General features: G+C 38.5%; 1 protein-coding gene across 1 annotated transcript; it reads left to right on the top strand.

Annotated features, from left to right (window-relative positions):
- Positions 1-31,314: 31,314 nt before the first annotated feature.
- On the top strand, positions 31,315-51,982 carry LOC126975520 (clavesin-1-like). Its single transcript, XM_050823458.1, has 6 exons — positions 31,315-31,597; positions 38,931-39,072; positions 40,236-40,330; positions 46,875-47,016; positions 48,153-48,346; positions 51,109-51,982. The coding sequence occupies exons 2-6, from the start codon at positions 38,931-38,933 to the stop codon at positions 51,406-51,408; spliced, it is 873 nt and encodes a 290-aa protein (XP_050679415.1). The 5' UTR covers positions 31,315-31,597; the 3' UTR covers positions 51,409-51,982.
- The last annotated feature ends 8,966 nt before the right edge of the window (positions 51,983-60,948 follow it).

Raw genomic sequence — 60,948 nt, forward strand, 5'->3', positions numbered from 1 at the left:
ACTTCAGCCAGCCGTCCATGCCGCCGTTGCATATGAGGAATGACACCCTGGCCCATACGGCAAAAGAGAAGGCCGATCTCTTGTGCGCTCTTTTCGCCTCCAACTCGACTCTTGACGACAACGGAAAAACATCCCGCGGTGTCAGAGCTCTATGCCTATGAAGTACAGTTCAGACAGAAAACTGTTAGGCGAGCTCTGTTTTCGTTGGATGTCAGGAAGTCGAGCGGGCCGGATGGCATTTCTCCAATCGCAATGCATAGAACGTGTGCCCCTGAGTTTACGACGGTGCTAACGCGTTTATTCCGGCACTATTATTCAAAAGGCGTAGTCCCTGACTCATGGAAGTCAGCCCTTGTCCATCCGATCCTAAAAAAAAGGAGACAGTTCGGATCCGGCAAACTACAGGCCTATTGCTGTTACCTCCCTGCTCTCCAAATTCATGGAGAGCATAATTAGCCGTCAGCTCTTGGTATACCTAGAGGGTCACCAGTTGATCAACGACCGACAATACGGGTTTCGCCATGGTCGGTCGGCAGGTGATCTTCTGGTATACCTAACACATAGATGGGCTGCGGCTATTGAAAGCAAGGGGGAAGGCCTGGCAGTGAGATTGGATATAGCGAAGGCCTTTTATCGTGTATGGCACAAGGAGTTCCTCTCAAAACTTCCATCATTTGGGCTTCCCGAGAGCTTGTGCAAGTGAACCTCCAGCTTCCTCACTGGGCGCAGCATTCAGGTCGTTGTCGACGGATATTGCTCGAACCCGAAGCCCGTGAATGCTGGAGTGCCCCAAGGCTGTGTGCTATCTCCCACGCTGTTCCTTCTGCATATGAATGATATGTTGGACACCTCCAACATTCATTGCTATGCAGACGACAGCACTGTGCACAGTGTCTCGTAGTGTTTCTTACGATAAAGACGCACAGTTCGTATTTACTCGCCACCCGCATTTTTTATTAGTTGTAATACGTGTGTAAAAATTTGCATTCCCCCACTCATTGCCGTAACAAGTATGTAGTGATGGGAAAGTTCAACATCGATATCGATATACAATTTTTATTTACTGGCATCCAATATGGATAGATTTTTGACTAGATCAAATTCCGTGTCATCCTTGCCAAATACTAAAAGACCAGGTGATATGGAGCTAGACTGGTCCATACCTAAAAGAGTTGCGCATGGAACACAAGTGAAAAAGCAAACACCAGTGAAAACATTCAATAGATTTAGCGGCCTTCCTGACCAAGGTTCATCAGCATCCATCAAACTTCGGGAGGCGTCCACAACTGTGAAGAAATCTAGTAAGATCCCTCCAATTCACATTTATATTAAATCTGATTGGACTCACGAGTACATTAAAACTGTGGTTTCCCGTTATACCAAGGGTTTCCATCTTAAATATCAAGGCCATCAAAGAGTCACTGTTTACTGTTACTCAGTAGAGGGCCACAAATCACTTCAAGATGGCTTGCGCTCTGAGAACATCAATTTCTACACTTTTTCGAGGAAAGAAGAACGAACATTTAAATTTATTATAATCGGGCTCCCTAACTATGTTCAAGAAAATCTAACTGGTTTGTTAGATGAACTTGGTTTTCCTAATGCAACCGCTAAAAAACTCAGACATGCAGACGATAAATCCGACGCTAGTCCCTTATACTTGGTGCAATTACCTCCAGGAGCTAATGTCATTGCTTTTAGTAAAATTAAATATCTAAGTAATTGTGTTGTGCAAATACGCAAATTTCAGCCAAAGACCCATGCTGGAACTCAATGTTTTCGCTGCCAAGCTTTTGGGCACTCTTCCAAAAACTGCAACTTGCCACCTCGCTGCGTAAAGTGCTTAGAAAATCACATCTCTAGTGAATGCCCAAAGAAAGACAGAAACACGCCTGCGCAGTGTTGCAACTGCAATGAAAATCACCCTGCAAACTATCGGCAATGTAGAGAACGACAAAAATACCTCAAGCTTGTTGAGTCAAGGAAGGAAGAACTTAAATTAATCCAAACGTCTAAGCGTCTTCCTAAAAATGCTGGAATTGATGGTCGTTCTTGGGCTAATGTGGCAGGTGCCAATGTGAAGAAAATCCCTATGTTCGAGAATCCAGCCGAAAACAATGTGACAACTGCAGCACCTTCATGCCATCCGGATAGTGCTACTGCAGAGATGTTAAAGATTTTAGCAACAATCAAAGCAATTAAGGCACAGTTTATGGCATGTCATTCAATGATTGACAAAGTTATGCTGATTCTTTCTCATCTGGGTCAGTATGTCTAAATGTAGTGAATTACGTTTTCTTTATTGGAATGCCGATGGCATTAGTCCTAAACTATATGAGCTTGTCATGGATGTCATTGAGCTGTCACGCAGAACATACTACTGATCCATATTTTAATTCTGTTTCAGATTATTTTCGCTGCAAATCAGCGCTTGCTGTCCCATCCCAGCCTCAGAAAGTGGTGCTGCATCGGTACAAGTGTTGGTGTGTCGGTGTGGCTACCCATCACAATGTTTTAGGATAGTATATTTCCTAAGTATTTTTGTCCTGTTAATATAGTTGCTAAGGTATTTATTGTTTTCAGATTTGTCTTCTGCACATAGCAACGCGCAGTTCGTGTCATTCGAGGACCAATAGCTGAGCTTGTGTGTGAAGTGACTGTTAAATGGACCAATAGTGAATTAATGAGTGATAATAATCTAAACTTATGTTTGTACAATGTTTGTAACCAAGCCAGTGATCTTGTGAAATGTGACCTATGCTCTCCTACACGTTATTTTAGAGGTGCAAGAGGCTTAAAAATTCACATCGGTAAAAAGCACAGTTCCGCGTTAGTTTCGGATATACATCATAGCACCTTGCCCTCGACAAATAAAGCATATCATGTTACAACAAATTTTTCGGAATTATTAGGAAAATTAAAGAATTCGGTTCCAGTAGTAAAGCGAATTCCAAAAGGGGCTCGCATTACTGTTGCAACTGCACTCTCCAAAGTCATTCGATCTACAGTCAACCAAAATTCAAAAGATAGTTGGGAGCATTTGTTCATGTTCGCATATTCAACTTTACATGCAAAAAAAGATGACCACAGTTCACTCACACAGAAAATAAAATCAAATTGTTCTGACCCAAATATCTTTGTCAATATTTTAAATAGTAACCAAAATTCCAAATTCAACATTTTTCGAAAAGTAGAACAGAAAGTTAATGACGGTGACGTGAAAGGTGCTGCATCTATACTTTTTTCAAATGATATCCTGGCACCCGACTCAAATGAAACACTTTTGGCTTTACAAAGTAAACACCCATCACCAGATGCTAATTGTGTTATTCCGGAACCATCTTTTTCCGATAATCATCTACGGGCTAATGATGGTGATGTACTAAAAGCAATAATGTCCTTTAAGACTGGTTCTGCCGGCGGCCCCGATGGACTGACACCCCAGCATCTGAAAGATCTGGTATGTCCTTCCACAGGGGATGCGGGTAGAGCGTTGCTTGAGGACATTGTTCTCTTATTAAATCTCATGCTTTCTGGAAAAGTTAATACCGAAATTACCGAAATTTTATATGGTGCGAATATATGTGCTCTTAAGAAAAAAGATGGTGGTATTCGTCCTATAGCCGTGGGCTGCACATTTCGACGCCTTGTTTCTAAAATTTGTTGTAAACATATTTCTCCTTTCCTATCAACTAAATTCATTCCAACTCAGTTGGGTTTCGGCTGCAAAAGTGGTTGCGAAGCTGCAGTCCACGCTGCGCGAACTTTTTTGGAGAGGAACTCTGGTGATGTCTTTTTAAAATTAGATGTGAAAAATGCTTTTAACTCTGTTGATAGGGGAGCTCTGCTGAGAGAAGTTAAAAATTCAATTCCTTCAATATATCATTATATTTGGCAATGTTATAGTAAACCATCCAAATTATTATTCAAAAATCATAATATTTGGTCTTCTGTTGGCTGTCAGCAAGGCGACCCTCTTGGTCCAGCAATATTTAGCCTTGCCATTCATTCCGCCATAACAAAACTAAAATCAAAATTTAATGTTTGGTACTTGGATGATGGTACTTTGGGTGGTGAAGTGGACTCTGTTTTAGATGATTTGAAAGTTGTAATAGAAAGTTTTAGCTCAATCGGCCTTGAGTTAAATTTTTCAAAATGCGAGCTTTTTATCGGCGAAAATTTCCAAATTTCAGACCGGGTTGATATTACCAATAAATTTAATGTTCTGGCCCCCAATATTAAAGTTTTGGATAAGAATTCACTTGACCTTCTTGGAGCTCCATTATTTCCTGTTTCAATTCCAACGATCTTAAACGATCACATTAAAAAATTTAATAATGTTTCGGACAGATTATTAAAAATTAATTCTCATATGGCCTTAACTATTATTCGGTCTTGTTTATTTGTTCCAAAATTTACGTACCTCTTAAGGTCTAGCCCGTTATGGAAATTTCCAAATTTGCTTGATGTGATTGATATTTCACTTAAAAATATTTTAGAAACCGTTTTGAATTGCGCGTTTACAGATCGTGCATGGTCTCAAGCCTCTTTACCGATACGGTTTGGTGGTTTGGGTACTCGCAAAGTTTCGGGCGTTGCCTTACCAGCATTTCTATCTTCAGTTTATAGTGCGCAGCCTTTGGTTACTAGAATTGTAAATCATGTACCAGGTAACTCAGAGATTGTGTATTTGAACGAAGCTAACAATGCTTGGCTAAATATTGCAAACATTCAAAATTTTCCAGACGATTTAAAGTGCCAAAAAGCATGGGACGCACTTCTTTGTAAGTCAGCCTTTGATGATCTATTGATCTCATCTACTGACATAACAGAGCGTGCTCGTCTTTTGGCCGTGACACAAAATGAGTCGGGCTTTTGGTTACAAGCCTTGCCTTCTGCGCCGATTGGAACGCTACTTGACAATATGACATTGTCAATATGCGTATCACTCCGGCTAGGTATAAAACTGAATGAACCACATCAATGTAGATGTGGCGTTCAGGTAGATGCTCTTGGACGCCACGGGTTATCCTGCCTAAAATCGGCAGGCCGTATCAGTCGTCACGCCAGCATTAATGAAGTCATCCGCAGGGCATTTGCCGCTCTTAATATACCAGCTGTTTTAGAGCCAAATGGTATTACCCGCCGCGATGGCAAGCGTCCTGATGGAATGACGCTGGTGGCTTGGGCACGGGGAAGGGCGCTGGTGTGGGACGCTACTTGCGTCGACACTCTGGCTCCTTCTCATGTCCATGTTACGTCAGTTGGTGCTGGGGCTGCTGCTTCGACTGCCGAAGACAGCAAGCGTCGCAAATATGTTGGTCTCAGTGAGTCATACATCTTTGTGCCGTTTGGTGTCGAGACACTTGGCCCGTGGGGCCCAGAGGCGCGGAGAATGTTCAAAATACTATCTTCGCGCCTCAATAAGGCTACTGGAAACCCAAGTGCTGGCAGCTATTTCGGTCAACGGATCAGCCTTGCTATCCAACGGGGTAATGCTGTCAGTATTCTTGGTACGCTTCCACGTAATGATAGTTTTAATTTTATGTAGTCGTAGTATTGTAAATATAGTTATAAGATTTGTTTTGATTAAATACCTACTTATATGAGCTTATTGATATCATTTGTAAACTGTCAGTTGACATTATAGCATTGTGTGAAACCAAACTTAGCCCTAAGCATAAACTGCACATTCCCGGTTATGTAACTTATCGACAAGATAAAAGATCGAATGGGTCAGGCCAAGGTGTAGCTTTACTTATCAAATCAGAAATCCCCCATACTCCGTTACATATAACGGCAATCCAGACCCTTGAATGTATCGGTGTTAATATAACATTGTCGGGTAAAGACACGTCTATAATTTCGGCATACCAATCTCCAAACCAAGAACTTCTTGTCAGCGACCTAGACTTAGTAATGAATTCGTATGATAGGATTCTACTCATGGGAGACCTTAATTCTAAACATGACTACTGGAACTGCGAAAAAGCTAATCAAAGAGGAAATCGCCTATTTGATCATATGGTTAGTAATGATTATGACGTACTCGGTCCGCTTGTCCCCACACTTGTACATTATCGTAGTGATTACTCACCCTCCATTCCTGATATAGTTTTAGTTAAAAATGTTTACAATATATCACGGCCGGAGACTTCATCACGTCTTTCATCTAACCACCTTCCTGTTGCCTTCTCTGTCGGTGAATCTTTTACTCGAAAACCGTTTATTCGATATAGGTACGAAGATGCAAATTGGAAGCAGTTTAGATCTTACTTAAACGCGAATATCGCACTTTCACCAAAATGTAACAATATCAGTTCCGAAATCGATTTTTCCATAGAGCAACTTACTGCTATCATTGTTAAGGCAAGAGATATGAGTATTCCTTATGGCCCTGATATAATCACCCCACATAAACTACCAAAATATATTAAAACTAAAATCAAGAATAAAAATAAACTAAGGTCCTTAGCTACTAAAGAAACTGACAGAATTATCAAAAGAATATTATGCTCAGAAATTAATAAACTACAAAAAAGCATTAAAGTATCTTTGAGAAATTTTAATGATAAAATTTGGAATAACAAACTCAAAAAAATTGATAATCCAAGTTCTGACCTTTGGCGCGTAGTGAAATCTTTAAGTGCGAAACCTAGGACTATTCCACCTTTAAGATGCCATGACAATAGGTTTACCTCCAATGTTTTAGAACAATGTGAAGTACTTGCCGATGCCTTTTATGATAATATGAAACTTACTAATAGCTGGGTAGGCGATCCTACTACTGAGAAAATTGTTGAAGAAACTAATACTTCTCTTTATATACCAAACTATAGTTCTCCGTTGCGGCCCATTACCCCAACAGAAATAGCTAAAGCCGTTAAAAAATTAAAAAATCGTAAAGCTCCAGGTATTTATGGCCTAAATAATCAATTACTGAAAAACCTACCGCAGAAATTATTGGTTCTTTTAACAAAAATTCTAAATGACTGTCTTCGTATCAGTTATTTTCCTTCAATGTGGAAAATTGCTAAAGTCATTACAATCAAAAAACCCGGAAAGGACGATACTATCCCATCTCATTATCGCCCTATCAGCTTACTTCCTTCCTTAGCTAAACTATTTGAATCGTTAATTGCAAAGAGGCTATTAGATGTAATAGAAAACAAAATTATTTCTGAGCAGTTCGGCTTTCGCAAGGGTCATTCCACTGCGCAGCAATTAGCAAGAGTCGCCGAACACGTGACTCATCATCTTAATTTAGGCCAGTCTACTGGCATGATACTATTAGACGTTGAAAAAGCCTTTGACACTGTTTGGCATGCTGGACTGATTCATAAACTAATTTCACACGATGTTCCATTGCCTCTGGTTAGATTACTTAAGTCATATTTAGAAGATCGTTCTTTTACAGTCCACATAGGTGATGTTATATCGAGCCCACGACCTGTACCAGCCGGTGTACCACAGGGTTCAATCTTAGGGCCCTATTTATTCGTGATGTACCTAAATGACATCAAAAAACAACCTCATACCCACCTCGCTGGATTTGCAGACGATACTGCCAGTTTTACGTCTTCTGATGACATTGATATTATAATATCACGCCTTCAGTGGTCACTGGAACTACTTATCACTTATTTCACCAAGTGGAAGTTAAAAATAAATACCCTTAAAACGGAAGCTATTATGTTTACTCGAAAACGCTCATTTCCAATTCGCAAACTAAGAATAGACGGCCAACTTATCCCATGGAGTACTACGGTAAAAATACCTGGGCCTAATACTAGATAATAAGCTAAACTGGACACAAAATACAAATGCTCTTCATGTAAAAGGTATTAAAGCAATTAACGCTCTCAGTCCTGTGCTTAACCGCAAATCAAATTTAAGTTGCAACACTAAAATGCGTATATATTCTAGTCTTGTCAGGCCATGCATTACATATGCTGCTCCCGTGTGGTGTAGCACTTGCAATACTAATTACGATAAAATTCAATCAATACAGAATAAAGCCATTAAAATTTCATATAATACCGTGTTTCGAACTAACCTAAAAAAATTACAATTTAATAAAAAAATTCCATTAATCCAAGACTTCATATTTAGGATATCTAAGAAATTCTATCTTTTTAAAAATCCGACTCATAAGAATCCCTTAATTTCCTCAATTGGTAGAACCCGCTTAAATAACTTACGATACGCTGGCAGGTATAATCGATATCGCCTCCCACATCACTATTTCCTCGAGTATGGATAACGTCACATAATACCGGTTTCAACTAGCTTGGTGTCGTAGGCTCGCAGCCTGTAGGTATTGTAATCCGTTACCTTACGCATTAATGCAATGCTATAATTTTGATAATGACTGTATTACTACGTTATTGTTTTCTCCATGATTAGTATTGAACAATTTAATTGTGATTAATGTGCTAGTATTATGTCACAATAATACTTATATTGCAAAATAATATTGTTATACCTTCTTAAAAATAATTTAAGTAGGTACATAATCTAAAACTTGTATGACCATAAAGTCAGCGAGATGTTTTTGTATTTTAATACCTACCTATTTCATTATCTTGTTTATTAAGTTTATATTGTTTTATATCTAAATATTTTAAAAAGGCGTAATTAGTCTATGTAAAATAATTGTCTTTAAGTGATTATGTACAGTATCCATTGTATTAGATTTTAAGCTTATGGTAAATAAAGACCTTTATAAACTAAAAAAAAAAAGACGACAGCACTGGTGATGCCGTATACATGGGCCATGCAGGTCTCTCTCGGGAAATCGTCGACCAGTGTCGGGAGAAACTTGTGTCTTCTATCGAGTCCTCTCTTGAGAAGGTCGCGAAATGGGGTAAATTGAACCTTGTCCAATTTAACCCCCAGAAGACTCAAGTTTGCGCGTTTACCAAAAAAAAACTCCCGCGTATCACCGCTCTTCGACAACACTTCCCTTAAAGCCTCGCCTAGTATCGGAATACTGGGTCTCGAAATCTCGAGCGATTGCCAATTTCGTGGTCATCTGGAGGGCAAAGCCAAATTGGCTGCAAAGAAACTGGGCGTCATTAATAGAGCACGGCAATACCTCAAGCCGGCCAACATACAAGCGCTCTACAAAGCGCAGGTCCGGCCACACATGGAGTATTGCTGTTATCTCTGGTCTGGCGCACCCAGTATCAGCTCGATCCATTTGACCGAGTGCAACGCAGAGCAGCTCAAATTTTCGGGGACCCAGTGCTCAGTGAACGGCTGGATCACTTGGCGTTGCGTAGAGACGTAGCTTCATTGTGTGTCTTCTACCGCATTTATCACGGGGAGTGTTCCGAAGAGCTGTTTAACCTGATTCCTGCCGCCGAATTCCACCTTCGCACGACACGCCACAAGTTAGGTTATCATCCTCACCATCTGGATGTGTGGCGGTCCTCCACAGTGCGGTATTCAAGGAGCTTTCTTCCACGTACTACAAAGCTGTGTAATTAACTTCCTTGTGCGGTGTTTCCGGGACGATACGACATGGGTACCTCCAAAAAAAGCGCGTACACCTTCCTTAAGGGCCGGCAACGCTCCTGTGATTCCTCTGGTGTTGGAAGAGATTGTCGGCGGCGGTGATCACTTAACAACAGGTGACCCGTACGCTCGTTTGTCCTCCTATTCCATAAAAAAAAATTGAAGGAGAAAGGTGCCTTCCATAACCTCATCAGCTTTGTATGGAAGAAGGAGGCACGCGGAGCCACGCGGAGCCACGCGGTTTGGAAATTTTTTGATAGCCCGAGCATAAGTGACAAGTGTCAGTCGTCACCCTTCAATACTCCGCACCATTGATCAACCAAAATATAGATCCGACAAATCCATCGCCTGCGGAAGGAGATCATCGACTGAAGATCGAGGCAAAATACCAGAGGTACCCAAATGTTAACATTAACGCCCTGTTTATTCCACCTACTTATACTAACCCACCTGCCATACCCCCTACTAACAAACCCTGCCATTCCCCCTACTAACAACCCCCCCCCCCCCCCTAAGTTATTAGGATTATTATTTATAGTGCTTATATTTTCGTTGTTAGTAGCTCTAAAATATAAGTGGCCACGGCGATGGCCACAAAACGTCCATCTTCAGACCCGGGAAGAGTGCGTGCAGCAATTGGCCGAAAAATCGACACGGAGGAGGGGTCCTTCACCGGAAGTGATTTCGGTGCGGGCTCGGGAAGTAAGCCAGGTAGCAGTACCCTGGCGAAAGCGCTTTAATGGGGGGCGGCTATGGATTTCCACACTCCGCCTTCTGGAACCCGATCAGTAAGCGCCGGGGAACCCGAAAGTCTGACAGCGACCCTTCTGACGGACGCAAATTGAAATTACCAGTGGGCTAAAGAAGAGCTGGAAAAATCTGGCAAACTGTTGTTTAATAGAGCCCATGAGAATGGGCTCTATTAAACAACAGTGATTGTGGGCCTCAACTTTCTTTACGAGGCCATTCTTCAAGTAAACAGTGCGCGGCGCGAAATCCAGCTAGAGATCGCAAATATCAAGAGTAGACACGCAGAGGACATCTCAAGAAGGGAGTCAAGCCACGCGGAGCAGATTTTGCTGTTAACACAACGGGTGGAGAAAGCAGATGTGGGCGGGCAGACGGCGAAGTCGCGGAAGGAGTTGGAGGCACTCCGCCGTGTTGTTGAATTTGATGTAATTCAACAAATAAACACGAGGCTGCCCGCTCATCCACCCGATGTGGAGCTGGGCTCCCTGCTAGGAGAACTTAAGTCCATGCGACGGGAGGCTATGGACATGCTTACTGAGGTGCGAAGTCTAGGAGCTACAATAACTAAGCTCCTGGAGGAGCCTGCACAGGCCAAAGGACCACCTTCGTATGCGGCTATGGCCGCTAAGGCGCCGGCTAAGTCCGGCCACTCTATCGTGGTGACTAGCAAGTCACCCGATGATTCGAGCGACAATGTTGTCGCCAAAATTAGAGTGGCCATCGACGCCAATAAAACCGGCGCTAAGGTGGACAGTGTTCGAAAAGTGCGTTACAGGAAGGTGGTGCTCACTTGCGGCACAAGAACCGAGGTCGAGGCTGTGAAGACACGACTCGGGGCTAATGCGGGCCTTCAAGTCCAAGAGGCGAGGGGGAAAAATCCGATGCTGATCATGCGATACGTCCTCGCTTGCCTCAAGGATGAGGAGGTCATTGCAGCCCTAAGACATGATCGTCCCGATCATTGTTGCTTCCGTAGTACTTAGCCAGCCGATCGACATGTACGATTTTCAAGCGCGCCGACAGGAGGAGCAAGCGCGCCGACAGGAGGAGCAGCTGCGGGCCTTGCAGGAAGAGCAAGCACGTCGACAGGAGGAGCAGCTGCGAGGTCTGCATGAAGGCCTCTCCAAGGAAATTTTATCATTGGTGCAGAAAAACTCCGCCCGGATTGACGCTGTAGAAAAGGAGATCGCCCGGATTGACACTGTAGAAAAGGAGATCGCCCGGATTGACACTGTGGAAAGGAAGATGGGGGAGATGGAAATCACATCGTCCAGAAGTTTGAAAGTACCCCCCTCCAATACGGAATGTGCTTCATCACGGAGCGCTAGTGTGAGGGCAGAGTGTGCTTCTTGGTCACTCCAACCACATGCTTTTCTGACCGTCTCTAATTGTTGCTTGAAGGCGGCCCAGGAAGACTTGCCGTCGTAGGAGGGTACTTTCAAACTTCTGGTCGATGTGATTCAGCAGGTGACTCCTGGGTTGGCTGAAGGACCCCCACACACGACCTTCCTATTGAGCTGATGAATAGTTGCTTCCATCTCCCCCATCTTCCTTTCCACAGTGTCAATCCGGGCGATCTCCTTTTCTACAGCGTCAATCCGAAATCCTTCTTCTGAACTTGCACTTCGCCGGTATGCCGCTGTCCCTCTTGTGGGCGGCGTTACCTTCAACGCGCCACACCCCACCGAACACTGTCTCTTCTTTTTTCTTCTTCTTGGAACACTTTCACTTTTCACTACTTGTTCTTTTCTTCTTCTTCTTCTTTACACTTTCGAGTCAGAACTAGAACTATCTCCTCACAACCTCCTATCACTGTTCCTTTCCTAATGATTTGCTTGTCCTCATGAGGATTAAACACGGGAACCATCGCAATTTGGGAGTTTCCCACAACAGTCCTGGCTGGGATCCATTTCGTGTCCGATGTCTCTCTTTCTATTAAAGCGCATTTACAAGGTCTTCCTCTGTCATCTCTTGGCAGGACTACCGGGACTAGGATCTGCGATCTCGGATTTAAAGTAGTGTCTCGTAAGCACAACACTTTCCCAAAAGTTCCGCCTTTTATTGGGATTTCTTCACCTTCATGCTTCAATACACCATGTTTCATGTTAATCGTACACTGATGATTTCGAAGAAAATCCAACCCAATGATGCAGTCGTCTGTGATATATGCGATTACCACTTTTTGCCAGTACAACGTATTACCGATTTTCATGGCCACGATATTCTCTCCCTGGACTGGTATGCGCTGGCCGGTAGCTGTTGTGAGTGTTAAGTTTGCATTTTCTCGCATATATCGTCTTCCGATGCTCTCTAGTCTTCTTTGGCTAACGACTGTACGTGAGGCTCCCGTATCCAAAGTGAAACGGCAAGATTTTCCATTTATCATTCCCTCTATAACTAAAGTGTTTCCGTCACATGTCTGCTTAACGAAGACGTCTCCAGAATGACTGCAATAGACTGTCAATCATACGCTTCCTGTCGATAATATTCACATCTCTAGGAATCGATTCAGAAGGAAACGACTTTAAGGGCGTTTAAGTTAAAAAATGAGCCGGGGTTAATGCCAACGGCTCAGAAGGGTCTGAACTAAGGACAGACAGAGGCCTGGTATTCAGATCTGCGTTAAGAGGGTATTCATTTCTTCTACAGTTAGTAGCTGAAGACCAACTACCTTTTGCAAATGCATTTTTACACTCCGAATATTACCTTCCCATATACCACCAAAGTGTGGAGATGCAGGTGGATTAAGTTTCCACTCAATCGCATTGCCTGAAAGCTCTGATGTTAGCTTATTATTATATTCTTGTGATGACGTTAATTTATTATTTCGTCCAAGTATGACTTGGCGCCAATAAAATTAGTACCGCAATCACTATAAACGTATTTAATGGGGCCACGTCGTGCTATAAAACATTTAAAAGAATTTAAAATAATTCTGTACTTAAGTCGCTCGACAATTCTATATGCACCGCTTTAGTGACGAGGCGGCACACAAAAAGGCCTTCGTAGGCCTTCTGACTACGAACACCACGCTTACGATAAGGAATAATGCGTAAGGGACCTGCATAGTCGACTCCGGTGTGAAAGAATGCCTTAGCTTCCTGTACTCTGGCTGCAGGCGAATCAGCCATTGCAGGAAATTCATTTTTAGGTTTAAATTTAAAACAAATATTACATAATTGTACTCGTTTAGGAACAATATTTCGAGCAGACAATATCCAATATTTTTGACGTAATAATGACATTAATAATTGAGGTCCAGTATGCAAATATTTTTGGTGATAATGATCTATTATTAAATTTACAATATGATCACGTGGGGGAAGTAATATAGGATGTTGACTATCGTAGGGAAAACAGCCTTACTCAATCGTCCGCCGACGCGGAAAATACCATTATCCACAAACGCTTTCAATTTTTGAAGGGTTTGGACAATGTTTTATTACACTGTATTTTACTGAATTCATCATTAAAGTAATAACTTTGCAATTCCTTTATAATTGTTAATTCTGCGTAATCTAAATGGGTAACTTGAAAGGTTTTGGGTAATTTCTTCAAAAACCGTAATATATAAACTACAATTCTAATTAATTTATTCCAAGACGAAACTCTTAATGCAAGAGAAAGTATAAGAGGCAGCTCAACCTTATCTACTGAAACTAAAACAGTAGGCTTTCTTTCAGGGATATCAAATTCAGTAGTCTGATTATATTCGTTAATAGGCCACTGGGACATGGGCAGATCGGCAAAGCGCGGACTATGGTACCACAGTGGATGAGCAACCAGTTGTGCTGGAGTGAGGCCACGCGACAAACAGTCGGCAGGATTTTCTTTACCTGATATAAAATAGAAGTTACTAGGCAACAACAGGAATTGAATTTTAGCAACCCTATTCGCCACAAACGTATACCAACGAGATGCTGGTGCATTGATCCATGCTAAAGCTACCATGCTATCCGTGAATGCATAAATATTATTAATTTTTATACGCTGCGAATATGTCTTGACAACTGAACGCATTAATTTAGCTAAAATTAAATTACCGCAAAGTTCTAATCTAGCCAATGAAACGGTACGTATAGGAGCCACTCTAGATTTAGCACAAATTAAATTAGTTAAGAATTTATTTTCATTTGGAAAATAAATATGAAGATAAATGACTCCACCATAGGCTTTCTCGGAAGCGTCCACGAAGCCTAAGGCACTAACAACGCACTGTGGGTCGTATCCTACAAAACGCGGAATTTTAACGGTTTCCAAAATATGTAATTCCGACTCAATTTGGAGCCACAAAGAAACTATTTTTTGTGGTGGCTTTTCATCCCGATCAATGTGTTCACTCCACAATGATTGAATAATTAATTTTCCCAGTAGAGTGACTGGGGCCACCAATCCCATTAAGTCCCATATTCGGGCAATAGTGTATAAAATATTACGTTTCGTGCATTCACATTCACGAATATTTACTGTGAACGCAAAAACATCTTTAGACGGTAGCCACCGTAGGCCTAATATTTTTAGCGAATCGTCAAGGCTGAAATCGACATCAGACGAGACCCGAGCGGAGGATGGTATGCTTTTCATAACTTCAACCGAATTACTAGAAAATTTAACTAAATCGAACCCGCCAGCATGGAACAACTCAATTAATTGTTGAGATAACTCGATGCCTTCGCGAGGGGTTCCGCAAGAGGTGGCAAGGTCATCCATAAATATAATATTACTTCATAAATATAATAGTACTTCTAGACACATAGAGCCTGAATGTCTACCGCGACGGTACGGAGGTCAATTACGGGAGTCCGTGTCGCTCGGAGAGTGGTTGACAGTCATCAAGTATTACGGGGATTGATGACTTTGATAAGGACATGAGCAGCATCGGATACGCCGTGTGATGATTGTGAGGAGCTCTCAACAAATATTATAATGACAGACTCTCACTCTAGTCACAAACATTAAATTTATTTTGTTGTTATACCTGTGATGTGTTGTTTATTGTTAATTTGCGACTGATTTTTTCTATATAATGTCTATTATTGTAACGATTTACGCAACTGTCTCAGATTAAATAAACGCATTAGATCAAACATTATTTATTTATCCTAAAAGCCTTTGTGTCATTGACCTTAACAAGTATTTTTATACATTTAGCGGAGACCTTGTTACATTTGATTTGCTTGTTATTGCTGGTCACATACAAGGTCCGACTACATGCTGCCGAATGGACGCATTCCACAAGAGACGCACACGTTCTTGTTACACCGGTACATGCACTAGGGTAGCAGAACCTTGTGTTTGGAATTCCCAAATGTCAACTTCCATACATGGGTATGAACTGCTACATTGGTATGCCCTGCGCTTCTCCGGGGCGTAAAAAGTCGGTCGGGAGTCCCAGGCCCAAGGATGTCGTAAGAGGCGACTAGAAGTGGGAGAGTCATGCTGCCGTCTTATGACGTCACCACAATCGGGCCAGACTCTTCCTGTTTCCTTACCACACTCGCACAGAATACCGGCGTGAAGTAGCGGCCTAGTGCTGCTATGTTTCGCATTCCTTCCCGAGAGCTTATACAAGTGGACGTCCAGCTTCCTCACAGGGCGCAGCGTACAAGTCGTTACTGACGGTTATTGCTCGAACCCGAAGCCCGTGAACGCCGAAGTGCCCCAATGCTGTGTGCTATCTCCTATACTGTTTCTACTGCATATCAATGATCTGTGGGACACCTCCAACATACATTGATATGCAACCAACAGCACTGGTGATTCCGTATAAGCGGGCCACGTAGATCTCTCTGGGGAAATCGTCGACCAGTGCCGGGAGAAACTTGTGCTTCTATCGAGTCCGCTCTTGAGAAGGTCGTGGAATGGGGTAAATTGAATCATGTCAAATGTAACCCCCAGAAGACTCAAGTTTGGGCGTTTGTCGTATCACCGCTCTTCGATAACACTTACCTTAAAGCCTCGCCTAGTATCGGAACACTGGGTCTCGAAATATCGTATGATTGCAAATTCCGGGGCCAAATTGGCTTCGTAGATACTGGGTGTCATAAATAGAGCATGGCAATACTTCAAGCCGGCCCCCATTCTAGCGCTGCACTGCACAAAGCGCAGATCCGGCCACATATGGATTATGCTGTCATCTCTGGTCTGGCGCACCCCAGTATCTGCTCGATCCATTTGACCGCGTGCAACGCAGAGCAACTCAAATTGTCGGGGACCCAGTGCTCTGTGAATGGCTGGATCACTTGGCATTGAATAGAGACGTCGCTTCATTGTGTCTTTGGACTGACTGTTGAAACTTTCCAGAAAAAATTTAAAAACCTCATCCTTATGTGTTAATAATTATTAAGTATCTGCTCACAATTGTGTGTGTTCTATCTTTAGCGTATAGAATGGTGTAAATTAAATGCCCAGATACGTAATAAATTAATGTAATTCAAAAAGGATGTGAATTGTACAATGATCGTAGGTCAAGTGACGTGAGTACAGATTGAGAGTGACAGATTAAATGACAGATGTATGAAGAAGTTTCAAGCGCCTGATGCGGGTGCTTTGGTGTAATATTTGTGCAGGCGTTAAGTCTGAACATCCTCCCGGCCGTTGAAAGATCACTTTCAACCTTGAAGTTCCTCGGCTGTTGGCAGCTTGCACAGCCTTACTAGAGATCGGCGAGCACAGCCTTTATTAGTGGTGATGTCTGCCACTCTCGCTGTTCCATCAGCTCCCGTGATGAGGCGTAGTACTCTCCCGAGCTTCCAAGAGAGTGGAGGAGCATTATCATCTGCCAAGAGTACCATATCTCCTATGTCCAGCTTTGATGTACTGCTTTTCCATTTTGTTCTCTGCTGCATCTCAGACAGATATTCACGCTGCCACCTTTGCCACCCAGATGTTGCGACGGTGGAGCAGTTAACGGTCTCCTGATCAGGAAGTCTCCTGGGGAAAGGGAAAGGAGGTCATTAGGAGAAGATGATAGGGGGCACAAGGGACGGCTGTTCAAAATCGCCTCCACTTGTGTAAACAAAGTATTAAGTTCCTCGAAAGTGAGGTGGCTATTGCAAACGACGCGTTTTAAGTGGAATTTTGCCGATTTAACGCCGGCTTCCCATATACCACCAAAATGAGGAGAGTAAGCCGGAATAAACTTAAACTGGATAGAATTTTGACTTGTAAAATCAAATAGAGGGTTTTGATTTTGCTTGAGAAATGATCCTAACTCCCTTGCGGCTGCTACGAAGTTGTTCCGTTATCACAAAATATTTCCGCTGGTCTGCCTCTGCGCGCTACAAAACGCCGAAGTGTCATTATGAATGCATCCTTAGTTAAATCACTCACAGCTTCGAGATGGATGCATTTATAACGCAGACAAACGAACAAACACATGTAGCATTTTATTAAACGAAGAAGAAGAAGAAGGTCCCGCGAAGTCCAGACCCACCTACAAAAACGGATGACCTGGGGTTATACGTTGGAGTGGTAGATTACCCATTTTAGGTTGCAACGTTTCACCGCATACACGTCTACACCGAACACAGTTATTAACTGTCCGCCATGCGAGATGTCGTCCGTTTACTGGCCACACTGTTTCCCTCACAATAGATAGTAACAGTAAAGGACCCGCGTGCAAAGAGAACACGTCAACAATATGTTGAAGAGTTCTCTTTTAAAGTGCAGTGTTGAAGTAAAATGGGGTGCCTTTTCTCATATGAATAATAATTAGCCGCATCCAACCGACCTCCAACTCGCATTATTTTATTATTTAAGAACGGAGACAAACTTAAAATTTTGCTTTTATTACTTAGAAGGTTTATTTTTAGTTAGCAGGTCGTATTCAGTTGTGAAGGATTGAGTTTTAGCGATGATACATAATTAATGCCATGAATCATGTAATTCCTCAACTGTTAATAAACCTGCGCGTTTCGCATTGCTATTTCTAGTGTTAAATATGAATCTTTGCACGTAAGCAAATAAACGTTGTAGTTTATTGAGAGAAGAATATCTTTCAAAATCTAAAAAAGGTTCACTAATTGTTGCAGAGTGCACTTTCACTTTGGGTAAAGTATTAGATTCCTTGGCATTCAATACTGGCCATTTGATTTTATTTTCAAGTAAAATGTGGGTCCCGACCACCAAAGTGACAACGACAAGATGTTTTTTTGCATTTACCCCTCTTGAAATGAAATCCGCAGGATTTAAATCGGTTGGAACGTATCTCCATGATAGCGGTGAAGTATGTTCCAATATATCGCTTATACAATAGCTACAAATGTTTTCAGTCTAGTGATATCACCTTTAATCCAGCCCAGAACCACACTCGAGTCACACCAGTACATAATCCTTGCGGGCTTGTATCTCAAGGAATCGACTACAGACTTAGTAAGCTTAGTAGCGAGCAAAGCGGCACATAACTCTAATCGTGGGATGCTGGTCGGCTTTAATGGCGCTACTTTAGACTTAGCACATAGTAATTGGACGGTAACGTCACCATTTGTGCTAATTGACTTAATATAAACACATGCTCCAAATGCGGACTGAGAAGCATCACTAAACGAATGTAATTCTATATATTTAGGAGAATCACATAACACCAACCTCGGAATTTGTAAATTAGATAAGAATTTTAAGTTGTCCGTAAATTTAGTCCATTCCTTTTTTATTTCGAAGGGTTCTGGTTGATCTCAGTCCAGTTTTTCTTTCCATAGCTTTTGCAACATCATTTTAGGTACTACTATTACTGGGCTGAGAACACGTAAAGGATCAAATATTTTGAAGGAATTTGACATTATAAAACGTTTCGTTATAGGGACATCTGGTTCCTGTGTCACCCTTATAGGAAAATGTAAAGTGTCGCTAGAGGGTTTCCATCCAAGACCAAGAGTACTCGAAGACTCGCTGATAGTTAGACTGTCTTGCTTATTTATGTCAAGGTTATCAAATACATACGGATGATTGCTCTTATATTTTCGAAGATTAAAACAACCTAATTTTAATGCATTGGATACTGACTTTTGTATGTAAATTAATTGCTGAGGATCATCAGCTCCTGTTATTAAATCATCCACATAAAAATCATTTTGGATGATGTTTTTGATAAGTTCATCATCTTGTTCCTATCCTAGCTGCCACAAACACCGTGTACTGAGGTAACTTGCGCTTGCTGTGCCATAGGTATTTAAGACCAACGTTTGGATGGGGCGTGACTCGTCCTCTCTCCACAATATTAGCTGCAAGTTCCTATCACTTTCATTTACAAGCACCTGCCTATACATTTTTTCCACGTCCCCATTGAGTAGGTACTTGTATTGCCTTGCCCGAATTAAGATAGAAAAGAAGGTGTCTTGGACATTGGGGCCTACCATCAAAATGTCTTTCAATGAGTAACCTGATGTAGAAGAGGCTGAGCCGTCGAATACTAGGCGGAGCTTGGTAGACTCGCTCTTTTGACGTATGACCGCATGATGACACAAGTAGTAAGCTGGGCGAGGAACAGGTGAACTATAATTATAGTTAGATACAGAGAGATGCCCTTATTCTGCATATTCTCTTATGAATTCTGTGTATTCAGATTTAAGGTTTGGATTACGCTTGAACCGTTTTTCTAAATTAATGAATCGTTTTTTCGCAAGATTGTAGCTATCACCTAAACAATCTACTGATTCTTTCAAAGGTAATTTGACACAAAACCTACCTCCTTCATCTCTTATGGTATTAGCGAGAAAGTGCTTTTCACACTCGCTTTCATCTTCACTTATGATTAACTTTTTCGGAACTTCTTCTAACTCCCAAAATTTAGAATCTAACTGTTCTATATTTTCATTTTGCGATGAAGAGACAATGGCGTGATTACAGTGTAACCTTTTGCTAGATACTTCTCAATTTATAGGGTGGTGCGAGGTGGCTTGAGGAGGATGATGGGCGATGGAGCAGACTATTGTGACGCTCGGTGCAGCCGCGTTCACGGCATGGACCCATGCGACACTCGCTTTCGGGGTGACCTTGTCTCAAACAATTAACACACAATTTATACTTCGTCACGTCCATCATTCGCTCGACAACCCCCTTCGCTTTAAACGTTGGACAATCATATATCCTATGACACTCATTGCAAATAATACACATTAATAAATTTAGTATTTCGTTTCTTGCTATAATTATTGCTGGTGCTCGCAAACGATTTTACGACACTGTTTTGATTTTGACCTTGCCTTTGAATATAATTATTATTAGCTATAGAACGCACAGGGGCACTGGTCACCTTTGACACGCTAGTAACGTCAGACCGATTATTACGATTCAATGACTCGAGCACATCAGCACGGTTCATCATAAATTTATAAAATTGTTCGAGGGTAGGTACGTCGCCTTCCAAATTGTTGCGATATTCCTCCCGTTTTAACAACATATTGAGACTAACTTGTCAGTGGGTTGTCCTAGGCTTGTTAAGGCGCGCAAATTTTTGGTCACGTGGTCAACCAAAAATCGTAGTGATCGCTCTGATTCCCGTGGAAGCTGTTTAATATTAAATAATGATGTTAAATAATGATTAATCAATATTCTTTTGGTGTCGTATCTATTGCAAATCATCTTCCACGCTTCAGCATAATTGTTGGTTGACACTTCCAAATTTGAAATTATCCTGGCGGCGTCGCCTTGCAAATAAGATACGAGGTAATGGAATTTATGGATGTCTGATATGCGATCATTCTTATGTATCAGATTTTCAAAAGTATCCCGAAACTCCAACCAACGGAAATATGCGCCATCGAATTTGGCTATTTGAATTTGAGGGAGTTTCAACCCTAATTCGTGGGAGTGATTAGGATCATCTATGCAACATGACGCGTTGTGACTCGAATTGCGCCTTTTTTCGCATTCTAATTTTTTGGAGAAATTTTCGACTAAAGTTTTGGCCTTTGCTATATTCATAATTATATCTTGCTCAATTTTATCGCGTTCCTCAATTTCAGCCGAAATATTTTCATAATTTAAAACCTCTATTTCACTCTGCAAATCATCAACCTTCATAGACAAAGCTTCAAATTTGGTGAGTTTTAAATCTAACTGCGTTAATTGAACGTTGTTTAGTTCCATTAAACAGGCAATGCTATTTAAATAATTTTTAAGTTTTGTAATTTGTCCCTTGGCGGACGTTCTTCTAGTGATTAAATCACGTAAACTTTGTTTATTCATTTCTTCTGTCATTAAATATAACACTTACGAACAAACAACAACAAAACAATATAATTTAAACTTTTCTTTTTTGGTAGTCAGTTAACTAAATATAGATTCTCTTTATTTAAATAGCAATGCATTTCCTGCGTAATTCAATTGAAATGGCTCACGTTCCTCGTTCTGGTGGTACTTGCCGCTCAGGGAACCCGGCTGCGCACGCTCAACAGTTCGCTCCCGGCAGGTGCAGGAGACGCGGCCGGCCAATGTAATCCAACGGGATAAGTATGTTCTTGCAAACGGCGCACGGCGATGATAAATATTAACCTGGAATATTCGGCAAATACGCTAAATATTGTATGTATAAACAATACGAAATGAGTAAACCTAAAATACGAAACCAGCGTGACTTCGTAAAATAATTTAACTTTATATCAATTGAGTGATCTTTTATTGCTTAATATACTTCCAATGACCTATTTTACGGAATAGTGAACATACAATTGAATGATTTATGTATTAATTTAGATAATATTGCGATAAATAGCTAAAAGTTAATTCCTTTGTTCACTTTTTTATACATGTGGGTAGGTAAAAAAGATGATGCAATTTTGCGCTAAATAACAAATTTACGTGCATAAAACGCTGTAAAACTTGTCTAAAAACACTTAATTTACACAAATGACGAACGATTTTGAATATTATTTTGTTAGTAATTAGGTGTTTTAGGAATTAGTTAAGGAAGGACACTTATCTTAGCGGTCGAACTCGTAACTGCTCGAATCTTCTTTGTTTTTCTGCTTTCCAATACAGACCGTGATTTTAGAAATATCCACTGCAAGGCTCATCCACAGGAATAATTTGATGTGATGTTGAAGATCGTTAGGTCGCCGCGCTAACCGGTGTCTTGTCGTATTTACGTATTAATTGTTATTATATCGCGGATTCTTCTTTGTTCCCCTCATGGGCCACCATGTTCTATCTTTAGCGTATAGAATGGTGTAAATTAAAAGCCCAGATACTTAATAAATTAATGTAATTCAAAAAGGATGTGAATTGTACACGTGAGTACAGATTGAGAGTGACCGTTTAAATGACAGATGTATGAAGAAGTTTCAAGCGCCTGATGCGGGTGCTTTGGCGTAATATTTGTGCAGGCGTTAAGTCTGAACAGTGTGCATAAGTCCTACATTATAAGATTATCTTATTAATAATACATAATGGGATCGAAGTTTTAGTTTGTTTCTGCAAATATTTCTAAAATTGCTATTATTTTAATATTTATGTATGTATGTATATTTATGTAATATTCTGAACAAGTAGAACCTAATTTCAAATTATCATCTTTAAAAATAATATTATGGAACCTTTAATAAAACTAAATTTATTTTTTAACAATAGTAGTTACTCAATGGGTCACCTGGGGGCTGCTGAAAATCAGCGCTGTGTTGGTATTATTCCAATGCAGCATAACGCTGAGTCAGCTCCTTTTGATAACAATAGCTGCTACACTGTACTTTTAAATTAAGATAATCACTATAATATTATGCATACATTTGTTTTTTTTTTATCATTTGTATATTTTTTATGCTATAAGTTTTTAATTATTTTTTTTTACCTCTAAGTCTTTTTAGTTGAATTATTCTGTGTGGTTTGTGTTTGTTATTAATAAAGTTTTCATTCATTCATTCATTCATTCATTCATTCTTTTACTGAAATTATCACGGGAAATGTTCCGAAGAGCTGTTTCACCTGATTCCTGCCACCGAATTCGTTGGTTTGTTATTCTGTTCCATAAAAAGACACGTTCGCAAGTTTCCATTACTCTTACACTACATATTAGTACACCCAGAAAATTGAATCTAAAAACGATTCTTAGTCTAGGTCTAGTTTAGGACAAACTACTCATCTTCTGGTTGATATCGGATCTACATAATATTTTTATTTAAGCATCAAAAATAATATGTGCTTTATATACTCCTGACAACGTTTGAGAAAACTTTCGTAACTATTAATAATTAGTAACTAGTAATATTCATCTAAACTATTTATTAATAATGAATATTTAATTAATTAAATAACAGTAATAAGTAAAATATCAAATTTATAAATATAAACTTACGCGTATCTTCACGCTGGTAAATGTTGATTTAGATTTAAAAAAAAGCTCCCCTCTTATGCGTAAGGGGGAAGAAAAATTGTTACCTCTTTTTTATGGGGATATATTGAGCGTAAGAGTCAACTAATGGTTACTGATCATAGTCTGTAGTGAGCAGAGCATGCTTTCCTGTGACCATGACATAAGAGTTGCCGTCCTTTTAGCTTCAGTTTTTTCAAGTAAACTTTAAATTAACTTATGTGAGCACTTTATTTTGTTGTTATTGAATGAAACTGGGCCGTCACGCTTGGATGTGTATCTCGTTAGGGTAACGTGGGCTCGAGGAGACTCGAGAGGAAACCATTCCCACCCATTTCATACCATGACATGCCGCCGATTTAATTTATTAAAGTGAAAACTTTAGGCGCACCAGCATGCTAACGTTAATATTGTCAAATATATAATTATGTAAGTAGTAGTAGTAACCTACCACGTAGACAATACTAGCATATACCACTGACCAGATACAACTTTCATTTAACTGTGCAATTCAAAATATATACTGTGTGATAATACTGTCTGGGTTTTTCAGTCTATGGGTTTTTACATAATCTCATAATATATTTGAGACAATAACAAACATGTCAAAGTACCGGTTAAGCTAAAATAAATAGCACCAATTAACAATTTTCAGATGACGTCATAACATTAACTGTTTACCATAACCGTCTAATCTGCTCCGGTTAAAGCTATTGTTAATTTTAAATATAGGATATTTATTTGGTCGTTATTTACCATAACGACCAAATAAATATATCCTATATTGACTTGATATTTCACTTTTTAACTTTAACTATGCCAAGGAATACGATGGTGCAACACATTCCACAGTCTATGTTAAAGTCAGCGTTACTGTTAACGTTAAATTTGATCATAAACATAACAGCTTATAATATGATAAAACCCAGCCTTAGTTTTAGTTCTTAACATAGATGATATTATATTTCAATCACAATTTTAATTATAACTATGACGTAAGCTCAATTGTTCTGAGCATCAACTCAAATGTCTGTGTTTTATATCTGATATTTAGCTAGTTCGAATAACAAAATGTATTAAATATGATAAATAATAATAATATAGACAAGAGACAGACGATGTCGACAGAGGTCACAATATTATAATGTTTCAATAGGTTTTTACTCATTTCCTGAATTATGTTTATTTAAATAAATTTGATGACATATTTCCGTACGACCTTGTTTATTACAAGTTAAATGTGATCTTTGTAAAGTTTACATTGGGAATTTTACAAAGCATTCTTACAATTTTCAATTTCAATTGTTTTTCTACTTATATAAATAGGTTTATAGCCTTGAACTTTTATTATTTAAATGAAAATTTCATTGAGAATTGTTAACTTTGTGCTACGTTGTTCTCCACAACTAATATTATTTTGTTTTTTTTCTACAAGACAAGCTAACTATTATCATATATGAGAAAGAGGAACGGTTCAAGAATAGTAATAAGAATATCTTTGGATGTCTCCATCTTAAGAAGAGCACATCACATTCTGAATACTGTAAGGTGTGTGCTCTCCCTTCACACGTTGGATCGTACAATAATTAAATATAAATTTATATCTCTTGTATTCTTTATTGCAATCATTATTCAAATATTTTTTTTATTAGGTTTTACTGTTTATTGAATATTAAGGAGAAGACCGACCGTTCCGACCGGTTGTTAATTATTCGCGTCATCTTAGTTTTAAATTTTAAATAAATCTTTTTCACCAGTATAACAATAATTTCTTATATGAAAATAAGATCTTCAGTATCAGTAACTTTTTACTTTGCAGTACAACAATGCAGCACCGGACGCTGGGCTACAAGTGCCACTGAGATAGTGGCACTTCTTTGATTGCATATTAGGCATATTTAGCGCAGGACCGATCGTCATGGCGATCCTTGGGGAAGTAATTTGTCCAGTAGTCGACGTCTTCCGGATGATAATGATGATAGTAACACTGATCATTTTAGAGTTTTCTAATGTGATGTATTAAATGAACAATTTTTTTTGCGCATACATTGCAAACGCTGCCTGAACATTGCTATTCGACGAAAAAGTGCGCGACTATAAGTATATGTCTATCTCTTATTGATAACCCAAAATAACAATTTTTTAAAGTATAAAATTAACTAAACTATAAAATTACTTAAACTATTTACGAAAAATATTGCCTTATTTACGAAGCGAATTAAAGCCATACAGCATTAATCATTATAAAATAAAGTACATATTGTGCATTTAATATAGACCAACACGGCCTTTTACATCATTTAATTTAAATGAATATTTTCGAAGATATTAAAGGTTTAAAATATTTTATCAGTAGGTAGTGAAAATAATTGCTCAAAATCCGATTCACAAGCCGAGTCCAAGCATAGTCAAAGTATAGCAACGTTTCAAATCCGTGTATCACTAACCAGGGTCAAAAACTAATTATGAGCGAGTACGGAGTAAGTTGTTAAATGAAACGGGATATTTGGCGTGCGCGCACCCCAACATACGCATTACTCACACAAAACACGGGCTATGGACGCACACAGAGATAGTTGTGTTTCGGGCGCAACGCGACAGCGATAGTTTCTTCAAATACCTATTTTCAAATTATATAATGAACGACCGAGGGCAGTGGCTTTTATGCCATGGTGGCTTAGTTTCCTGACCAGTGTTTTGTGTTGAACACAGGTTACAAAATAATCGATCGTATTCTGGCAATACCGTATACTAATAAATAAATACCACAAAATTAAGAATTATAGGGACAAATCAAAAGCGCTTACGGTAGACCTATTTGAATAAATTATTTATTTGACTTTGAAAAATTTTTTTTTTTTTTGAAATATATTGTACCTACGTGTGCATCGTGCTTTTGGTAGAAATTTGGTAGTTTGTTGTTGTAGGTACCTAGGTACTTAACTATCATCCAACCAAAAAAATAAATTAATTCCGTATTAATTCACTCATGACTAATTCGACCCATTTTTGCAGTTTTTTCTCTACTCTTTAAATTCCCATGGAGGTAGAATACGTTATACATATTATAAAACAAAGTCGCTTCCCGCTGTCTATCCTTATGTATGCTTAGGCCTTTACGGAATTGATTTTGATGTATACATGCATAATAAAGTAGTGAAATACTAATAATTTTAGAGGTTTCTAATCTACCCTACCTACCCTACCCTATCTTATAAAGAACACACATGATAGAGTATTGTTTGCGGATGATACATCACTATTATATAAAGTTAATCGACTTGCAACTACTACTTAAGATGTAAATAATGCTAATTCTAAGGTAGAACTATGGTTCAAAGTAAAAAATCCTCTTTTGAATGGTAAGAAAACGAAATGCTTAAAATTCATATTACCAAACGTAAAAAAGATTAACACACATATTAAATTAACTGGAGAAATGTTGGATCTTGTAAATAAGACAGTGTTCTTGGGTACAACTCTAGATGAGAAGCTTCAGTGGGGTGACCATATATCTGCCTTAGCAAACAGATTAAGCTCTGCAGCATATGCGGTTAAGAAGATAAGAGAACTGACTGACATAGATACGGCTAGAGTAGTTATATTATATTTTACTTATTCCACAGCATTATGAACTATGGTATCCTTTTATTGGGTAATGCTGCTTAGATCAATACGATATTTGTGCTGCAGAAGAGAGCCATTTATAACATGGGATCTAGAATTTCGTTAAAGAATAAGTTCAAAGAAATAGGTATTATGACAGTGGCCTCACAATACATTTACGAGAATTTGATGTTTGTACAAGAGAATAAAAATAAGTTCACAAAACTAAGTTACTTACATAGGATTAATACTAGAAATAAAGGTAGACATGCCATGCCTGCCACAAGACTACATAAAGTCAGTTATTCTTTTAGGTGTCAGTGTGTTCGCTTCTTTAATAAACTCCCCGAACAGATAGCATATATGTCTATAAACAAATTCAAAGCCTTCACAAAAAGTAAATTAAGCAGCAAAGGCTATTACAATATCCAAGATTATTTAAATGATAAAGCAGCCTGGAATTGAATTGCTCTACTTAATTAGTGTGATTTGTTTTATATGATTTTAATTGTTTGATGTTCTTTATATTACTTAATTGATTTGTTTGATTTTAATTGTATCTGTTTGATATTATTTATTTATTGTTATGAAATTAAGTGTATGACTGAACTTAAGTCATTGTAGGTTATGTTATGAATTCAATAAACGTTTTAATTAATGTCGTCAGTAAACACATTTTTTGCGCTTATATTGCAAACGCTGGCTTAACCCTACGATATAGATCAAAATAATGTATTACAATATTGTAAACCTTCACAAGGTCTACAACACAGTCTGTTATGATATATGTCTGTCTCACAGGGATAATCTACAATTAGCCTAGCGAAACTCTCTAAGAAAGAAGTGATTCACTCGATTATATTGACAGATAATCGATTTTAATCTCGTTAAAAACGGAGATAGCCGTCCATTACGTTTTACGGCCGTTTTCGATAACATATCTCTAATTACGAATACATTGCTATCACCGTTTAATGACAAGGTCTTCTTTCCATAGTTATGTAAAATATAGTTATATAATTAGCTATAGTTCAATGCTATCTGTTGATAGGTTATTGAAATGTAAACTCTAAGCGTAAAAGGATAGATTTGTCTACCTCTAGTTAGTAAAACTAAGGATAGATAGGTTACTGAAAACGGCTGTAAATCAACCATTCGCTTTCAAACTAATCCGTATTATACTTCGTCACCAATCGCCATACTGTAATTAGTACTATTTCAAACTTATGTCAAATCACTGCACGTTTCATATTAAACTAAATTAAAATTTATACTTAGGCAGTCCCGCCTCTTCTTACGTATTATTTATAATTTACATCCTCTTTGCCAATAACAACCATTTTTAATCCTTTACTTTTTACGAGAAATAATCTCCAAGCTACTTTAAGCGGTACAGCATTAACCCTTATCCAATTAAGTACCTACATTAAATACATAAGCATTTAATACATCAATATGGCGCTTTACACCATGTAAATGTTATGTAAAGTTCCATTTAGGTACACGCGTTGTACCTAATCCTCAAAAAAATATTTTATTTTAATGTCTCTTAGTTGCAAATAAAATACAGGATATCACTGTATGAAAATAATGTACTTAAATAATACTTTGTCAGCCCATACTCGTTACAAAATTAAATTAAAATAATATCTAGTATCAAACTGCTCTCAAAATCCATAAAGCACCGTATTTAACTGAGTGAAGCGGTTCCGGGAACGTAAAAGAATAAAGGCGCCTTCATATACATATGTGGCTAAGGGAGTTATGTATTCTGCGATCTAACAACATACCCAAGGGAAAACAAAAAAGGCTTAGTTGCCTCCTGTTTAAGTATGTACTATCATCAAAAAATTTAATAGTTTTTGTTTTATCCACTTGAAAGTTATTTTCACTTTTTTTTTAAATCATTTATTTCTGATACAACATTACAAAGCGATGTATACATATTATTCTGCCAAACTGCGCAGCAGTTTGTCGGCAGTAATTCTCGTGTTTCGCAGATTATCAAATCAATATTATGTTTTTGTGTGTGACAATTTAAAAGTCTCTACCAGTATTTCTTAAGTCTATTTATTATGGACATTGTGCTAAGTAGAACTTTCGCAATAAATTTTTCACCTGATTTTTTGTTTTACAATTCGACAATTGTGACGCTATATGGGTAGTTAATTCATTTATTAATGTAGGTATTACCCATTGCATGCTACGCATACCGTAATAATTACATATTTTAGGTACCACTAGCTTGTTTTTGTTAGATAGCCGAGTTGAGTAGATATGCACTCTCTGTACTACAAATTTATTGATATCTCGATATTGTTCGATTAACGTTAATAATTTTACCTTTTTATCAATTGGAATAATATTACATATTTTAAACAAGCGTTCATAGTTCCCGTTAAGTTTATTTTTTATATTTCTGTTCACTAAGAGCTTTAATGTTCTTATTTGCAAAGTTTTGATTTTATTTTTATTCGTAGTAAAAGTTAGTCCATAGCTACTCAATCCGTAACTAATTGTTGCCTCGACCAAAGAGTGATACAGGGTGTACAAAATATTTTTACTCACCGATGACTTTAAGTGATAAATTTTACCAAATACTGTAAATACTAGCTTGTTTTTATTAGATAGCCGAGTTGAGTAGGTATGCACTCTCTGTACTACGAATTTATTTATATCTCGATGTTGTTCGATTAACGTTAATAATTTTACCTTTTTATCAATTGGAATAATATTACATATTTTAAACAAGGGTTCATAGTTTACTCACCGATGACTTTAAGTGATAAATTTTACCAAATACTGCGCGGAGTTTCGAACATACTGAGTTAACATGTGCATTCCATGAGAAATTTTTATCAACAATGAGCCCTAGATATTTATACGACCTTACCTGTTCCAACTGACTACATTGACATATTTGTGAGGAACTATGCAAGCAAGAGTAACTATGTCCTATTATTTTAATTTTAATATCTTTATATTGACTATATGGTGAGAATATAGGCATACATTTTGTCTTTTCCATATTAATAATAATTCCATTGTCATGTGCCCATTTATTAATATTATTAAAATCTTGTTGCATTATGGTTTGAATAAGATTTGGGTCTCTACTACTATACAATAAACATGTGTCATCAGGATATATATATGCTTTACAATTTTTTATAACTTTGCTCATACTGTTCACATGAATAATATATCCTATCGGACCAAATATGGAGCCAGTTGGAACACCATTTAATACTGTACCTGGATCACTCTCTGCTCCAAGGACATTTACTTTAAGTAGCCTGTTTTTGAAATAGTTTTGGAACCAGATTTTAATAGGCCCTCCTATACCGCATTCCGACTATGATTTTTTCTGTCATTTTTACTGTACTGTAATTAATTACCGACAATTATTTTTTCTGTAATTTTATTTATTGTGTTTAGGATTGCAATGGGTCTGTAATTTGTATAGTCTGTATGTAGTCCTTGTTTGTGAATTGGTCTAATTAATGACAGTTTTAACTCTTCTGGGTACATTCCTTTCTTAATGCTTAGATTGATAAAATGCGCTATAACCTGAGATATGTATTTTTTTTTTAATATTTAATATCCCGAACCCTTATACCATCCGAGCCTGGCGCCTTATTGCAATCTAATTGATCAATAATTTTCTCTACTCCAAACGCAGTCACTTTTTGGTATCTAAAACTAATGTTGGATTCCTTAATATATGTTTGCCTGTCTAAAAACTTGTGCTGACATTTATGTTTTATTTTATCAATTTCATTTGTGAAAGTATCACAGAATTTATTACATATAGTTTTGGGTGTTTCAGTTGTTTACTTGATTTCTCAATGAAATATGAAAATTGTAAATATGAAATGAAGGTTTTAAAATGAGTCACACATACTACGTACAAAGAAAATACCAATACGTACACGTTTTCAGTTAAAACACACAGCCTTATTGACGACACAACAGTCGCATAATCACAGTAGGTGTGAGTGGGACAGAATGATAAGCGTAGCCATTTAAGATTTTCTTCTCTATTGACTCGGGCTACATAAATATTAGTTCGTAGATTGAAAGGCCACTAATATTTGTGATAGTGGTCTGTACTCTATACCTATTCAGTTGGTGTACTCATTGTCTCCGACAGATGATAATGACTAACACAATACTTAAATGCTGACGATCGGAGTTCGCCATTCAAATCTCGACCGGCGCAGCGGCCGTACGACCGTGTCTCGATTAAAAGTTATGACCGATTTCAAACCTCCATTTAATTATTAATTTTTATTATATAATCTCTTTGGTTATGAAAACCTTATTTACTGTTTAGTCTGTGATGATTCTAGACTCTATGAGCTTGTGATAGTGAAACAAATAATTGGAGGGATTTTAAATGTTAACCTATTATTAGAGGTAAGTGAACTAAAAACCGGCATCAAATCGATAAAGTTTATTTATACTTAAACTGTCTACAATCAGAATAATCAATAAATAATACTAGTTAGTGTGTAATGTTTAAAACGTTTCTAAAGGTTTTTTAATCTAATTGTAAACTTAGGTACTTCAAAATAATATGTAGGTGCATTCATATATTAATAAGAAGTATTAATGCAGTATTGCAACGTATCAAAATTAAACTTCGTATAAATTGTTTATCGTGAATTTTTGATGCCTAATTTTGACGATTTACGATCGTATGATGATATTATAGTATTATATTAGCCAATGATATTATGGTATTATAGCGGTTGACCCAATGATATTAATCTTTTAATACTATAATATCATTGGGTTGACCTCGAATTATGAAACCATTTAACTGCCATGCAATAATAATGACAATGATGGGAATGAAATTGGCAAATAGTATAGTTTACTACAGATTACAATGTATTACCGTATATAGAGGGGTAGGTATATAATTATTCTTTACTTTTCCTACCACAAAAATAAACTTTAAAGATCTACAAAACATTACTAATATTGCTGCTAGGTAGAATTTTTTAATTAAAAAGGTGAAGTGGCCTTTATAAGTACTTAATTGAATTCTTTGATTTAAGTTATGTTTTACAGCTACTAACATAGAGTCCAATTATCAACGACGGATTGTATTGTTTTAAGTAGCACGAAATAATCGTCTCAAAATTTTTAAAGTTCACAAACCAATGTTGTTGCGGAGTTGAAGTGCTGGATAAATAAGTATCATCAAGTGTTATTAGAAGCCGCTAGAAGCTAAGTCATAAATTTAACTAATCAATAATGTACAAAGATTTATTATACAACGATATTCTTATCAACTTAGGACGCTATGTCACGTCAAAACAACGATACTATTTGTTATTATTATGTTTTGTTTAATGTGTCAACAGGCAAGCGTGTAGTTCACTTGATGGTAGGTGATCACCTCTGTAGTACATCATTTATAATGCGTTCGCAATTGGTTTTGATAAAACTAGCAGACCTAAAGCATTCTGCACTACTTGCCCCGTTGAGCTCCTGAATATTTGTGAGTTGTTATTCGTTGCACTGTAGGAATTTAAGTAGGAACAGATTTATTTACCGCCCACAGCACATTTGATTTGGTCAGTCCATGGCATGAGTGATCTAATCTGGACAACTAGACGTTTTATGTACTGGCTGCCCCTCTTCGCCACGTGTGCAACAAACGTGACACTGATGGTACGGCACGTTCCTTGATACCAACAGCGTAGAGTCTCAAGAAGTTTGAGCAAAATTCGAAACAATACTCGAAAAAGCCTTCTCCAGCTTTTTAATCTCAATCTCTCGCAGTATCCACGTTTCAGCATCCAAAAATCTGATGAGGATAAGCGTTCGTATGTGTCTGGTGTGTTCAGCTTTTGTAATGTTATATTTTGATCATTTGGATCCTCTGTAGTCCTTGTAATAGAAACCGTTCTACCAACAGAAATGTCAGCTTTCAAAGCAGTCAACGATTTCCTAAGATTAAAGTGGTCCAAAAACATAAATAGGATTGTAATGTTTGTAACACTAGCGAGAGGCTGCGATGTACGATTTAAGTGAACGGATGATTGGAACCTAAGTAAGGTCACATCAAATACAACCTTAACTGCGGCCGCGAACCGCTATAGGTACACAGTTCGATATTTACGTATGGGGTCTCTGACCCTACAAACTCTCAGCGTTACAATATCTATAATATTGTAAAGATGAAGAGTTTTTCGTTAGTTTATTTATTTGTATGTCAGTACAGGCTGTATCTAGCTTGGCTACTACTCTCAACTGGTCTAAAATATTGATTGAAATAAATAGGCGCTCTTGGGAGGCAATTTTTAAGAGGTTCGATCGAATTTAGCGACTAGTGGTCGAAATTTGATCTCACGCGCAGCAGTTTTTACTTTAATTTTTGCAAGGAAATCACAGCAGTTCTGTTTTCGTTAACACCGCAAATCCATTATAAACCTTGAAACCACAAAGAAAGCTTGCTATAGTCTAGCATATAACCTAGGCGTTGACTAATGCTGCGTAATATAATAGGGGTTAAAGTATGAAACTGCCGTTTTATTGTAATTGATACTTCGAATCGATAAAGAACCATCATAGTTTGAGATATTTGAGTGAAACTTTTTTCACTTGGCAATTGGCACCTATGTAGTTCTTCTTTAAAAAAATGTGCAATAATCGATTATTGTCTTTCAGTTGTTTTTTTTATTCAGCTTAGACAAGAAAGAAGGATACTGGATTTGAAGAACGAACTACGTAGAAGACCGCCTACACAGGTGAAGAACAATGAATTGAGAGAGATGGTGGAAGCCGATCTGGGCCAAACTATCCAGGAATTAGCGGCATAGTTTAACGTTACCTTAGCAACAATATTGGCTCATTGTCGTCAAATCAATGAAATACAAAAAAAATAAAAATGGGTGTTTCATGATTTGACTGATCTGCAGAAAGAAACGCGTGTTCAAACTTGTGTTGCCTTGTTGATTCGATACAAAAATTAAGGAATATTGGATCGAATTGTGACATGCGATGAAAAGTGGATTCTTTACGATAACCGTAAGCGAAAAATGCAATGGCTGGCCCCAGGTCAAACGCAGCAACAGTGTCCTAAAGAAAAGCTTGCCAATAAAACGGTAATGGTAACTTTTTGGTGGTCTCAGCATGGTGTTATTCATTATAGCTTTATCCGGTCTGGTCAAGCAATACCGGCAGATGTCTACTGTGCTGAACTCCGAACAATGATAACAAAACTAGTAGTGAAACAGCCCCGACTCATGAATCGATCTTCACCATTATTGCTCCGTGATAGCGTGGGACCTCATACAATTAGAAACCATTCCTCACTCTCCGTATTCGACAGATCTTGCTCCAACAGACTACCTACCATTTGTTTTCGTGATTTGGACAATTTCTACGTGATAAAAATTTTTCTTTTCAGGAGACAGTACAAAATGTTTTCACACAGTTTGTCGAATCTAGATGGTAATTATTTTGATTAAATAAATATATTAAGTTAAAAAAAAATCTCAATTTTTCAGTACAAATCGGCAATTTCATATTTTAACCTACGTTTTATATTACGTAGCAATTTTGTTATGCTATGAATTCAAGATGTGGTGGGAGTTTCTTATCAGTTCTTCTCCCCTTCACGAACTGATCATCAAACATCAGTTCGTGAACATCACTTGGTAAACCAAGTGTTGTTGCAATATGTTATGTTATTGTCACTCACTATGAGAAATAAATATATATCTATTTATACCACCTTTTATTCTACAAATAAGAAGTGAAGTGTGACCGCGTGGATCAATTGGTTTTCCATAAATCTTCGAGTTTTCTAGATTCAGTTGAATTCTCATATACAAGGCTTCAAGGCTATAAGCAATTCTAAAATATTATTGCAGTTGGTAGTTATGTGAAATAAACGATATGTACTAATGAGAGTTTAATAGCGCCTGCGCATGTCGTACTCGTTTAACGTAATTGCTGTTTACTTTCTCAACAAGTCGTAGTAACTATCGCAAACTAAAAGCTGACCTGGTTTTCTCTGAGTTATATTTATAAAAAAATAGCACACTATAAAAAAATTACCAATAAGCTAAAATTAGCACTAAGTACATGTAACTGAAAGACTGGCAGCATTTCCGCGCTGGATAGATGGCTTGCTTCGTTGGCCGAAATAGCTGCCAGCTTCGGACTTCCAGTAGCTCTATTGAGACGAGTACATATTACACATGATAGTACTTTCTATATATTCTATATATTATTTCTAGATAGATCTACTGCCCTCGCCACAGTCTAAGGATGAAGATCGACTGAGTTTACTTAGACTTTACTGACGTAAGACTCAGCTGAGTTCAATCTTAGTGCAACCTTTGATTTGGTATTTATTTTTAATATTTTATTTGACAGCTGAGATTACGCTGAGCTTAAGTTAAGACAATGGAAAGGTCAAGTTAACTTATTTTGTATGAGAAACGGAACACGTTTTAAGATATGTGACAACAAAATTTTACAAAGTCGTACATAATAATGACAGGTAACAAACACCTCACTAACACCTCACTACACTGATGCGACGGAAATTTTAAAACTTTTAACAACAGCAGCTGTTCTGATGACGCATGGAATTGTTGATTTCCTTTTTGTTCGGCTCATAGTCTTAGTTTTTCCTAAGTCTTCGTTATGGTGGACTTAAGCGTAACTTTAGCTCGCACTCAAAGTGATGTTTATAAATACAGACTTCGACTTAACTCTCTAGATTAGTCTGAGCAAACTCTAAGTACGCTTTATAGATCTCAGCCTCAGCATATTACGTCTCGACCGCAACCGACATAAAGATCTCAGACTCTCGGAGGCGAACATACTTGTGTTTGTAGCATTTGCTGTGTACTCGACAGTCCATCCAGCAGCCAAGTTACAAATTCGTAAGTTTTTTTGACTTTAGTACTTGGAGACCCCCAGATCGTAGGACATCTTCCCTACTAGAGTTGGTTCACCCAGGCTTAAGAGAGACGCGTGTAGGGATGTCATCAACAAAGTTAAATAAAAAAATTTATCGAAATTTTGAATCCACTTTTTTATTCTTATATATTATCTTCGCTTACATCAAATCCATAGGACGTAGACTTCTGTGACTTTTGAGTACCTTTTTATAGACGTTTTACATAATTATTTTGCTTTTACCTCAAGTTTTGCAAATAAAAGGATATTTATAGAACCATGAATGTACGTGACGCTTATGATTTTACATATTGATAAAGTTGATAAATCTGAGATAACACTCGTCACTTTAAGACATACCAATTGAAGGCTAATTAACTTCACTAACCACGGCAAATCTACTGCTTGACTACTGCAAACGGGAAGTGAGTAAAATTTTACTTGCAAGATTTGATAACAGACAGACAACGGGACAGGTGAAACTTAATAAAAATGCTTGTCATAATAATAAAAATTAAAAAAACGTGATAAAAAAAATAAAGAAATTAAAAAAAATCTAGACGTAGCCCAGGCTCGAATCTGGGGCCTTCTGCACAAAAAGCATACGTGATAACCGCTGTTCCACGGCAACTGTAATGACCGTGGCGAAATATCTATATAGATCTAGTAAGTACGTGTTAGGTTATTTTCGTTACGGAATTTCTGGATTCGGTCTCCACGCTCAAGGCCCGCGATAGAAGCTATGCAATAGCTTAAAAACCAACGTAGAACTCGCAAAGCTAGTCGCCAAAGATATAAATTACAAAGATCAGTCAAGAAATAAATATTTCATAAACACATTACAGAAAAACAAAATAAAATTATTTATGTTATGTTTTATTTTGACTTTAATTTCTTTAATCAATCAACAAGGCCCGCCCCATACTTGCTTCTATGTATTTTTAAATCGAAATCTTACAGAAGTCGAATCTATTTGAGTGTTCCTCACCTCAACCAATAAAAGGATATTCATCAGATCATTTCATCTGAAATTATAGTTTATTGTATATTACATGTTTATTGTATATTATATACTACAGAACGCTTTTAGATACATTAACAATCCACAACTTAATACAAGTAATTACAAATAAGTATCAAAATGTAAAAGTTGGTCTACAAAGAAAACTAGAAGCAGCGACGCGTTGGATTAATTTTATACTATATTATAAACTATTATAGTTTTTTATTAATATTAAAGAGTAAGTTGAACTAAAAAATAATGTGTAGTCTTGACATAAATTGTTCATACAGCACTCGCTATTTAAGTATTTTTAACATGTTAAAAGTTTAAAATAAAATACAGTTTCTCCATGTTTGTTACGCTGAGTAGAGATCTCTGTGTATCTTGTACCGCATAAATCATGGGAGTAATTCAGAGGAATTGTTAACTCTCAAAGGCCGGCAATGTAAGACAATCATACGGAACCATCGCTGTACAAGGGGCAACACACTTGACAACAATAACATTTGGCTGGTGATCGTGCTGTCTTTCAATGTTCAAAACATGACGCTGCAATAACCACAACAGTCGCCTCCACATATTAAAAGTAAAGGGATTCTTACTTTCTTTGGCATTCGTTTAACTTTCACCGCTTAACAAATGATAGCCGGTGAAAAAAGCTTTACCGTTCTTTGTGAAAGGTAAATATTAAAATCTGGGCCCAAATATGGTGGCTAGACGTAGTTTGATAATTTTTAATGAATACAGTTTGGTAATAGATTTCGTTTTGGCGTTGATCGAAAATAAACTGTAACGAGTACGGGTGTTGGGTAAGCTTCTATTTAATCCTCTGTTAACAAAAGTTGAGAATCTGTAAAATATTTACTTATTAAGAAATACACAACATTCATTCATTTAACATTCATTAATATTAAAGCAGTACTGTGAGCTCAAATGTTTGGAATATCTCTATATTATAATAATAATACATGAGGTAACATAACAGGGATGGTGGTTCCAGTGTATGGTCCATATTATAAAGTCTGCCGAATCCAAAATGTCTTCTTTTGTTGGTATCGGTTTGGTGTAACTACAAAAGATATTGATGTACACTAATTGAAGTTTCGTACGCTTTTTACGATGGATAGCGCATTATTGAACATATTGTAAACCAGAAACGAGTTCGTGTATAGTGGCACCGTTACATTATAAGCCCAATGTAATATTGTATAAGATTCGAAATGTTTATGGAAGTAACAGCTAACATATAAAACAGGTCTCGCCTAGTTTAGATACTAGTGACGATGAAACCATTATGTAAAACTCGTTTAAATGACTAATACGTTCTATGGCTATAGTTATTGTGTCAAATAAATAAATAATATACACACTTTATAACAATAATAATATAATATTTTTATAAATAAAAAAGCGGCCAAGTGCGAGTCGGACTCGCCCATGACGGAAGCAGCAAGTAACATAATATACGAGTAGTTATACAGAAAGGTTAATGATTTTAAATTATTTAAATGGAAAAGGCAAAAAATCGTTGCTCAAAGCTCTAGCCTATATACCAACATACTCGTAATAGCAGACTTATTACCAACGAACTGTGCGTGACGATAAATCGGTCTCAGTAGAGCTTGGCACGGCTGTTTTCCAGAACTGGCTCCGGAGTATACTTGTAATACGGGACTTAAAAATGCACAAGATTGTATCGAAGAGCAAATTTAATATAATTATTATTTATGTTTGTTTATTCGTATGTTAAGTATGCCGTACCCTTTATACTTTCTATAGCTACTTTTAAAAGTTGCTTGTCAATTTATTTATTAACAGATGCCGTTCATCGACATAGCCTTTGCAGCAGAAATCAGCCGGTACGAGGACGCAGAGTTTGAGGATGTGGCTCGAAGGAACTGTGGGGAGGATCCGGAGACCAGACACAAGGACATCCAACACCTGCGGGAGATGATCAAAGGTAAGAACAAATTGTGAATGTGTATTAATTCCTTATTTGTCGGACACAAAACTATGAGCTGTTGTTATGACAGACAGACTTCTGTGAGACATCAACAGCATGTCGCTTCTGTTGGACAGTGAGCAGATGGGTCGCCGGCCTTTAAAGTGAAAGGATGCTCAAATAAAATATCATTTAGTGATTCGATTAGGCCAAAAAAAAGAAAGTTATGAATGTTAAAGTAGATCGATTTTACCATTTACCACCACATCGGCAAAGTAGAGCTTTAATAAGAAGAAGTGACAAGCTATTAATTGCCACTCTTTTAAATACTCATTTAAGGTATTTTACAAAATATTAGAAAGCCTTACTAGAGTTGGTTAAATAAATGAATCTAACAAAGATCAAAAGAGCTATGAGCAGACATAGCGGGTACATCACAAACTGTAAATATCTTACTTAAATATAAGTACAAACGTAAACCCATTCGGGTTTTACCGTGTACTGCAATCGTCGAGCATTATTAACAATTACGAAAAAAGTAAAAATTACTTCACACACACACACTCGCCTGTTTCCTGTCGGGGTATTCAGAGACAACAGACCGCCACACGCTTCTATCCTTACAAACCACACGCGCTTCCTCTACATTAATCACTCTTTCAATACATGCTCGCTGGTGGTTCCGGGTGCTTCGCACCTTTCCTTTTTTAAAACGTCTCTCCCGAGGTATCCCGCACCTAACATGCCCACACATTCTTGCCTTTTATATTTAATAAGTCATTCTCTGTTCACTCATTCGCTCCACGTGTCCTTGTCACAACATCTTTCAAACCACAGCGCACTCGTATTACCACATTCGTGATTCTATCAATCATTCTCACCCCACACATACAACATAAAATTACGTCAATAAATATTAATTATTATAATATTACAAACATATATTATTAATAAATAATTATGTGAACATTATTTAATAATTATGTGTACCAAAAGTTGAACTCAATATTACCAACAAAAACAGAGCTCGCTCCATAGATACATATGTACACTATGTACTAGTCTATCCAAGCAGCGGTCGTTCACGAGCCACACGTGAACCAGCCATCGCCTGGCGCGCCATATCACATGAGTAGTGAGAGTAGTGAATAGCACTGAACAGTGAGTGTGTGTCATTACAGAGAGAGGCGAGTGTAACCCCAGACGACTGGACGACGCCTACCTGCTGCGCTTCCTCAGGTGTCGGAGGTTCATCCCGGCGCTAGCCCACAAATTGGTAAACACTCCGAACTCAGTTGACTTTCAATGCCGAAAAATTAGACCCTCACAAGATGGACCGACGATCTGGTAAAGATCGCCGGAGTACGTTGGATGAGGGCAGCGCAGTACCGATGGTCATGGAGATCTTTGGGGGAGGCCTTTGTCCTTTGGTATGGCCGAAAACTTACTCTACTTAAAACTGTTTTCACTAAAGTCATACAAGGAGCACTAAAAATGTATATACGATTCAAATCACATGTTATAACTATAAAATCGTAATTGACCTCAGACTATTCAGTTTAAACATAAACGTTCTGTTAATATTAATTTAAATAACATATTTTTTGTTTCCAAAAGACAGAAAAGAAAATTACATCGTGTGGTTGTATTAATTTTTTTCAGCCTTCAATTACCTATCATTAATTATTAATTTATTTAATGATTGGATACAACTCGTACGTCCTGGTCACCGGCCCTCGGTTTATTCTACAGACAAGTTTTATTGATTTTAAGAGAAGACTACTCTTAAAATTAATAAAACTTGTCTTTAGATGTAACCATTAATCGAGTCTGTGAGCCCAATTACCAATTTTTTTTATGGAAAAGGAGGACAAACGAGCGTACGGGTCACCTGGTGTTAAGTAATCACCACCGCACACATTCTCTTACAACAACAGAGGAATCACAAGAGCGTTGCCGGCCTTAAAGAAAGGTGTACTTACGCACTTTTTTTAAGGTACCCATGTCGTATTGTCCCAGAAATACTGCACAAGGAAGCTCATTCCACAGCTTTGTAGTAAGTGGAAGAAAGCTCCCTGAAAACGGTACTGAGGAGGACCACACATCCAGATGGTGGCGATGATATCCTAACTTGTGGCGTATCGTGCGAAGGTGGAATTCGGCGGCAGGAATCAGGTGAAACAGCTCTTCGAAACGTTCCCCGTGAAGACCAAATGAAGCGACGTCTCTACGCAACGCCAGGGAATCGAATCGTTCACAGAACACTGGGTCGCCGACAATTCGAGTTGCTCTATTTGCTTATTTCTGTTACGATATTCAAATATAATATTATCATTGTCAAATTCAAATTAACTTTATTATATTAGGCTTTAACTAAACGCTTTTGAATCGTCACTATAAATATTTCTTTTAAATAACTAAATCTACCATATGTTCTTATAAAGTTGAGCTTGTGAGAAGAACATCTCTTTTCAATGAAACAGAGTATTTTACAATGACTGTAATATACATAACAAATTAGTTTATAAAGTGCTGCGTCCAATTATATATGAGTCATATTTAATTATTTATTTATTTATTCTTAATGATACATCAACAGTACACACACATAACAATGACATAACACCTTAGGAAATTACATTACTGATGCGAGTACCAATAACAGATGTAGGTACATAACATTCACTTTTACTGCTGTGACAATTATTAACTAACTATTAACAAATTACTAATATAATATAAAATTAAATTTAATAACAATTTAAAGTTGATTGTAGACTTTAAGTTGCATCAGTTCAATCATTATATATAAAAAAAGATAAAGATAAGAAATAAATACCAAGTGGTTCTTATTTATTGTAATGTTTATTGTTTATTGTTTGAATAATATAAATTATTTCTATAATAAATTGTATAAATATATGTATATTATCGTCATTGGATGCATCAACCTTTACAGATTCAATTAATTGTTTGTGTAAGGATGCTTCGTGAACATGATGGTCGTGATTACTGTCACTATTAGTAATCGCATCCAACAAATACAATAACAAACAACAAATACATAACAAGCACCAGTTCACGAGTTGAAGGATGGACCAGCCATCGTTCCCCTCACACAAATTGACCACAATTTACGGAGCGAAATGCTATGTGGTCAAATTCATTTAAACAATACGCACTTTTAAAACTTACAATATTAATGTAAATTACACTTCCAACTCATTTTTGTTCTACAAACATTAACCATACCTACAGGCTATATCTGGTGTAGTTCCCACATGCTGATTCATGCCAATGACCGGTGCAGACCTTGAAAGCCTTTCTAAATCGAGCTCCTATAACATTGACCCAGCTGCTATATACAATAACGATTATTATTGCAATATGACCAATATAACTCAGGCGTCTAATAAATAATTAAATATGAGTTTTTTATGGAAGAGAAGATTAAATGAGGGTACAGTGGTAAATGGTGGTAAGAGATTTGTAATTCAATACCAGATTCTTGGGTAATTGTGGGAATAATTAAAGCTATGTTGTATATGCTACAACATAAATCATTAATATTCATCTATGTCATATCTAGATCATAAAACCTACTCAGGTCGGAGATAAAACAGTTCCCGAACTATTTTAGTATCGAGGTTACTATAATAATATTGAAGCTAACACATCTATATATAGTTCACGGTATCGTTTGTCTGTACATTAACATATTGTATGTCGTGTACATACAATATGTTAGAAATTGATGGCGTAAGAATAAAACTTTAAAGAAGCAAAAATTATGAAAGTATTGAAGAATAACATTTTATTTTTATAAAAATTATAACAATCAGTCAGTATTCAATGTTAACATTAAACTTAATAAAAAAGTTTTTAATACAAGTGTAGGTATAGTGAAAACAATTAAAATTAATACTTACAAGCCACCTTAAAATTGCAAAAATAAAAACATTGACATAACAAAATATAGAAAGTTTATAAATAGATAGACCTCTTTATAACAAACATTTATTATAGAAAAAAAATATTGAAGTAGGCGTTATCTAATGTTTTGTAGTTATCTTGAGTGTTAATTCCGCCAATATTTGTCTTCAAATAAATCGACACGTGTTTAGCCTATACACGAGGCATCCTCAGGAGATGTTGACTCGCCAAACTGAGAGACGAGACTATCTCGTTTTATTAACACTCAAGAAAACTCAAAACAGTTGGATATTCATTATACATTAATTATCATTCATATGAATATAATATAAATTATATTAAGAATCACACACATACAATACCTACATATATTATTCAGGTATGATTTTATTTTTTTGTTCCCATTAATATAAAACGTGTGTTAATGATTCATAAATATTGTAATAACCACTTCGAATTATTTAAGAAACAGAAACCAAAGTTGTTATTCATGCCGGTGTACGCGCGTAGCTTAAAGAACACGGACGAGTAAAAAAAGAAGGACTCCGCGCCGTGATATCAGCAAGTGAAGCACCTTTTTGCTAGTGTGTGTGCGGTTACGGGGGATACCATTTATACAACATTTTCTCCCTTAAAGAAAAATATATGGCCACAAATACTTTTATAATATCGTTTTTACACTTTTTCACAACGCACGACGGCATTAATAAAATATTTTATTGCGACGCAAACTGTTCTGTCAGACGATGGCAAATCTCATAATGGCGGCCGATCGGCTTATATTAGTGTGCGTGGGGCTATGTATTTACTCGTTTACCGGCTTGCTTTGGTGCTTCACTGTTAAGTGACACGTAGTCCTTTTTTTACTCGTCCATGGTAAAAACCAACTTAATGTTGTTATTTTTAGATGTTGGAGTGGACAGGCACGCTAATAATTAACATAAGTAAGTTTTCCCATACGCGCTTATTAAAGTATAAGTTCATCACGTAGGAGAAATCGCCGGCAGAGCCTGTTACAAATAAGATCTTTCTACTTTATAAAATAATGCGTTCTCTAGTTACATACTAATTCTTGCTACGTCTTCTCATCACCCTTTACGAAGTAGCGGTAAATTCAATAAGACACATTTTTTTTTACATTCATAAATGTCATTTCTGTGACATACATGAATAAAGTGTTTTTGAATTTGAATTTGAATGAATAGCGTGGTTCTCGAGGAAGGTTGTAGTATTCGTTAAGTTTTTGTGTACATTAACGATATTTGTTGGAGGTGTAGAAAAAAAATAAGCCAGTCTATCTCTTAATGATAACAAACTATATTTTAATACTTTAAAAATTGAAAAATAGTTATAAAGCGGTAATGTAAATTAAGTTGTTTTCACAAATACGATATCAATCTTTATTATTTTATTACTACATAATATTATGAAATTATTCAGAAAAACGATTTTGTTTCAGTTTTACCTCATTAAATTTGATTACACGTTTTCGCTGGCTTTAGACTAAATTATTCCTGAATACTTAAATCATTTTTTTGGGGAGTTTACTCCTTAAGAATCGATTTTCATATAAGGCGCCTGGTATGAGAAAAATATGGAGAGTAAAACCTACTCATCAAATGGCATAGTAACGTTTTTGGTGAGTATCATTTCTCGCGCACCTTTCACTTTATTGTATTTTGAAGCTTTATAATTATTATTGAAATTGATTTATTATTATACTTTCATAAAGTTAAGTGAAAATTCTGTAAATTATGGAAGAAAGTGGTGCAAATAATAGTGCCGGAAAATCTAATAAGCACGTGGGTACTAAGTAAGTTACAATTCATACATTAATATGACATGTATTGTATATAATATATAAACATGTGTGCTTTGTATTTATTAAATATTGAATTATCAATATAGTTCATACAAATTTATATGAGCTATGCACTTAATTAAATGTTTAATTTAATATGGAGAGTATATATAGCGCATTTCACGCCAAATAGACAATTTTTAACCTAACCTATTATTTTATTTTTTTAATATCTACATGTATAATTTTTTTAAACTGTTTATGTAGTTTCAGTAATGATAATTAATGATTCGATAATATAATTATATTGATGTAAGATCTACTTAAATGTAAAATACTTGATATCTATCTAATTCACCGAATAGTCGTAAAAAATGTAAATAAAAAAAATATATTTTCTTTAAGAATTTTCATGATGTGTTTTTTTACCCTTACATGTGATGTCGATCTTTTTTAATTAATACGCTATTATTAGCTTCTGCTGTATGTCTGTTTGTAACCGATTCCATTGGACTTGATTTTATTTAGTACGTGTTCAAAGAGTCGTCGGAGCTGTCACCCACACTTTTTTCTTTTTAGTGGCTGAACAGCGTCCGTCGGGTCACCTAGTAATATTTAAATCACATTCGTACCCCTTAACTATTAAACAAGCAATATTTGTATGAGCCGAGAAATCACGATATTGATGAAATTCAATGTTCTTGGTGGTATTTTGAGGATGAAAGGGGATCTAGCCGGGTATCATCTCTGTTTATCATCGGGCTCTGTCACCCAAGTGAAAATAATACCACAGAGTAGGGATGGATACTTACGATATAATACAAATCATACAAATAGCTTTCGTTGACATAAAGTGATATAAGGAATTTTCAGTTCGCTAAACAATTATACTTATGAGCTTGTTATGAAGTAACAAAAAGAATCACATGCGGGGTTGGAACCTGCGCTCCCTCTCACGAACCTTAAGATTATATATTGTTATAAAATATTCTTAGGAGTGGGATGTTGGGTCCTAACGGACACAACCGAATTAGGCCGGCAGGCCCGGAGAAATACCACTCCCCCACTCGAAACCGGCGTGAAATCGCGGCTATGCCACTGTGTTTCGTCCGGTGAGTGGGGTATCCGGAGGCCTACATCCACCCCCCTCCCAAACATAAATGACAGCACGGACTAAAAATAGCCTACTCCAGGATGGTACAAGACTATGCAGTCCTGGAGAATCCGTCCCTAGGCTCCTCCACACTCGCTGTGGATTTTTGCAACATCAGGGGGCTTTGCTCAAATTTAAATGCCATCCACTTTCACCTGGAGATGGCGAAGCCGGCCCTGCTCTTTTTAACCGAGACACAGATCTGTTTTTTCGCTGGGTGATCCAGATGCCGCAGCTGACGCTCCTGCTAATGTGGTACTGCAAGGTATGGAACTCCTCATTACTTCCTCCTCTGTGCCTATCGGTGGCAGGTCCCAACCATCCGCTCCTGCAAAATGGCCTCTCGCTGAAAGCAGGAGTGCTATGACGCTTGGGTCAATTGTGTTATCTAAGGATGTGAATTTCAGCGAACTTAAAAAATACTACAATCATGCCTCCAGGTCCTTCAAAAGAGCTATTGCTGATGCGAAGTCGAATCACATTGGCAGAATTGGCGAGAGACTTGCACGCCTTCCCTGGGGAATTCGTGCGTTCTGGTCGCTCGCCAAGGCTCTCCAAGGAAACTTCTGCCAGCCAGCCATTCCGCCAATGCACAGGGACGATGACTCGCTGGCCCATGACGTGAAAAAGAAAGCTGATTGAAGCGGAGCCCAGGAGGGGCTCCCTCTTCGCGTCCAACTCGACTCTGGATGATCAAGGTGCACCGCGGTGCGAGTCATACATGAAAATCCGGCATGGCGCCGAGCTTTAGGCGCTTCTCACCTATGTCCACATTCACAAATCGAGCGGGCCCGATGGCATTCCCCCGATAGTGCTGCGGACATGTGGTCCGAAACTGAAAATATAATCAAAAGTTCATAAGAAATGAACAAGTAATAATAAAGTTACTCGTTTACTTTTCTTTCTCAATCATCACGTCTCTACCTTGTACAGATGGTGCGATACGAAGACTTCCGTCGCCAGAACTCGTTCTTATACGAGTGCAGCGCGTTCGGCCTGGAGAGCGTCAGACACGTGTACGCAGGCACGTTGCCCGACAACCCTCTCAACGGTCGCATCACTCTGATGAGGTTCGGTGAGTCCCTACTCTTAGCCCATTCTGAACACCTAATGCTGATTTTGTCTAAAATCAACCAAACCAACGGTGGTCTTTAAGACCTTCAAGTCTACTCACAGGACGTGGGATGGGGTGTGGATCATCCTAGATCACGTCGTGTGTAGGCAAATCGTAATCATTATTATTATTACTACCCCTAAATCAAAAATTGGTTAAAAGCGTCTCTACTCACGGACCTAATATCAGTGGCTATATCGGCAATTTGATGGTGGGGATGAAATCGGGATGTACTACTCTACATACGCCCTTTTTACACATTACACACGGCATTTAAAGTAGACCTGGGTGGAGGTGATTGATGAAACGCCATGAATTGAGTTACATGACCGTGATGAGACATTTAGAACAAGCTGATTAAAAATGTGTTTAAGAATGGATATTGAATGTTTATATTTATTAATACTAAAACAGAAAACGTTAATGCCGAATATTGATATTGTTTTTGTTCCAAACAAACGTCAGCTCCTTGTAAGGATCAATAGTTTTCGTTCAGGCCTCTCGCTCCGTCTCCTTCGCCATATTATCTCCATACAAATTAAAAACAAAATCACTAAAATCCTGTTGCCACTACCGCTACGATCATACGAACACTGCGGTTCGCGCAAAATCGTCACCTCGCCTGAACCAATTATTGAGTTAGGGGTAGTAATAATAATAATTATTAAGATTTGTCTACACACGAGGTGATCTAGGATGGTCCCCACAGCGTCCCTGATATTGCTTCTGATTTTAGGACCGTGAGTAGATGCCTTAAGACAATTTATTTAGCGTCAAATTATCGAAGCTTAGAACATTGATCAGTTATCTGAAGTTGTCATATAAATCATGCCGAGTGTGTTACACTCTGTCCATTCGTTTATGTTTGTCTGGTTTACAGTTCAAGAAAGTATCTACGGTATTAGTGACGCCCTCACACGCTACCGATTCGATTTGAAATAATAATCGATTTTATATAAGAAGAACTTTCTCTCAATTATACATCGAAATATTTTTACTTTGTCAGATCACACTCAGTACGGCCTAGCCTGCTTTACTTTGTCCTCCAACAAATTTTCAAGTTTAAATTATTAAATAATTACTAAACATTTGTTCAGGCCGCTGGGAATCCGAGCTGGTGCCTATCGAGGACGTGGTGCGCTGCGCTCTGCTGATGGACGAGGTGGCAGCCATGCAGCCCCGGCTGCAGGTCCTGGGCGTCACCATCGTGGTGGACCTGGAGGGACTGGGCGTGCGACACGTCCGGCATCTGACGCGGACCGTGGCCTCGCAGATCGTGGCGCTCATGGGGGTGAGCACATTGATACAATAATATATGTGGTACAAACGTTTATATTTTAGTTATTTCTGTTTAGATTATAACCCTTATAATCTAATCTTTAGCCTCACGCCTGATGCATTCATCTTCCGAATGGATGGTAGATTCTAGATTTTAATAAATAAATGTAAAATTTTATTTTTGAATGAACGTTCCATTGCCCTCGCAACACCAGGAAAATAAATAATGATAAGAACTGACAAATTAGCAACAAAGATAAATAAATATTCCTTCGATTGTCGTTTAAATAAGTCTCCATATATTATTATCGTACCCAAAGCGTTAAAATACATTCTCTTTGTTTTTGTTTCATAGCTTTTAATTATTATAATACTAGCGGATGTTTGGTCGGCGTCGTAATCAACAAACTTAATTAATCTTGTTTATTAACCAATTGGGAAGTCGAATGCAACATTGCACCACCACTAAAAACCGTATCCAAATCTCTTCAGCCGTTACTGAGCAGACATATAAGCAAACAGACACTCATACAAAAATAATTTTTATACGCTTTATATTAGCTTCACTTGTATGTTTGTATGTTTGTAACTGACTCCTTTAGACGCGATCTAAAGTGGGTACTTACTTTAAACGGCCAGATTTCATTCAAACTTTGTAGATTTATCGAGGACCGATGACAATACACTAATTTGATAAGATTATTCCTATTATTCAATTTACAATTATATGATTATGATTTTTTCCAATTTATATAATTTTTAAATAAAAAAAAATCACTAATAAGCGCCATCTAAGTAATTTATTGTAAACTACAAAGGACCCGCCCGACATGTCAAGACAGTTCCACAAAATCATAGTATCTAATTCGTTTAGAAGCGAATAGATGGCGATGAATTTGTATTTCACGCCATCAGCAGCATTTTAATAAACTCTTAAGGCAATTATGAAATGATATCACGGAACGTACGCGTATACAAATGTTTCTGTAATGTTGAAGTAATGTTTAATTTACAGAAAGATGGCGCTGTTTAATTAATCTGTTTCCATTATAAAGTATTAATGCGTTAATTATTATAAGAGCTAGTTCGGTGATCTCCGGCTAGCTGAATTAAGTGGTCTTTCAATATAACTAAAATATTTTTATTCGCAGATATTAAAATCCCTTCATTCAACTAAAAAATTTAACTAAAAAATGTAAAATAAATAATATTTCTAAAAACTAAAAAACACGCTTTATATAAAATTCGGGGTGTAGAAGAATTATTACTTTAATAATATTTTAAAAAGCGCCCCACGCTTATTTTTTATAATGAAATATATATATTTTTTACACTATTTTCAATTTAAATTATTTTCTATTTTTTAGTTGAATTTTATATAAAGCGTGTTTAATAGTGTTTTAACTATTATTTATTTAAAAGAAATTTTTAGCCTCGGTAACAGTATGTGCGAAATGAGAACCTTCATTAGTTAATTTACCGTATTTATTATATTTATAATGTTGAGAACACTTTAGCGCGACTGTAACATGTTGATACTTTGAAACTATGTCAGAATGTGAAAGTTGTCAGATTCCGTCAAGGTATGAGCCATAATATAATAATCATAATGTAATAATAAGTTACATTCTATGACACGACGGTTCTGTTTCCGCACAAAGTCCACATATAAAATATATTACAAATATTTGGGCCTAATATTTTATTTACAGACACAGCTCGACTGCCACTTTATTATAATGTATTTATTACACATAACTCTAGTAAATATAATTTCTATACCCACTCACTATCTAATGGTGTTGTCATACAGGTGTTCCTTTAAAATCAACGGGTTTAATTCCTAAATATTAATTATAACACTAGAAATAAGGGATTGCTTGTAACTAATTCTAGTAGGCTTCATAAGATACATAATAGCTTTAAGGGTAATTGTATACTTCTACAATAAAGTCCCAGCCACTGTTCAGGCATTATCTATAAATAAATTTAGATGTTTTATAAAAAAATGGCTCTGTCGTAAATCCTATTACTCCACTGCTGAATATCTAAATGATCGGACAGCCTGGGACTAGATTGAGATTATTTTATAGCGATAGAAATGACTGTACAATATTGTATATTTTTATTGAAAAGAGCGCAAACAAAAGAATGCTGGGAGAGTTTCTTGCGCCGCTTCTTCACTCTCAGAGCGCCATTTGTTTCCGAAGCGGTAGTCGTATCTAGTAGTATAAGAAATGACATCAAAAATAATTCTGAAGGAATCAATTTTGAGAAAATAAGTGAATTTTTATTTTTGAAAATTATATTTATAAAAATAAATATTCGTCGCAAACCAATCCAAGCCGCCTTTTAGGAAGGGGTACGCGCTTTATTTAAGGTACCCATGTCATATAAGAATGTTAAAACGGCACGAGGAAGCTTATTCCACACCTATGTTTTAGAAGAAAGTTCCTCGAACTTTGATGAACGACTCACAGAGGGTGGGATGATTCATTGTTTGTGGCGTGTCCTGCGAAGGTGGAATTCGGCGGCAGGAATCAGGTCAAGCAACTCTTCGCAACACTCCCCGTGATAAATACGTAATGAAGTCAATGTCAAATAAACTTTATTTAATTAGGCTTAAACTTTTAAATCGTGCTATAAATACTTCTTATAAATTACTGAATCTACCATATTATGTTCGTATAAAGTTGAGCTCGTGAGAAAAACGTACAAGAAACTCAATGTAATAGTTATAATGCTGTAAATAAATATATTTTTTATATTTCGCAGGTATCGTTCCCAATCAACATTCACGCGGTACACGTAGTGCGGTACAACTGGTTCCTCAGCACGTTCTTCAATCTGTTCCAGCAGTTCATCCCGGAGGCTGCCTGGAAGCGACTCCACTTCCACGGCTACGACATGGCGTCTCTCCACAAACACATCAAACCAGAACATCTCCCGCCAGAGTACGGCGGCAGCTGCCAGCACGTCATAAGTATCGAGGAGTGGATTCGCAAAATTAATAAGTACAAAGACGAGTTTATGGTGAAAGAGCTCAGAGCGCTCGGGTTTAAGGTTGAAGATTAATGTATCCTGTAGTTTATACTCTCCTGGTGTAAATGGCTACAATGTGACGTCACCGTACACCACTGTTCGAGATCACAAAATTATTGACTTTATTTAATTTATAGTGTTATAATATATTGTGACTTATTATGACATTCAAACTACTCAAGAAACCGCTAATTTAGAAATGTTGAGCTCAGGAAGTAAGTCTTAGTTTTATTCAAATCTGTACTACATATTATCAAATACATATCAATATTGTTCAAAAAGTCTAGATTAATAAATACCTTTTGGAAAAGAATTAATTCTCACGAATAATACATACCAAAATATGAATGAATCTCTGCAATGATGGTAATATTAATATATTTAAGTCAGTGCGTGTTCCGCGTGTACCGTATTACCTCAGTCAGGTTATTTCAACGAATCAGTCTAGAGAGTGAAACTTAACTTGCAAATAACAAGTAATAAGTAGACCTCGAAAATATTAAAACTATAAATTGTTTATTTTATTCTAGCGTAAGTAGTTTTTGTGTTATTATTATAATTAATAGTTATGATGATTTGGTACAAATTAAAAACGTACATTAATGAACATACTCGTAGTTGATTTGTCAACCCTAGCTTTAAAACTTCCGTGTGATATTGACTATTATCCCCCTTATTCATAATAGTCTGCTAACTTAAAGCATTGCTTATTCTCACTCTGTCTTCTTCTATTGACCTAAGTCAGAATGAGAAAAAACACTCCTAAGCGGCTGTTTAAAGTTAGCGGACCATAAAAAAGTGTAACTGCCTTATTCGTAATAAAACGCTTTTCGAAGATATAAAGCTATATAAGTTAAAACGTGTTTTAAGCCTATCGAACAAGTTTGTCGGTTGTCAATCTATGACGGAAATCCAACAACTTTGAGCGGGAAGCTATTTAACACATTATTTAACGAACAGCTGATCGATGTTGGCCATGTTTTTTGCGTTCGAGTGCTTAAAATAGGTTTATAGAAGGGTCCTAGCTACTAAAAGTCACGTCAGTTTTATCGAAGAGGTAATGAGCGTTATAGCTCTAATATGCGATTATGAATATCATTTTTTAACAAGCGTATATTAGCGATGTTTTAAATCTTCGGTAGGTCATTATGAATAAGACAGTAAGTATTTACCACAAGATCGTTATAATAAAGACCATTCTGTTATTGTAGTACCTATTAACTATGACGCAACGTCGTATGAATTAAAATAAATGATTATATTAGGTATTATAACTTACTTACATACTTACCCACACCATTCTACTGACATCAAACACGACTCACTTTACTATTAAGCTCACGTTCTATCTGTGTCATTATTATAATAACCGCGAACTAAATTAATTACAAGTTTACAACTACCCTTTTTGCCCTGTACTTTCTCCGGGGCGTAAAAAGAATAGGGGAGTCCCAGGCCCATGGGTGTCGTAAGAGGCGACTAAGGGCTTTTTAGAAGTGGGAGAGTCACGCTGCCGTCTTATGACGTCAGCACAATCGGGCCAGACTCATCCGGGTTAATTACCACACTCGCACAGAATACCGGCGTGAAGTAGCGGCCTAGTGCCGCTATGTTTCGCATAGGTTAGTGTCGAGGACCGGAGGCCATCCCTTCCCCCCCCCCCCACACAAATTATGAGAGCGGTCCGTAAAAAGATATTACCCCAGGAGGGTACCAGCTCTACCAGAGCCGGAGAATCCCTCCCCGAGCACTCTTGCTCGGGCCGCCCTTCGTATTCTGGGGTGGGCACAGAACCGCGCATGACCGAGGTCAAACGAGGCAGTAACACCACGGCACCCCGCTCCACGCTCAACGTGGACTTTTGCAATATCAGGGGAATTCACTCCAATTTAATCGCCGTCCACCACCACCTTGAGACGGCGCAGCCGGCCTTGTGTTTCCTTACGGAGACGCAGATATCTCGACCTAGCGATACGTCATATTTAACGTACCCCGGGTACAAAATTGAGCACAACTTTTTGCCTCATGCCGGGGTATGTGTGTACGTTAGGGAGGATATCTGCTGTCGCCGTCTCGGCAATTTTGAGGGTAGGGACCTGTCTACTCTCTGGCTCCGCGTAGATTTAGACGACCGCGTCCGTATCTATGCCCATATGTCTACAGGTCCCATAGTGGTAACGCAGAAACCGATCATCTCATGGGCTGCGTCCAAGCTGCAATTGACGTCGTGCTTGCACAGATCCCCTCCGCTGAAATCGTGGTCTTGGGTGATTTCAACGGGCACAATGCCGAATGGCTTGGATCACGTACCACAGACTACGCAGGGCGATCTGTGCATAATTTTGCATTGGCGTATGGTCTGTCCCAATTGGTTGAGTCGCCAACGCGGCTCCCGGATGTGGATAGCCACATGCCGTCCTTATTAGATCTTCTGCTGACTACACATCCCGATGGTTACCAGGTCTTTGTCGACGCCCCTCTTGGAACGTCCGACCATTGCCTGGTCAGGAGTGTAGTGCCTATCCGACGCCAACGTCGCAGACCACCAGCGACCCGCCGCGTTTGGCACTACAAGTCAGCAGATTGGGATAGGATGCGTTCCTTTTTTGCATCCTACCCTTGGGGCAAGGTTTGTTTCTCTTCGGATGATCCTAGTGCCTGCGCCATTGCAGTAGGCGATGTGATACTGCAGGGCATGGATATTTTTATACCAAGCTCTGTAGTACCGATCGGTGGCAGATCACAGCCCTGGTTCGATGCGTCAGTTAAAGCAGCATCTGACTGCAAAAAACAGGCGTATCGAACTTGGGTTGCGGCGCTGGGCACAAAGGATCCGAACTGCAAAGTTCTTAAGAGGAAATATAACCGTGCCTCCAGATTTTTTAAGCGGCAAATCGCCCGTGCGAAGTCTAAGCACGTCGTCAAAATCGGCGAGCAGCTTTCCAGTTACCCGACTTGTGCAAGTGGACCTCCAGCTTCTTCACTGGGCGTAGCATACAGGTCGTTGTCGACGGATATTGCTCGAACCCGAAGCCCGTGAATGCTGGAGTGCCCCAAGGCTGTGTGCTATCTCCTACGTTGTTTCTTCTGCATATCAATGATATGTTGGACACCTCCAACATGCATTGCTATGCAGATGACAGCACTGGTGATGCCGTATACACGGGCCATGCAGGTCTCTCTCGGGAAATCGTCGACCAGTGCCGGGAGAAACTTGTGTCTTCTATCGAGTCCTCTCTCGAGAAGGTCGCGGAATGGGGTAAATTGAACCTTGTCCAATTTAACCCCCAGAAGACTCAAGTTTGCGCGTTTACCACTAAAAAAACCCCATTTGTCGTATCACCGCTCTTCGAGAACACTTCTCTTAAAGCCGCGCCTAGTATCGGAATACTGGGTCTCGAAATCTCGAGCGATTGCCAATTCCGTGGCCATCTGGAGGGCAAAGCCAAATTGGCTTCGAAGAAGCTGGGCGTCATCAATAGAGCACGGCAATACTTCAAGCCGGCCCACATTCTAGCGCTCTACAAAGCGCAGGTCCGGCCACACATGGAGTATTGCTGTCATCTCTGGTCTGGTGCACCCCAGTATCTGCTCGATCCATTTGACCGCGTGCAACGTAGAGCAGCTCGAATTGTCGGGGACTCAGTGCTCTGTGAACGGCTGGATCACTTGGCGTTGCGTAGAGACGTCGCTTCATTGTGTGTCTTCTACCGCATTTATCACGGGGAGTGTTCCGAAGAGCTGTTTAACCTGATTCCTGCCGCCGAATTTCACCATCGCACGACACGCCACAAGTTAGGATATCATCCCCACCATCTGGATGTGTGGCGGTCCTCCACAGTGCGGTTTTCAAGAAGCTTTCTCCCTCGTACTACAAAGCTGTGGAATGAGCTTCCTTGTGCGGTGTTTCGGGGACGATACGACATGGGTACCTTCAAAAAAAGCGCGTACACCTTCCTTAAAGGCCGGCAACGCTCTTGTGATTCCTCTGGTGTTGCAAGAGAATGTAGGCGGCGGTGATCACTTAACACCAGGTGACCCGTACGCTCGTTTGTCATCCTATTCCATGAAAAAAAAAAAAAAAAAAAAACTACATATTTCACTTTATCATACCTTTAACATTGTAGAATTACATGACGTACAGTTTTAAACTTGTAGTAAGTTTACACTGCGTTTATTAATAACACAGTATATATCCTTAATTCTAACAAGTTGTTGAGGAGCCATTTGAATATAAACTAATATTGACGTGACGCTCAGCCGCGGTACATTTAGTATCCTGGTCTAAGAGCCCGCGGACCCCAGACCTACGTCATTTTATAAAAGCTGAAAGTTTGTCAGCGCATGCTGCCAACACAGGGAAGAACGATGGTCCATTATGGAGTTTGGGTTGATTTTTTTATTTGGGGTTACTTTGAAGAGATAATTTACGCAAGAGAAGCGTCGAGTGAAGAAGAACTGAGAACAAAAATTCGTGAAGCAGAAAACGGCGTTAGAAATAAGCGTAGAGCTTTTAGGCGGTTAAAACATAATTTTCTACGTAGATGTAGGCTGTGTATTTCAGTAGGAGGGCGTAATTTTGAAAACCTACTGTGAATAAATAAATAAATTAATATTACTGTGTTTTATTTAAAGTCATCGTAACTCAAAATTAAAAAGAAAAACCGCAATAAAATAAGTATTTATTTTTGTTCAAAATGTCCTATTTTACTTTGAAAATCTGTAACAGAAAATAAAACCTAATTAATACCGGTCTTATTTGGGCTCTTTTTATTGGCCAATATTCTGGGAAGTTTTTAAAAATAGTTAGAAGTATAGTATAGTAAAATAGTTAGAAGCCAAAGGCTCCCCATTTTATTTATTATTTGATACCTTGAACATTTTCATGTATTTAGCTGCAGCAGTTATCTTGAACTTACAACTCAATTTTAAAGTAGTGTCGCGTAGCAACGCCTCGACGTATATGACGAGAGTTATCAAACGTCATATCGTGCAGCAACGTACATGACGAGAGTTGTCAAACTTCAAGACATTGATAATTTCAACAGCTCCGCCAGAAATACTCGTAGCACTAGCGTAAAAGTGTTTACTTTAGACGCTGTAGAACCGGGTTCGATGCACCTACCAGTGTATGGAATTTTTTGGATTTTGTAAAGTTAATGGAAATTTCTAGTAAATTCAGGATCAAATCGAACAGAAAAAAAGGGGTGGAAAATGTGTTAGCAGGATAAAAATAGTTAAAAGAATTTCCTAGTACAATTTAAACTTAAAGATGGAATCGGAGAATCATTTTGAAAATAGAACAGATCCGGGGGTATATAAGCCGTACTAAGCGTGGCCTACAGCAGTTATAGTTGTGACTCGAAAGTGTAAAGAAGAAGAAGAAGAAAAGAACAAGTAGTAAAAAGTGAAAGTGTTCCGAGAAGAAGAAGAAAGAAGAGACTTAGTGTTCGATGCGGTGTGGCGCGTTGAAGGTACCGCCGCCCACAAGAGGAACAGCGGCAGACCGGCGAAGTGCAAGTTCGGAAAAAGTGAACGCAAATAAAGACTCGTTCCTATAAGCAGAGTATTATTTCCAATCCCTGACCCACTCTCGTGTCAATTGGAGTCAGAAGTGGGATTGAAAACATGCCATTAGTGCCCAGGAACGAAAAGGGAGAGACCACGCGAGCGGCAGCAGCTGCAGCGGCAGAGGACGAGTCACAAGAACCATCCGATTCTGGACTCGTGGAAGGTCGTGTGTGGGGGTCCTTCAGCCAACTCAGGAGTCACCTGCGGAATCACATCGACCAGAAGTTTGAAAGTACCCCCCTACGACGGCAAGTCTTCCTGGGCCGCCTTTAAGCTACAATTAGAGACGGTCAGAAGAGCAAGTGGTTGGAGTGACCAAGAAGCACGCTCTGCCCTCACACTAGCGATCCGTGACGAAGCACTTTCCATATTGGAAGCACTCGGCGCTGGGAAGGAGGAAGTAGCCTACACGGACCTTCTTGACGCGTTGGAGGCACATTATGGCGATAAACACCTTGAGCATGTGTATCGGGCGCAACTTAAGGACCGCAGTCAAAGGGCCAACGAAACTCTGCAGCAATGGTCCGTGGAAGCTGAGAAGCTAGTGCGTAAAGCATATCAGCCGTCGCCAGCTGCAATAGAAGAAACGTTGCTCCAAGTGTTCATCGATGGAATACGGGACGCCGTTGAGACTCCGCAAAATTGTACCAGCAGATTCCAGCCGAAGGCAAGCATATAACCCAGTATGCTATGGGTGTGGGGAGCGAGGACACATTAGGAGCACTTGCCCCAGGCGTGAGAGCATAACGCAAGGAAGGAACACTTTAGTTATAGAAGGAATGATAAATGGAAAATCTTGCCGTTTCACTTTGGATACGGGAGCCTCACGTACACTCGTTAGTCAAAGAAGACTAGAGAGCATCGGAAGACGACATATGCGAGAAAATGTAAACTTAACACTCACAACAGCTACCGGCCAGCGCATACCAGTCCAGGGAGAGAAGATCGTGGCCATGAAAATCGGGGATACGTTATTCTGGCAAAAAGTGGTATTCGCGGATATCACAGATGACTGCATCATTGGGTTGGATTTTCTTCAAAATCATCATGAAACATGGTGTATTGAAGCATGGAGGTGAAGAAATTCCAATAAAAGGCGGAACTTTTGGGAACGTGTTGTGCTTAAGAGACACTACCTTAAATCCGAGATCGCAGACCCTAGTCCCGGTAGTCCTGCCAAGGGATGACAGAGGAAGACCTTGTAAATGCGCTATAATAGAAAGAGAGACATCGGACACAACATGGATCCCAGCCAGGACTGTTGTGGGAAACTCCCAAATTGCGATAGTTCCCGTGTTTAATCCTCATGAGGTTGTTCTCATGAGGATTTGCTTGTGCAAATCATTAGGAAGGGAACAGTGATCGGAGCTTGTGAGGAGATAGCTTGGTTAAGAAAGTGTGAAGAAGAGAGGAAGACCGTAGCTGCAAGCCAAGATGTGAACATACAGAAACTTCTGGATGGCTGTAAGGACAATCTTACCAAGCTACAGTTAATAAAAGCGAGAAATTTCCTGCTACGCTACGCCGGGATGTTCTCGAAGAACGACGGGGACATTGGAAGAACTGGTTTAGTGAAACACAATATCGACACAGGAGACACAGTTCCGATACGGCAAAGACCAAGACGTATTCCGTTTGCACGCAACAAGAAGTGGAAGATATGTTTCAGGATATGAAAGAAAATGGTGTGATAGAACCGTCATCGAGTCCATGGTGTTCTCCAGTGGTTCTGGTGAAGAAGAAGGGTGGATTAAGTAGATTTTGTGTGGACTATCGGCGCTTGAACGATGTAACTAAGAAAGACAGTTATCCATTGCCAAGAATCGATGACACCTTAGATTCAATTTGTGGCATGACGTGGTTCTCTACGCTGGATTTGAAAAGTGGCTACTGGCAAGTCGATCTGGAGCCTAAAGACAAGGATAAGACGGCTCTTTCAACCGGAAAAGGTTTATGGCAGTTCAAAACAATGCCCTTCGGATTATGCAACGCCCCAGCTACTTTCGAAAGGTTGATGGAGAATGTGCTGGCAGGTATGTTGGGAGAAACCTGCCTTGTCTACTTGGATGATACAATCATTATGGGACGAACTTTTGAAGATTATCTTAAGAAGCTTGAAAAAGTCTTCGCAAAACTGCAGGATGCCAACTTGAAGTTGAGTCCAAAGAAATGTTTCTTCTTTCAACGTCAGGTGAATTACTTGGGGCACGTTATCTCGGAGCAAGGCGTTGCGACGGATCCTGCCAAGATTAGTGCTGTCAGGGACTGGCAAACGCCGACAGAAAAGACACATGTGAGAGCATTTCTAGGACTATGCTCTTATTACCGACGCTTTGTGAAAGGGTTTTCCGATGTTGCTAAGCCCTTACATCGACTGACGGAGGCGAAAAGAGCCTTTTCCTGGGATGAAGAATGCGAACAAGCTTTCTTAGAGTTGAAGAAAAGACATGTGAATCACCTATCCTCGGATATCCTAAAACAGAGGGAAGGTTCATAGTGGATGCTGATGCTAGCAACACCGGAATTGGTGGAGTACTATCTCAGAAGAGAGAAGATCAAGAAGTTGTAATTGCATACTGTAGCAAATCTTTATCAAAGCCAGAGAGAAACTACTGTGTAACTCGTAGGGATTAACTGGCCGTGGTAAAGACATTACAACATTTCAAAAAGTACTTGTTGGGTCGCAAATTCCTCGTAAGGACTGATCATGCCGCCTTGAAGTGGTTACTAGAATTCAAGAATCCGCAAGGACAAGTGGTTAGATGGATTGAGGAACTTCAAGAGTATGACTTTGAAATCGAGCATCGAGGAGGAAAAAGACATGGAAATGCAGATGCTTTATCTAGAAGACCTTGTCCGATGGAATGCAAACATTGCATTCGGCAGGAGGAGAAAGAGAATTCTATAATCCGGCTGATCAGAACAGATTCGATCGACGAGAACAGGAGCAACGATGCAATGAGGAGAGCTCAAGAAAATGAAAAGGATCTTCAACCACTTTTACATTGGCTAGCAAATGGATCACTTAAACCAAAATGGTCTGAAGTGGCTAGACACAGTATGGCTACCAAGAGTCTCTGGGCACAATGGAACAGTTTGGTTATGCATGACGGGTTGCTCTGCCGGAAATGGGAAACTCCGCAAGGAAAGAATTGCCATCTGCAACTGGTCGTTCCCAGGGAGAAGGTGAACGAGGTCCTGAGAGCTTATCACGGTGGTTCTTCAGATGGACATTTGGGAATAAGAAGAACTCTCACAAAAATTAAAGAACGAATTTACTGGTTGCATTGCCGTTATGATGTGGAAGACTGGTGTCAAAAATGCAAGAGTTGTGCAGCTGTCTAAGGACCTCAGACCCGGAGCAGAGGAGCTATGAAGTTGTACAATGTTGGGGCTCCGTGGGAAAGAGTAGCTCTGGATATGGCCGGACCGTTCCCAGTCACCAAATCTGGAAACCGTTACATAATGGTGGTGATGGATTATTTCACGAAGTGGCCAGAAGCATTTGCTCTACCGAATCAAGAAGCAGTCACCGTTGCGACGAAGCTGGTGAATTAAATTTTCTGCAGATTCGGTGTGCCTTTAGAGATGCACAGTGATCAAGGGCGGAACTTCGAGTCACAAGTGTTTGAAGAAGTTTGCAAGATCTTGGGAATCCATAAAACCAGAACTACGCCATATCATCCACAGTCGGACGGGATGGTGGAGAGGTTTAACCAAACATTGGAGCGGCATCTGGCAAAAGTATTGGACAGTCATCAGGGTAACTGGGATGAGCACATTCCACTGTTTCTCATGTCGTATAGAGCCGCAATACATGAGACGACTACGGTGACTCCTGCGTACGCCAATTTTGGAAGGGAATTGAGGTTGCCAGCTGATTTACTCTCAGGTTGTCCACCGGATATTCCGAAAAGTATAACAGAATATGTGGATGAGCTACGGAATAAGATGATTGACATCTACGAGGAAATTAGAAGAACTGGGCTTAAGGCAAGTGAA

This window comes from Leptidea sinapis, chromosome 36, assembly GCF_905404315.1.
Source record: "Leptidea sinapis chromosome 36, ilLepSina1.1, whole genome shotgun sequence".
In the NCBI taxonomy this organism is placed as follows: domain Eukaryota; kingdom Metazoa; phylum Arthropoda; class Insecta; order Lepidoptera; family Pieridae; genus Leptidea; species Leptidea sinapis.

Coding starts and splice junctions, on each gene's coding strand:
- LOC126975520 (XM_050823458.1), top strand. CDS start 38,931: ATGCCGTTCATCGACATAGCCTTTGCAGCAGAAATCAGCCGGTACGAG. Junction 39,073..40,235: donor CCTGCGGGAGATGATCAAAG/GTAAGAACAAAT, acceptor GTGTCATTACAG/AGAGAGGCGAGTGTAACCCC. Junction 48,347..51,108: donor AGATCGTGGCGCTCATGGGG/GTGAGCACATTG, acceptor TATATTTCGCAG/GTATCGTTCCCAATCAACAT.